General features: G+C 31.4%; 3 protein-coding genes and 2 long non-coding RNA genes across 6 annotated transcripts in view; 2 read left to right on the top strand and 3 right to left on the bottom strand.

The window, feature by feature from the left end:
- LOC145952616 (putative disease resistance RPP13-like protein 1) overlaps positions 1 to 1,991 on the bottom strand; it is a 4,133-nt gene extending 2,142 nt beyond the window's left edge. Inside the window, exon 1 of the mRNA XM_083065390.1 lies at positions 1 to 1,991. This exon is cut by the window's left edge and continues 2,142 nt beyond it. Coding sequence (XP_082921516.1) covers positions 1 to 1,928 — 1,928 coding nt within the window. The 5' untranslated portion in view covers positions 1,929 to 1,991.
- A 25,531-nt stretch (positions 1,992 to 27,522) lies between these two features.
- On the bottom strand, positions 27,523 to 39,134 carry LOC145952633 (uncharacterized). 2 transcript variants are annotated; one of them, XR_014430110.1, is made up of 3 exons: positions 34,506 to 39,134; positions 29,822 to 33,577; positions 27,523 to 28,389 (listed from the first exon to the last, which is right to left on the bottom strand). It is a non-coding gene; the product is annotated as an uncharacterized LOC145952633 (long non-coding RNA). The 2 variants fall into 2 exon arrangements; XR_014430109.1 differs by lacking the exon at positions 27,523 to 28,389 and adding an exon at positions 28,466 to 28,893.
- A 5,661-nt stretch (positions 39,135 to 44,795) lies between these two features.
- LOC109792230 (uncharacterized) lies at positions 44,796 to 45,194 on the top strand. Its single transcript, XM_020351623.3, has one exon. It carries the CDS (start codon positions 44,796 to 44,798, stop codon positions 45,192 to 45,194), a length of 399 nt encoding a protein of 132 aa, XP_020207212.1.
- A 2,383-nt stretch (positions 45,195 to 47,577) lies between these two features.
- On the bottom strand, positions 47,578 to 54,144 carry LOC109792231 (uncharacterized). Its single transcript, XR_002239099.3, has 3 exons — positions 53,225 to 54,144; positions 48,572 to 48,720; positions 47,578 to 48,457 (listed from the first exon to the last, which is right to left on the bottom strand). It is a non-coding gene; the product is annotated as an uncharacterized LOC109792231 (long non-coding RNA).
- Positions 54,145 to 64,273: 10,129 nt separating this feature from the next.
- Positions 64,274 to 70,081, top strand: LOC109792228 (putative disease resistance RPP13-like protein 1). Its single transcript, XM_020351620.2, has 2 exons — positions 64,274 to 68,568; positions 68,643 to 70,081. The coding sequence occupies exon 1, from the start codon at positions 64,744 to 64,746 to the stop codon at positions 68,524 to 68,526; it is 3,783 nt and encodes a 1,260-aa protein (XP_020207209.1). The 5' UTR covers positions 64,274 to 64,743; the 3' UTR covers positions 68,527 to 68,568; positions 68,643 to 70,081.
- Positions 70,082 to 72,089: the final 2,008 nt, after the last annotated feature.

The raw sequence follows: 72,089 nt of genomic DNA, 5'->3' as shown, positions 1-72,089 counted from the left end.
AGGTAAATTAAATTTCCAATGTCCTCAGGCAATTCAGTGAGTAACTCACAACTGGACAACAACAAGGTCTGCATATTGTAGAGCTTGTATGTTGCGTCTGGCAATTTCTGAATTTGAGTTTGAGATAGATCTAAGTATCGCAAGTAAATTAGATTTCCAAGAGAATCAGGCAATTCAGTGATATTGTCATGCCATGACAAGGACAACACCCTTAGCTGTTTCATTACTGGTAACAAGTCAGGTACTACCTTGTTTGATAGATGAAGAGCATAAAAATTAGATAATGCTATGAACGTACGCAGACCTTTTGATCCATAAAGGAAATCAAATTTATTGAAATCCTCATTGTATGAAAAGTGACGAACACTTTCAAAGCTTGCATGTGAAATTGGGTCCTCAGACCTGAGACAGTATGAAGATGAAATCATTGTGGCTAAATCATTGATGAGGTCATGCATTTCAAAGTATTCTCTCCAACTTAGTGATTGTCGATGTATTAGTGACCTTGATACTAGTTCATCAAAGTATTCATCACCTAATTCTTCCATAGTTTTGTCACTTTTGGACTGACAAACCATGCCTTCGGCAATCCATAGCCGAACCACCACAGCTTTTTGTAACTCACAGTTCTTTGGAAATATTGATAGGTAAGAGAAACATCGTTTTAAAGGAGCAGGAAGATAATGATAGCTCAATAGTAGAGCTGGTAGCACCTTAACATTTGGCAAATCCCAAACGTTACTTTTTAATACCTTGTTCCAATAATTTTCTGATAAATTGGTGCGAAGAAGACCCCCGAGTGCCACTGCAGCTAATGGTAAGCCATCACATTTTTTTGCAATTTCTTTACCAATTAATTCTAGGTTGGATTGTTTGCTACAATTATTTGCTCCAAATGCATGCTTAGAAAGTAAAGACCAACAATCATCAATAGGAAGAGGTGTGAGATGGTAGATAGGCAAAAAGGTTTGCATGGCTTTTGCAACACTCTCATCTCGTGTTGTGATGATGATTTTACTCCCCATTTCTCCAGCCCTAAAAATGTCCATTAAATTGTTCCACTCAACATAGCTTCCATCCCATATGTCATCCAATACAAGCAAAAATCTTTTATGACTCAAGCTCTCTTTCAATTTCTCTTGGAAAATATTCAGATTATCTGTATCGATGGATTTACAAGTGACAGATTCAAGAATGGTTTTAGTAACCCTGCAAACATCAAAATCCTTTGAAATATAAGCCCATGCTTTCAGATCAAATTTCTCTTGTACATCTAAATCATTGTAAAGGAGTTTAGCAAGTGTAGTTTTGCCAAGCCCTCCCATGCCCACTATGGAAACCACTCCTATTTTAGAACCACCAGCATCCTCAGACATCAAATATTTCTTAAGTTCCTTTCTGTCACCATCTCGGCCAGAAATAGTAGATTCATCAACCACAGAACTTGTAGGAGTTCCATGCCAAACACTGCTTGAAACACCTTCTTTCAGCTGAAGGATGTCTTTTTGCAGTGCTAAGTGCTCTAATCTTTGAAACAAGTCTTGTATTTTAGAATTGATAACTTTTTGAAACTTGTTGAAAGGAGAAGAAAGGAAGTTGAGGACCTGATGAGTAGTGGATTGAGTCGGAGAGTTGGCTTCCAGTTTGCATCGCAAAGCCTCAGTGTTGATTTGATCAAGCAAATCTTCAGCATCAAAGAAAGCTTGTTTGAGCTCATCCAGCCATTTCTTGACTGGAGGGTTGGTGAATTGTTTCTGTTCAGCATCATTTAGTACAGCTTCAACACTCAGCAGTGTTATTTTAAGCTTTTTGAGGAGCGAAGTGTCAAGCTTCTCGCCACGAAACAAGTGTAGGAACTGATGGGAAACGATCCTGTCCAAGAGCACCTCCACAGCAGCTGAAAGCAAAGCTTCTCCCACAAGAGCCATAGCAAGTCAACAATAAAAGCAGTGTGGAACAAACAAGTGTATGTTTCTTTATAACTTATAATGCAAGCTGCTAACCATGGTTACCCGTTAATAGTTAGTATACAATTATTAATTAAGACCATTAATTAAGACCTGATGAGAAAATTAATATTTTACAATTTTATTACTCTATTCACATTGTATGTTCTACAAACAGCACCAAGTTAAAAAATAAAATAGTTGCTTGTATGGCATTTGGTAATTGATAATTGATAATTAGAAGTGATAAAAAAGAAGAGAATAAAATGGAACCCAGCTCACCGGTCACTCTATATGCGGTCCCATCCCAACTCAATTATTCAATTGCAGACAAATTTCCAGCTTTCGAGATACCCTAAGAGATTATCAAAAGTTAAAAAATTAAAAAGAAGAAGCCAGAAGTCGAAAAAAAAAAAACTATTGTTTCTTATTTGTTTGTTGTTTTCAAAGTTGAACGTTAATTATTGTTTTAAAATTATGTCATTGCATTTTTACACACTCACCATTTTATAGTATTTGCTGTTTTAACATATAAAAAGTTCTAAAATGACTTCTCAATTTTCAATTAGTATTACTTTTTTTTCATTTGCTTCATTATCATAATTAAAGTAATATATTTAGGAGTATATATTTATTGAGAAAGTAAGATGTATCAAAGAGGTCTCGGATCGATAATATGTCAATTTCCAATTGTAAAAGTGTTTGAAGTTCAATGTGTATTCAGTTACTGACATTAAAACTATCAAGATGTATACTCGAAGATAACTCGGTCTACTCTTGTCACAATTATTACAAAGAGTAATAATTAGTCGTTACATGACAATAAAAACTTTTGAATAACATTTCTTTTTCTATAAATACATTTGCATCAAATTTTTATTAGGTACGTAACATATATAAATTAGAACATATATAATACACTTAATCACTATCTGTTAACTTAGACATTCAAGATTCCTTTTAGATCACGAGGTTAAAGATTGTTTTTTTTTTTTTTTTTTTTTTATATGAAAATTGTTTTTTTTTTAAAGTATTCTATCAATTATGTTTTTTTTAATTAACTACAAGGATCCTGTAAACAAAATAGTAACAGATGATAAATGCTTGCTCGAATTATAATTCTTTTATTGTCTGTATTTATTATTTTACACATTCTTTTTGAATTCAAACAATTTTTGTTTTATATTTAAATATAATAAGTCATGCATAATTAATTTAATAAAATTAATTACAAGAATGACAGTAATATATATTATAATTAGAATTAAATTTATTATTAGAGCTAATTATGATTAAATTCTATAATTTTTTTATAATGATAAAATTTGATAATTAGATATCAATCAATAAATTAAATTTTGTACTATCTAACTTAAAATAATTATTCAATACTTTTTATAGTAATTAATTATATTTTTTTAATAACGAATCACAAAACAAAATAGTGGAGCGCTTCTTAATTTTGACCGAAAAGACTACTTTTAATTAGACGTTATGATAAGTTATTATAATTAGACGTTACAATTAAATTATCTATTTTTTTTAACTGAAATTTAGATTTTATATTATTTAACCTAAAGTAATTATCTAATATATTTTTATTATAGTTAAATCATATACTATTTAATTGTATTTAATTTATTCTTAATTATAACAATTTTTGTCAAGAATAATTATAATTATATTACTATTTTAATCCGTATAATACACATGCATATTTATTATATATAATATAATTAAAATTTATAATAAATTATATATAAAAATAAATATAATGTAAATATTATATTTAAAATAAATATATAAATATTTTTAAATATATAAATTATATTTTAAATTATGATAAATAATTTATATTATAAAAAAATATTTTTAGTTACTAATAATTTATTTTAATATTTTAATATATAATTCATAAATAATTATTACAAATAAAAACTGAATTAGATAAAAAGGTAAAAAATTTCTACAAACTCTCTTATTAAAAAAATTCATAATAAAGTAAAGATTTATGTTTAATATATAGAAGTTGATTATATTAATCGTTGAAAATTAAATGTATTCGTTTTTTAAGAAGTTGTTAATATATTTTCAATTAAAAAATTCTTTTAATTTATACTCTCGTATATTATGAATATTCCCGACCTTTATGTTTATATTTGTGAAAAATACTTGATTTTATAATAATACTTATATATTTTCACCTAAAATTAAAGTTAACAGAATTTTATTATAATTGACCATTTATAATGGACAGTTATATGATGAAATTATTATATTTTATTATGTTAACTGTTTTGATTATTTTTTTTAATAAAATTCAAACTACATTTTGCACATTTGAGTGTAATAATTGAAGCTCAATTCAAAAAAATTTATTTCATAAATAAATGTTATACTATAATTGATATTAAATTAACGATTGATTCTAATTAATTAAAAATAAAATTCTTTGATTCGATATCAATGAATTTAATTATGTATTAGTTACTGATTAAAAAACATTATGAATTGATTAACCTAAAATAAAATTTTAATATTATTATTGTAATTAAATTTATATTTATTTAGATAGTAAAATATCTTGTATTCAATTCATGTTTTCATATTTTATTCATCAAAATTACAATGATAGTACCAAAGTTCAAATGTATGACATTGTGCTTACTACCTCTAAGTCTACTACAACTATATCGATCTAATAAATGAATTACCCTATATAAATTCCTCATCCAAACACACAATTAGTGATTATTCACATTTAATTTTAGGAAAAATGTTCAAACCTAAGATCTTATGCATATTAACTCTAAGTTTCTCGCAATTAGGCCGACTCACCTTAGTGGTTATTCACATTTAATTTTAGGACAAAACTTAGGTATAATTTTTTCCTTGATTGATATTGTTCTTCAATGAGAGTTAGAGTTTTATGTCATTATTATGCAATTGTATTTAATACAAATCTCATTAATATACATTCAGAAACTTCAACACTTATTAGAGAATAACACAAAACACACAAGAAATTGTAGCTAGTTTTATTCTTAATTTTAAATAATGTTATTTAAAATTGGTAAATAATTATATGATACTTGTGACATCCATCTACCCCCAAGAGTCATACCAACTAAAGATACAAATAACTCCTAACTCTCAATTCATACTCATTAAGTCATGATAAACTCAATTCAACTGAAGAATAAAACTAACAGAATAATGGTAAACAAATTACAACTTGAATATACTGAATTGAATCAAAAGAAATAGCATAATCCCTAACTACTCCCAAGCGTTGATGACTAGATGTCACATTGGCATCAAAGTTTTCACACGCACCTAAATCTCTCCTTACTCCTCCAAAGACTAATGATTCTCGTCTATAGGGAATGAGTCGCAACCCTCGACATCCCATCCCTTCATGATAACAAATATAATAACAATAATTAATACATCAATTTCAAATATAGATACCATCAATACATTCACAAACATATACACAGTAATGTAATGCAGTGTGCACCTACATCTAAATGCATAGGGTACCCGATCATCATCATCATCGAGAATATATAGTTGGTACCCAAGTTTCGAGTTAACCTTAGGCTACCAATACAGAAGTGTTCTCACCAAAACACCAATAGGTTCCCACCAAAACCACAAAAACAGGTTCCCACCAGAACTACAATCATGCAAATATGATGCATGTCACAACCATGCAAAAGCTTCTATATAGTTACATCATGATCATCATATCATTCATTAACATTTATATTCATCCACATCAATTGTCACCCATCTAGATAATAATCATCATTCACATAGTGTATATATATATATATATATATATATATATATATATATATATATATATATATATATATATATATATATATATAAGGAGGGTTCAAACGACACTAGTGTAACTTTTACTAAGTGTTACACCGCTTAATAACTTTAAATTAAATGTGAATTTTGTAAATCTAACTGTTAGATTGAAAATTCATATCACTTTATATGTGTATATCAAATTTTGTTAAAATTGAACAACAACTTGAGGGTAATCAAAGTGTTCATATTTTAGTATATTTTAAAATAAATATATTACGTCAATTTTTTTTTATAAGAATGAAGTATCAAATCATCTTGAATTAATATAAAATTTTGTATATATGATCTAAGAGTAAAGAACTTTCAATTTAACGGTTGGATTTACAAAATCATATTTAATTTAAAGTTATTGAGCAGTGTAACACTTAGTAAAAGTTACACCGGTATCGTTTGAACCCTCCTCAAGCCTAACTTAATAAATCCACGCTTGGCTTAACAAATCAACACCTGACTTTAAGCCGAGACAAAAAGCATCATGGTCACCTCACACTCGGTGCCAACACGTCTGGGTAGTGCCTTCACGTGAAGGCATGCTCGACGTCCAGTAGTTGAGCTCGATGCCGCATGTTATCCAACACCTAATCACACCATCATTGGAACAATGATCTCATACAAACATCATGATAAATGATCATACAAAAATCTAAATAGCGAAAACTCATTTTATTCCAAAAAAATTTATCGTTCAATGTAAATTCATCCAATTAGAACTCAATTGATTACCTTAAAAGCATCAAATCACCAAATAACATTCATATTCAAAATATACTCAACAAACCGCATCAAACACACACAAAATTTCATAAAATAAAATACTTATAGGAGATAGGCTAATCCCTCTACCCTTCATGCATACACCTAATTCCCAGAGATGAGTGTTCTCACTCCCCCTTACTTGGAGTGATGCAACGTATCAGATCTAAGCCTCTGCCTCCTCTATGATGATTCCCTCTCCTTAGTCTCCATATGTGTTTCTCTTTAGAGGACATGAGCGTCAAAGAACATGAAAATAGAGGCTTAGGAGGGTTTGATTATAAAATTATTCTTTTAAAAACCTTAACCTTCCCTTAACTCTCTTTTAGTTAAAACATTTCACCACAGTTACAAATTCCCTTCCCTATTAATAAATATTATAATAACCTTTAATAAAATCAATATATATTATATTCCAGAATGTATTAAATAATTAAAACAACCTTTACTAATAAAATAAAAATATTAAATTTATTAATAAAATATTTATATTATTATTTATGAAAAATGGGGTATTACAACTCTCCCTGCTTCAAGGAATTTCATCCCCAAAATTATCTCCACAAGACAACATTAGGTACGCCTCTCGCATCTTGCTTTCAAGTTCCCAAGTCACACTCTCCTCAGTGTTACATCCCTAAACCACCCCCACCAAAGGAACATCCTTCCCTTTCAGCCGTTTCACCCTCTTGTCCTTAATCCTCAAGGGGACTGTCTCATAGGTAAGATTTTCCTTCAACTAAATATCATTTGACTCAAGGACATGGGATGAATCATGGACATATTTTCGAAGTTGAGACACATGGAAGACATTATGCAAATTGGCTAGCTTAGGGGGTAAGGCTATCTGGTAGGCTACTTCACTGATCCTCTTTAGAATCTAATGAGAACCAATGAATCGAGATGTAAGCTTGCGAGCCTTGAGAGCTCTACCAACACCTATCCAAGGATTTACTTTCAAAAATATGTGATCATCTTCATTAAACTCAAGTTTCTTCCTATCAGAACCCGACTAAAGATGACTTGACGTCCAGGTTGAAAATATCACTGACATTTGTATGTCTGATGATTGGACTAAACATCTATTAGTGGTTTTGATGAGTTCATGGAGTTGCCACCGATATTTTGCTCAAAACATCAGAAAAAAAAATCATTTTGAAATAAAGTTGGGCACGGGAAAGGTGTTAGGCACCCCACAATGCCTAGTATTAATACCCTATGACGTATTCATTAGCAAAATTAAGCGAAGATTACCATTTTTACCCTTTTATTACAATTTTATAATTATGTTATATATATGATTGCTATCCTAAACATGTATTATTTAAAGCAATAAATAAGACAAAAAAATAGAGAAAAGAACCTCCAAAGCAAACTTTTATTAGAAGAAAAACTTGAAGGCACTTTGTGGCAGCCTCCTCACTCTATAGGAACCTCCACAACACTCAAAAATTTAAACAAGAAACTTCGAAATCTCTACAAAGGAGCTTAGAGATCTCTTATTCAGACACTACACCGAGTTTATCTCACTAAGAGTGGTCTGAAAAGAGTAGGGGGGAGAAAGAGAAAATTATGTAGCCTCTAGTCCCTAGTATGGTGGAGCCAACTCCATTTATAGGTGTCCGGGAGTGGGAACGACCATTCCAAGGGGAGAACGAACGTTCTCACTCATTTTTGCAAGTGTAATTTTTTGTTTGGGAACGACCATACCCAATTTGGAACGCCTATACTCAATGACATTGAGTATGGTCGTTCTCATGACTAGTATGCCGGTTCTTAGTGTTCAAAAACTTTTTTTCTTCATTTTTTGACTTCTTGGGGTCCTTTGCCTCTGTTTGAAGTATCCTTGAGTCTACAGCTCCCATTGGGGGTCAATTCCTTCATTTCTAAAGCTTTCTACCTTCGAATTCTCAACCCGAACGAAATATGGTGTCTACATTTCCTCTTTTTATCGTGGTAACTCTTCTGCCTACTTTGAGCTACTCTCATCTTCTCCTAGATCAATCTCACCTTCTCAGTCGTCTCCTACACAACCTTAGGTCCTAAGATAGGGTTCTCTCCCGGCTCTACCCAACAAAAGGGTATCTTACACCTCCTACCATACAAAGCTTCGAAGGGTGTCATTGATAGTCATATTTTAGTATATCTTTCTTTATGTGTTTTTACCTTATTTGATTCTTTTTAGTATCCTATATTCATGTTTTAGTTTAGATTTGCATTAGTGAATCATTTAGGAATTAGTTATAAATTTTACTAATTTTCCGTAAGAATTTCCTGTTTTGACACAGTTTCTTGTACAAGCCATATCTGGAGCTATTCAACTCGGAATTTGGCAAACTTGGTGTCCCTGTAAAGATAAGACAGAGATCTACAATTCTCATGTTGGACGAAAAACCCAGTTTGGACATTAACAGACCCAAAATTGTACTTTAAAGTCGCGGCTCTGCACTGAATTGTTAAGCATGTCTTGAAACTGTTTACTTTAGTTAATTGGGCTTTTGAATTGTAATTAGTGGGCTGGACCTTTGATTTTAGGCCCATTATTTTGTCTTTAAAACCATGTAATGACTCAAGAGTGGGAGTTTGGAAAATCATATTTTTAGATTTTCAGATTGGAGATTACTTCCTGAAGAAGTTTCCCCCAAAGTTCTCTCTTCTCTCAAACTTTTCTTCTTCTCTCTCACTTTCTCCTACACGAATTTTTCTCTCTCACGGAATTTCTTCTCTCAATTGGAATTCACTGCAACATGATAATGAGGCAAGGTTAATTCCTTAATCGGTTTAAGGTTTCAAGAACTACGGTAAATTTGAGTTTCTAATTTTTACCGAACGAATTCTTTCTTCTTCTTCTCCTCTTTTCTGTTTAGTTTAAATTCGGATTTCATGATATTGAATCTCTGTTTTGATTCTTAATTGAAAATGAGAAGTATTTTTTTGATTAGAAATAACCTAAATCCCTAATTCAATCGGTTACTTTTCTTGAATTTTGTTGAAATTTGGAATGTGCGATTGTAGTTTCTGTTTTAATAAAATTCACAATCTAGATTTAGATTACTGTTTGGATTAATTTCGGATTGAATTAGATGGATTAAGAATTCGTATTTGTTGTGAAGAATGATGATTATACCGTAGGAATTGAAACCTTGAACCGAATTTCTATACTACTGAAATTTTGTGTTGATTTGATTTCTTTGCATTCCTAATACTTTGTTCTAATTGCTTGCTTGAAAATTCCCCCCCCCCCCCCCGAGTTCTAAACTGATTTACATACATGATGAAATTCAAAATACAATGTGCTTGTGTCCTTGAGAGATGACTTAGGTTAAGTTCTCTATATTACAAAAATTTGTTGAGGAACCTAGAATTGTTTGATAGTGATACGACTTAGCTATCAGTCATCCCAATACTAGAATGGTAGTTATTAATATAGGTAAATTCTACCAAGGGTAGACAACTATCCCAACTACCTCCTTATTCTAATACACAAGCTCTAAGAAGGTTTTCTAAGGATTGTATAGTTCTCTCAATCTAATTGTCAGTCTGTTGGTGGTAAGCCGAACTCATCCTAAGCTTCGTACCCAAGGTGTTATAAAGACTCAAAATCTAGAGGTAAACCTAGGGTCTCTATGTGATAAAATGAGCAGACTTGGTGAGTCTATCCACTATAACCCAAATAGAATTAAACTTCCTAAAAGTCTTAGGCAAACCTACAAAAAAGTCCATAAACACACTATCCCACTTCCAAACAGGGGAATCTAAAGGCTTCAAAAGTCCTAGAAGCTTTTAGTGTTCTACCTTAGACTTCTGGCATACTAAACACGAGTACACAAACTCTTCTACCTATCTCTTCATTTAGGTCACCATAACATCTTCTTAAGGTCCTAATATATCTTAGTAGCTCTTGGGTGAATACTAAGAGTACTCATATGTCATTTTCCTAAGATAATCTTCTTAAGTGCAGGATTACTAGGCACACAAATTCTATCCTTGAATCTCTAAACACCATCAACTCCTACTTGGAAAAGGCTATCTACACCCCTACCAATCATCTCTACTTGGCTCACTAAGAAAGGATCTAACTTTTGGGCCTCTCTAACCTCATCTATCAATCTAGTAGTCACCTTCAACATACCCAATCTAATGCTCCTAGGGGTAAGCTCAAATACCATGCTTAAGTCTCTAAACTCCTTAATCAAGTCCAACTCTCTAATCATCAAAGATGATAGGTGAATGTTCTTCCTACTCAAGGCATCTACTACAACATTAGTTTTACCTGGGTGGTAATTAAGGCTAAAATCATAATCATTAAAGAATGCTAACCATCTCTTCTACCTCTTATTCAGCTCCATCTGGTCAAATAAGTACTTAAAGCTCTTATGATCACTAAACACTTCAAATCTAGAACCATTAAGGTAATGTCCCCACATCTAAAGTACAAAGACTGCAACAGCTAATTCTAAGTCATTGGTAGGATAATTATATTCATGAGTCTTAAGTTGTCTAGATGCATAGGCTACTACCTTCCTGTCCTACAACAGCACGCCACCTACTCCCATCTTAGAGGCATCATAGTACATTGTAAAAGTCTTACTAGGGTCAGATATCACTAACACAGGAGCACTAGTCAATCACCTCTTAAGCTCCTAAAAATTCTCTTCACATCTAGAGTCCCACACAAAAGGTTGGTTCTTCTTGGTTAGCTTAGTTAAAGGCAAGGCTAATCTAGAGAAGTCCTTTATGAACCTCTTATAATACCCTGCTAATCCTAAGAAGCTCCTGATCTCAAATATTGACTTAGGCGCACTCCACTCAAGCACAACCTCCACCTTAGTAGGATCTACAACTATTCCTTCCTCAAAGAATACATGACCCATAAATCTCACCTTATTTAACCAAAACCTCACCTTAGTAGGTGCTCCTCATGTTCACTGCTAGTCTTAGTGTACACTAGGATATCATCTATAAAAACAACTACAAATCTATATAAGTATGGGTGAAATATCATATTCATGTAATCCATGAAAACTCTGGGTGCATTAGTTACACCAAAGGGTATAACCAAATACTCATAGTGCCCATGAAAGGTCTTAAAAGCAATCTTCGGAGCATCCTCAAACTTCACCCTAATCTAGTGATAACTAGATCAAAAGTCAATCTTACTAAATACTTTATAGCTCTTGCTAACTAATCTATCAAGTCATCTATCCTAGGCAAAAGATACCTATTCTTATTGGTCACCTTATTCAACTGCCTATAATCTACACACAATCTCATACTCCCATCTTTCTTCTTAATTAACAAAACAAGCGCTCCCCAAAATGAAACACTCAGTCTAATAAATTGCTTCTCTTACAACTCTTTTATCTGCTTCTTAAGTTCACTCAACTCCTTAGAGGACATCTTATAAGGTGCTATAGAAATAGGTGTTGTACTAGTTACTAAGTCTATGACAAACTTAGTCTCTCTCTCAGATGGTAAACTAGACATATCTATAGGAAAAACCTTAGGGAATTCTTTTACTAAAGGAATATCACTCAACTCATTTTGCTTCTCAAGTTTTTACCAGGAAAGGATCATGTATACCTCTTCCTTTTCTTTCAAACAAGATTAATCTTATTGGAAGATAAAAATTCCACACTCTCACTCTCACCAAAGGAAATAGACTTTTCAATGCAATTTAAAAGAACATTGTTGGAAAATAACCAATTCATCCCAAGAATGACGTCTAATTGACTAGGGGTAAACAAATCAACTCAACTAGAATATAAATAAGAAATTGCAAGGGACGTTATAAACAAGCATACTATTTGAGCTTCACGAAGATGATAAATTAGAAGAAGTCAAGGAATTGACTTTTGACAAACAAATGAGTAAGCAAAGGGATAAGTTGCACATAAATCAAGAGTACAACTAAAAGGCTCAACATCACATGAAGAAAGTTTTTCCAGTAGTTTCTAGTTTATTAGCATGAAGTATTATCCACTGTTATTCACACCTAAGCTAGAAGCACTAGCAATACCATCCACAATCATTATTTCTTACATAAGCAAGAAGTATCAAACAATAAGCAACAAAAGAACCAAGGAAAACAACCATACCATAACTCATAACTCATCAAAGTACACAAACAATTACAATTGTGGCCCACAACACACATTGAAACATAAATCAAAGTACACATGGAAATGCAGTCATAACACATAATACAAGAGTCCAGTTTGAATCAACCAAATCATAGCAACTTCTAGATCATATCCTCTATTGAAGGATGATCGATGGTTACGCTAAAATAGTTCCAACCAACTAGGAGTGGTAGCAGTGCGCTTAGTAGCACGGTTAACACGATCTTGCCCCACAGATTGGGCCAAGGCCTAAATGGCATCAGCCAAAGCTCTATCATGTCTATCAACCATCTATTTTATGGCATAATGAACAATATCAACAACTCAGTAACCAACAACAACAATCATCAAGATAGTCTATGCAAACATCAAGAATCAGAGTACACACAATAAAAAAATAATGAACACCACAACACACACATTCCCTATTGTTGATCAACCAGGCTCTGATACCACTAAATGTGACACCTATCTACCCCTAAGAGTGATACCAATTAAAGATACAAATAACTCCTAACTCTCAATTCATACTCATTAAGTCATGATAAACTTAATTCAACTGAAGAATAAAAATAATGGAATAATGGTAAACAAATTACAACTTGAATGTACTGAATTAAATAAAAAAATAACATAATCCCTAACTACTCCTAAGCTCTAGTGTCACATTGGCATTAGAGTTTCCACACATATGCAAAACATACAAAAACATACCACAATAACAGGTAGTGAGAACAATTTCACTCTATAAGGAATAGGCCGAAACCCTCAGCATCCCATCCCTTCATGATAACAAATACAATAACAAAAATTAACACATCAATTTCAAATATAGACACCATTAATACATTCACAAACACATACACAGTAATGCAATGTGGTGTGCACCTATATCTAAATGGATGGGGTACCTGGCCATCATCATCATCGAGAATATATAGTTGGTACCTAAGTCCCAAGTTAACCTTAGGCTACCAATAAAGAAGTTTTCCCACTAGAAAATCAACAAGTTCCCAACAGAACCATAGAATCATGCAAATATGATGCATATCACAACCATGCAAATGCTTCTATATAATTATGTCATGATCATCATATGATTCATCCACATCAATTGCCACCCATCCAGATAATAATCATTATCCAGATATATAGACACACACACACACACATTCATCATCATATAATCAATCATTAACATTATAATATCATCATTTAAAACATCATAAATGAGCCTCCTGACAATCTATGTTGGACTTGGAAACCCACACCCGATTTTAAAGTGAAACATAGAGCATCCTAATCTTTTCATGCCCAACTTAATAAAGTCATGCCCGACTTTAGGCCGAGATAGAGAACATCATGATATTTTCAAGCCTGGCTTAACAAATCCACACTCAGCTTTAAGTCGAGACAAAAAAATCCTGGTCACTTCTCGCCCGGTGTGGACATTTCCACGCCCGGACCAACACATCTAAGTAGTGCCTTTATACGCATGAAGGCACTCCCGGTGTCAAGCACCCGATCCCAGTGCCGCATGCGATCCCACACCCAATCACACCATCATCAGAACAATAATCTCATACAAACATCACGATAAATGATCATACAAAAATATAAACAGTGATAACTCGTTTTAGTCCAAAAAATTCACCGTTCAATGTGAATTCATCCAATTAAACGTCTACAACTCTTAACCCTAAAATTCATCAATTCTTTTCCCTTAGGGTTCTAACCCATTTCCACAAAGCACTCAGTTAATTACCTTAGAAGCACCGGATTACCAAATAAAATTGATATTTGAAATCTACTTGATAAACCACATCAAATGCACACAAAAATTCATCAAATAGAATACTTGTGGGATTGGGGCCAATACCTCTACCCTTCATGCATACACTCAATTCCCAGAGATGAGTGTTGTCACTCCCCCTTTACCTAAAGTGATGCAACATATCAAATCTAAGACTCAGCCTCCTCTTCGTTGATTCCTTCTCCATATTCTCTAGAAGCATTTTCTTTAGAGCACCCGACGTTAGAGAACGTGAAAATAGAGGCGTAGGAGGGTTTGATCAAAACACTATTCTTTTAAAAACCTTAACCTTCCCTTAACCCTCCTTTGTTAAAACACTTAACCATAATCACAAATTCCATTCCCTTTTAATAAATAGTATAATAACCTTTAATAAAATTAATATATATTATATTCTAAAATGTGTTAAATAATTAAAGCAAACATTTAAGAACCCTTACTAATAAAATAAAAATATAAGAATTATAAATAAAATACTTATATTGTATTTATGAAAATTAGGGTGTTACAATACTAAATAATTAATTATTCAAATTCGAATGCAAAGATATTGATGTCCTTCATTACTTCAATGCGAGTATTGAAACATTTTTCTATCAATCATTGTGTATATATTGTGTATCTCTTCTCGAGGATAATTTTAAGAAAGGATAAAGATGAGTATTGAGTGTGTAGGCATAAATATTATATTTTATGGATTAAAAAGCATTATGTATTTGAAGTAACACTAAGTCGAGTTTTCAATAATTTTATTTTGAGAGGCTTCCTGTAGCACCTAGGATTTCCCTAATTATTAATAATTATTAATTTGAGGAGTAATAATGATTTTATTTTATTTATGATTAATAGTTTTATTTTATTCATTTAATAGATTTAATTATGTAGGGAGTATTAGAAATAATGAAGATAAGAAAGGGTTTAGAGAAATATGAGTTATATATTAGAAGAGAAGGGAGAAAAGGGGGATATTATTATTCATTTGCTTTATTTCATTTTCTTTTACATTCGGGTACTCTCAAGAGGACACATCTGGAGAGCAAGGAGAAGGGACCGTCAAATTAGAGGAAGAAGATTATATTTGTACGTTGTATCACTCCAAGTAAGGGGGAATGAGAACACTCATTACTAGGGATTGAGTGTATGCATGAAGGGTAAAGGGATTGGCCCTTAATCCGATAAGTTTGATTTTTCATGAAATGATGTGTGTTTAATGATATTAGTTGAGTATATTCTAAATATGTGATTGATTATAGTAATTAATTGAGTGCTTTGTAGAAAGGGGTTAGAATCCTGAGAAGAGAAATTTGATGAAATTAAGGAATAAAAGTTGTAGATGCTAAATTGGTGAATTTCCTCGATGAAAAATGAATTTCTAGTTGATATAATTTGGATGAATGATTTGGGTGACGTTTGTTTCAAAATATTGCTCTGTATTAATGTGTTTAGGTGTTGGAATGCACATGACATCGAGCTTAGATGCTTGACTCCGGACATGCCTTCATGTGTATGAAGGCATTGCCCAAACGTGTTGGTGCCAGGCGTGGAGATGTCTATGCCAGACATGAAGAGACTATGGTGCTCTCTATTGTAGCTTAGCACCGGGTGTGGAGATATTCACGTCGGGTGCAAAAAGACTATAGTGCTCTCTGTTGAGGCTTAACACCAGGCGCGAGGTGTGACGTCAAGCTTGATAGGATTTTGGTGTTCTCTATTGTAGCTTAAGGTCGGGCGTGGGTTTCCAAGCCCGACGTGGATGGTTAGAAGGCTTATGGTGATGTTTTAAATGATGTTTTTATGATGTTTTTGATTGTTTATGTGATGAAGAATGTATATACATACTTAATGAATGATGATTATTATCGTGATGGATAACCTTGATGTGGATGGATATAGATGTCGATGAACGATGAATTAGACAATCATCATGATGTATTAATATGAAAACATTTGCATGGTGGTGACATGCATCATTTTATTTGCATGATTCTATGGTTCTGGTGGGAACTTATTTTTGTTGTTTTGGTGGGAACCTATTGGTGATCTGGTGGGAACACTTCTATGTTGGTAGCATAAGGTTAATTCGGGACTTAGGTACCAACTGTATATTCCTAATGATGATGGTCGGGTACCCTATGCATTTAGATGTAGGTGCACATTGCGTTGTATTTTTGAGTGTGTGTTTGTGGATGGTTGATGTTGTTATTACAGTTTGAAGTATGAGTTATTATTATCTTTTGAAGTATTAATTTTTATAATATATTGTTTGATGTGAAGGAATGTGATGACGAGGGTTGCAGCGCATTCCCTATAGAGTGAGATTGTTATACTCCCTATTTGTTATTGGTGTGTCTCTCGTATGTTTTACAGATGAGGATCCCCAATCTTGGGAGGAGCAAGGAGAGATCTAGGTGTGTGTGGACTCTAATGCCAATGTGACACCGAGGATTTGGAGTAGTTTAGGAAATTACAATACTTCTTTGTTATTTTAGTATTTTTGAATTCACAAATTGTTTACTACTACTTAGTTTACTTATGTCTCGGATGAAATAGATTATTTTATTTATAAATTTGTATGAGGATGTAATTGAGATTTTATGGATTGATCGGTACCATACTTAGGGGTAGATGAGTGTCACACTTCCAACTTTATAAGTCTATTACTTATACAATTACATAAACAATAAAATTTATAGACATGACAATGTTGAGCCTAGAGAAGCTTGTTGAAAAAATACTTGGTATAAGCCTAGAAAGGCTTGTTGTTTAAAGAATATTTGGGTAGTTACTTGAAGCAGAAATTCAAAGACTACTTAAGTTTGAGCCAAAATTTCCATGGTAAAAGAATACTTGTAACTAATGGAACTCAATCTAGTTAGATCGAGAACTAGATGTAGTCTCAATGGTTGAGACAAACTAGTTTAAAAATATCTAGTGCTTCATCTGACTCTTCTCCAATGCTTCGTTTGTTAAGTTATTTTCTTTTCACTGCACAAATGTGCGAGTTTTTGATACAAACTATTCAACTCCCTTCTTGTGTGTTTCTTTTCTCCACATAGTAACTCTACTACTACACTATGATCGGCCTGAACAAGAAACAACAAAACAAACGTAAAGGAGTGAGAATATATCTCACCTATGTACAACACATAAGGTATATAGGCAACATACTAACAAAAATTATATCCATATATTCATCCAATGCTCAAGATTCACCACATATCATTCAATGTATCAAATTCAATCATACTCATTGTAACACTATATGTTTTCTTTAATTATTGCGTTTTATCATTAATTATAGGTTGTGGGGCTTTGGGTGTTTAATTGTTGAGAAGTTCAGATAATAAAGGAATTCTCGTTAATTTAGGTGATTTTGAGGGTTCTTTGGCCAGAAGTCTAGTTTGACCCTAAGAGGAAGGTATAAAAGGTTTCTTTAGAAAATTGAGCTTCATAGGTTCTTTCTCAAGATTCCTAGAGAGATAAACTAGAGAGAAGGACTTTGGGATCATGATTCTTCCTTTCTTATTTCTAGACTTCTTTGGAAGAGTAGAAGATTTTTATTTGGCGCTTGAGTGGTGATCATCATTGTAAAGCTGTGGTGCGAAACTTCTTGTTGCTTGGAGCTTGACTTCTTCTTCTTCTTCCTCGATTCTCTATAAACTTGAGGTAAGGGAGGTTAAATCCTTGACTTTTATTGAATTGCTTGGTTGTTTGGGGATTTATTATATGTTTTGGATGATAAATGGTTGCAATTATGTTGTGGAACTCGTAATTCTAAATAGTGATAATTGAACTTGTTGCTTTTGGCTTTCGAGGAGAAAACTTGGTGATTTGGTGAATTGTTGTTGCATGTTGCTATTTTGGTGTGGAATGAGTTTTTATTGATGATCATATATGATATCCTGTATTGCATGTTGAGTTTCTAGTCTTCAAGTGGTTTAAGCCAAATTCATGAGTTTGTAAGTACAGAACTTGTTATCACACTGAATACGCCTTCATGGCATTGAGCGTGGTTTCAATCAAGAATTCTTTGTTTTACTCACATCAAGAGCATGATTGGTGGCACTGGGTGTTAGAAGAAAGAATTGCCCTTTGCTAAACCACATTAAGTGTGGTTTAAATGCCTTCAAGCGTGAGGTGAGAGCTTTTACTGAATTGGCTCTAGATGTCAAAAGAGTAATGTTGGGCATAAGGAGAAAGAATCGCCTCTGCTTGGATCGGTCCCTACTTCATTCACATTAGGCGTGGGTTGAATAGCATCAGACATGGGCCAAACAAGGAACTTTTTACCTTTATGGCACCCAACGCAAGGTAGTTAGTGTCCGGCACAATTTACATTGAAATTTTTTACCTTTATCACCATTGTGTATTAAATTTGATAATTTGAATTGTGGTTGATTTATTGATAGGGATGGGAATAGGCTAAGTTAGGCTAAGATATATAGACCGAATTTGTTCTACAAAATTAAAGTTTAAGTCTAGTCTATTATCTATCATAGGTTTTTTTTATAGGTCTGGCCTGACCTTTTTAAATCTTGGCCTAATCTATTAGCATATTTAAAAGTCTATTTTATATTAATAATGTTAATTATGTCTATAAACTTAATTTTTAAAAAACCAACAAATTTATTTTTAAATACGCCACTACAAGTTTTTCTTAATGCGTGTGAAAAATATAGTTTACTCAATATTATTAAAATTTAAATTTTGAAATATATACAATGTCATAGAGGGAAAAAAGTGAATCATTTTCTATCAGAGAGACAATTCATGCACAGTCATATATATTGGCATACACTCACGCACACGCCATAACCATAATCCTATAAATTTATAATGAAAAAAGATAATTGTATTAACAACATTTTAAATATTTCCTATATTTAATTTAATATATTCTAAATAATTGACTCATATTTTAACAAACTAAAATAGTTATGATAACAATTTACAAACTAAAAAGATACTTGTTGTGCATGAGGTGATCTCAAGGATATCAGGTACATATACCATGTCATAAAGAGAGAATAGATGAAATTGGTTTTTTTTAAAAGGATAACTCATGTACATCCTGTTGGTCCCGAGTAGAACACGAATCTAGAAAGGGGGTTGAATAGATTCTTTGCTTAGACAACTTCTAATGGTCTTTCAAACACTCTTTCTAATTTCTTTCTTTCTTAGACCAATTTTAGTAAATCAAATTCAGATTACAAATTTAATCAACAATACAAATTATCAAATTTAATACACAGTGGAATAAATGTTTGTAATCCAGATTGATTTTAGTAATTACCTTCTTTCTTTATTACCGAATTGTATGTAACATACTTAATTTTTTCAAATCAACAATTGATAATATTCAAGAAAATGTTTCTTTCACTTCTTGAAATTATTTTTATCAATTAAACATGAATTATAACAAGGTATGAAGGTTAAGAGAGATTTGCACAGTGATCTATAATGGTTCAACCATACAAAGGCCTATATCCAGTTTCAGACTTAGCTCCCCGCTAAATCCAGTCATTCCACTATAATATCCTTTATAAACACCATGTACAAGAAATATTATAATCAGAATCTAAATCACATAATATTGATCCCACAAGATTACACAAACACAGAATTCTTGCACCCTATAAGAACTCACTTGAGAAAAATCTATCCCAAGATTTCTCTTAACTCTTTCTTAAGATACCCTATCTCAAAGAGTAACATACCCAACAATAAAAACAAAGTTTAAAGATTAGAATTGATATAATTGTTGTGTAGAGTGATCTTCCACAGAGATTAGCACAATAATCTTGAAGTTTTTGAATTTCTTTCAAGAAGACATCTTTCTTTCTTTTTAAACTTGCTCTAGAGATTGTTCTGAAAAAAAAATGATTTGATCTTCATTCAAAATGTTTTTTCAAATTATAAAATGTTTTTCTTTTTTCTTTCTTTGATCTCTCTAATCAAATATATCACCCTTCTTTTCATATATCTTTTAAGTTTTTGAAAAGAGTTATATTTATAGAGCAAACAAGATTTTAGCAATAAAAACTCATAACAACAGTAATCTATTATCATGGTAGGTAATCTATTACCAGCCTTTAATGAAACTAAAATTAGATTGAAAACAAGCACTATGGTAATTGATTATTGATCTTGGTAATCGATTAACACATGTTCCAAGAACCATAAAACTCAACTTTGAGTAGAGGTAATCAATTAACTCGATGTTTTTTCAACATGTTTCACTTTTTTCACTCAAGAGTCACCATGATAATCTATTACTTCAATTGGTAATCTATTATCACATAGGGGACTTTGAATTCCACTTCAAAACTAAGATTCAATAATCTATTACTTGAAATGGTAATCTATTACCAGATTTAATCTTGAATTCTTTTGAATGAATCAAGTTCCATTTTATGTCAAAATACTTTGTAATTTCTTACATTATGTTTTCACATGAAATGAGAAACATTGAGTTTTATATTTACCAAAACAAGATGTAATTTTGAAATTAATTCATCATGATAAGCAAACACATTCAAGCCTATGTCTAATTGACAATCAATACAATATCCTTTTCACATAGGCCATAAAATTATAAAATGAAGCAAACCCACAAAACTAAATATAGCTACATCAAAACTAAAGCTTCATCTTCAATCTTCACAATGATCTTCAAGAGAGGCTTCAAACTCAACACATCCATGTACACTGACATACATGTTATGATGAAAGAAGGTAATTTTATTCAAATAATATATGTATATTAATTTTTTATTATATTATATAAATAAATAGGTTGACCTATCAATCCTAACATGTTTTTTTTATAAGCCTAAGCTCAACCTTTTTAAATAAATAAGCTTTTTTAAAAGCCTAAATCTGACATTTTTATTAAATAAGCCAGAGAAAACTAGGGTTTAAAGAGGCTAGGCTATAAGCCTTATTTGAGACTTGACCTATTTTCATCCTTAATTGTTGAACTATATTGGTGTGCTGTAAATTTATCAATGTTGTTAGATTTATCTCTGTGGACCTGGTGTAGTGTATATAGGTGAATATTGTCAAGGTGTGATACTAAGAATGCTTTTGCCATTTAGGCATGATTTATTGACTTATTGAGGTGTTGATACTGAGAATGTTATAAGCGTTTAGTTATGGTGATTAACTTAAGGATTGAAGTAGAGGTGTTTTTGAAAGTTGAATATCCCATTGTGAGGATAATGGTGTGATGCTCTATGAGTCCAGTTGTTGAAAAATCCTCCTTGAGTAGGTGTTATCTCTTGGAGTGGATATATAAGTCTCTTTTAGGATCGTAGTTAATGTAGTATGTGGGTCAAGTCAAGGTATACTGGTTATAAGTATCCAATGTTGATCCGTATGTGGACAAAGTTGAGGTATATGTGTATAAAGAGACCAACTAAGTTCAAGACTTAGTTCCTAATTGAGTACATATTTGGAGGATAGTCGGTGGACTAATTTCTTAAGGGGCTTAGTTTTGCAAGCTAATATCACGGTAGGCTCATGCCCAAGCTATTATGCCCTAACATGAATACTAAACTTCCTAATTTAAGTGGCGACATTTGAGAAACCATGTTGTTAAAGATTGGTATCCCAATTTGGTTATTGACCTATTAGGTGCAAAAAGGTCGTGTTGGTTTGATAGGGTCAAGCCACTTAAACTACTCACCTTTTTTTAGGAGATGTTAGTAGGTGAATGTGTGACTACATATTAGTTTTAATGTATGCATACAATGTTGTGTGTTTTGGTGTTGTTCATATGATTGGGTGGTTACCTAGTTGAATGTCATGGTTGTGGTGTGAGTTTGATATGCTTGATTTGTTTGCCTTTCAAACTTGTTGATGTCATGATTGGGTTGTTGTGGTGTTGTAATCCATGAGGTGTGGTGCCTGAATTATATATTGGTGCTTATAGTATAGTTACATTCCTTTTATATTTGTTATATGCTTATTCTTTTGAAATCTAGCTTACCTTTACATATTTCCTAGTGGTTCAATGATCATGTTTATATTAGAGTAAGGAAAGGATAGGTAAGAAGCTGATGACATTTGGATCCATGTTGTTGGTGAGTAGCTTGGTGCTATAATGGGTGATAATGTATAGCTTTTGTTGTAGTTTCTTGACCAACAACTAAGATTTTTATTTCACAGTTATGGATTAATGTATGTGTGTGTATATATATATATATATATTGGTACATGTACTCGGGTGATGGGATCATATTAATCCTAAGCATGTAAGGACCATGTCGAGTCATTACACTCATCACTATTTAAGATTTGTGCAACTTATGGTTCTAACTCTATATGCATGTAATACCAATATCCAACATTTTCAAAAGGAGCTCCAATACAAGGTAGTCTAGGAGCATCTGGAGTAAATCATCACACACTTGGTGATCCTCTCAATCCACTATTGACTAGGGGAAATCTATTAGGATCCAATTGAAGCATTAAAGTCATTTGTGGTTGTCCCTCATACTCGTTTAGGACTCCCTAATATAATGCCCTCATGGTCTAGGTAAAAGCCCATAGAGACTATCTTGTATAGATTCACACCACGTTCCAAAGAAAATATGTATGAAATGCATGGACTCCACACAATATTCTCAATACAAAAATAATGCAATTTCAATCACAACAACACCTTCTAAAACCTCATTTTTTGGACTTCTTCACAATATATCAAGCCTTGCTTAGATTTCACCACTACTGAGCCTTTACTTGGACTTACTCATCTCATCATCATTGTCATTGTCATCATCATCATCATCATTAAATATTGTATTCTTATTATCTCTTTTCATCATACTTATTTCCTTTCTATATTTACTTAGTTAGTTATCTTATTCCTCTTTTTCTTTTTATCATTCTTCCTTTATCAACACTCTCATTTCTTTCTTATTAATTAAGTTGTCACAATTATCTATTTTTTTTTCTTTTAATTCTAACTTGGATCACTCTCTTATAGGCTCCTTTGCTAACTATTACTCTTAAAACTTTCTCTTTATCTTCATCAGTGACATGGGGCCCGACTAGAAATTTCTTTCGTCCAACATGGAGAGGTCAAGGATCTCTCTATCACGTTTGTGCATATCATAGTTGCACCCACGCTTAGCTTGGAGAGGTAAGGAACCTTGTTGTCTCTTTCACACCTAATATGGTTACTTCCACGCCTAGTGTTGAGAAGTCAAGGACCCTTCTAGTGTTATTACGCTCAAGGTGATCCTAGTCACGTTTGGTGTCAACTTTTTGGAAAAACGATGTCACATTGTGTCAAGTGATACACTCATTTCTCAATGTAGAGAAGTTAGAGACGTTCCAATGGCTCTCTCACCCGACGTGGTCCTCTACACACTTAAGTAGAAAACTGGACTCATCACGTCCGATGTGTTAAACATGTGTTTGGTGCCGCCATAGATTTTGCACTTTGTAGAATTGCGAACTTTGTGATTCAAGATCTCCAAAACCCATCTAAGTCCATCTAATTGTTCATTTCTTTGATCAATCGGTGAAATAGTCATATATCAACATATAACAACACAAAATATCACAATTCAGCATCTCAAACCACGAAATTTCATCATGATTATTCAACAAAATTACAATATCAATAATTATACAATAACACAAATATCATATGATTCACATAGGCATCAACGAAATCCAACTAATAACCTACGAGGTCTTGGGATCGTCTCATTATCCATACCTCAAGAGATAACTTTTGAGGAATTGACACACTCTTTCAACATCTCTAGTGCTACTCTATGCGCTCTTGGATGTTTCTCTCTAGGGTTTCCTCTATAATCTCGCTTAAAGTTCATAATAGATGCACAAAATGACCTAACCATTTTTTTAATAAGTCACTAGGCTCAAGAGTCCTAACCAAGACTCATTTCTAACTTACTACCTATTCTCTTTTATTTTATTTATTAAAACAGTTTATTTATATTATAAACACAAATAAATAAATAAATTAAATCCATAATATAAATTTTATTTTAAACTTTATTTTATTTTTTCTTTAAAAATCAAGATATTACTATATCCTTCTAAATAGATTCAAAGAACTTCAAGCAAAATATGCATGATATACAATGCATAAACTCAATCATTTTTTGTGTGAATCATAGATCAAACCAGCCTATCATATTTTCTGTAAAAAAAAAATGACTCAATCATATCATTTTTTACTACATGCTTAAGATAAAAATGTTATCTATCAATCATATCTTAATAATTTAAAATTAATGTTAATAACTGTAATATTTTTTTTTGAATTTAAAATAAAATATAATTTTAAATGTAATTTAAATTTGAAGATAATAATATATTTATAATAATAATTATAAAATTATAAAATCTTTAAAATTTATTTCAGTCTTATAAGTTGCGTATAGACATCACTGTACAATAAAAGAAGAAAAATATATTAAAAAATGAATTAGTTAAAATGTTTAAAATATTGTTTCAGTTGTCAAATGAAAACTCATGTTTACCATGTATAAATAAATTAGAAATTTGAAAGGTCCTTAGGAGATGGGAAAATGCTCACCTATTAAGTTCTTTCATTTTGTTGTTATTAACTTACGTTTCTCCGCACGTGCCTAACTCACCGTGCGTGACTGCCAAGTTACGTACATATCTTTAACATTGAATGGAAGTCACAATTTTAACTCACCTTTAAAACTACCACTTTAAGCCTCATACACTTTCCTCCAACTTTCCTTTATAACACTTTAATTTTGGTACATTTTTTTATATATATAAATTAGAATGTCAAAACACTTCATATCTTTAATAGTTATATACAAACAGAATATAAAAAATATATATATAAATATTTAAAAAAAATATAATTTTTATTTTATTTTTTATATTTGTAAAATAAAATGATCAACTAAAAAGTGAAGACAAAAAATAGTTACATACATCATAATTCCTTTTATAATAAGATTAGATAATTCAATAATACAAGATTATTTTAATTATTAATAAAATAAAATATATTATAATTTATCTTCTTTCATTATGTATCATTATTTTGATTTTACAACTCATACAATGAAACAACTTACCCTTCCACTCCATCCCTCTTTATTTTTTTTCTTTTTTACCACTAATCCATACATATTCTATATTTTGTAAAATATTTTTATTGATAATTTTTAATTATTACATAATTAAATTTGTTAAAAATCCATGGATTTATATAATTTCATGATTTACGATAAAATTAAATTAATAATATAATTTTTGGTTTAGAAGGGTTGCATTAAATGACCTGTTACATTATTACTCCCAATTTTTCTTCAATTCTATAATCTGGGTCAGAACTCAGAATCATCCTTTTTCGTATTTGTTTTCAAACCCCGTGACTTTCCTCGAAATAATCTCTTTGACTAACCCACAAATAGACAAAACTTATACAACACTTGGCCCCTATAAGATAAATCCAAACAAGATACTTTGCTCTTTTGAAACCATTATGTGATTTGATAAATTACATTACAGATGGTCAAGTTTTTTTAATAAAGATAACTCATTTGAGGAAACATCTGAATACATCACACCAAGACCAATAATATAGTTATAAAAGAAACAGCAATTCTTTTGTGCTCCATTGAACCTACTAACTAAGTACTTACTGACAATAATTTCTGTGTTTTTCTCATCAAATTATACAATTTCATAATGCTGTCAAAAGAGTACTACAATTTCATAATGTTGCACACGTCTTTAAATAATTTTCCAACACAAGCGATATGTAATTACGTACACTGGAATTCTGTAGTTAAACGAGTAAGTAACCTATTGCCTTGTACATATTTTCTTTCCGGTAAATAATAGAAGTGTTTATTTATAAGTTTAAATATGATTTTAGTTTCTTAAATTTAAAATAAATTTATTTTTAGTTTCTTATATTTAAAATTGATTTTTTAGTCTTATAATTTCAAAAAAAAAATATTTTTTAATTTTATACTCAAAATTTGTTAAGAAATTTCTCAAATATTTTGATATAAAATTTATTTACTAATATATCTATTAATGAAAACATCATATTAAACTCAATTAATACTGTATAACTATATCAATTTATTACTTTTAGACATGTTGTTGATCACTTGAGAGATTAAAATAAGATTTTTAAAAATTACAAGATTAAAAATAAAAATTTTAAATTTGAGGGATAAAAATTATTTTAATTTAAAAGATGTAACTAATATTTTTAAATAATATATATATATATATATATATATATATATTAAGATAGTTAGTGCAAAATAATTTTATTTAATCACTTAAGAAGAAATTATTATATAAAATGATTTTGATTCCATATTTTTCTCATATATTAAACCTAAAAATACCTATTACATATAAGAATAAAAAATGAAAAAATTTATGATACCCTTCTTAATTGAGGGGTACTGATATTGTTGGAATTACGAATTTTATTCTAACTTTGCTATTTTAACAATTTATTTATATAATATTTTTATATTTTTTGAATTATTTTTATATTTTTTGATATTTTATTCTTCTACTTTATTTCTAAATTATTTAGTCATTCTATTTTCATTGTATATATTCTAATTTTCTTTGTAATAGTATCATTATATATTTAAATAACTTAGTTTTTAATAATTTTAAGCATATTTTCATCTTTTCACCTTAAATTTTTGAATTTCTATAATGTAAATTAATTTTTCACTTCTATTATTTGTTAAAAAAAATTCTTTTAATGTTTCTATAGTATTAGTACAATCTTATAATTTTAATTTATATAATTCTATTCTACTTTTTATTTTTTAAATATAATTAGATTATTTGTTTGTAATTAAATTATTTTTTTATTTTCATTTTTATTAGTCCACACATGAGAATGTATTGAAATCCTTCCATCTCTTTAAGGGTATAGTAGCAATCCCTATGAAAAATTAGAGGTGGGTATATGAGTTCAAGTTCCCAGGCCAACCCGTGGCTTGCACGGTTAATAGACCTATTTGAAAAAAATTTACATAATTATAGTAGAAATTAAGTTTGGCCCACGAAGTCCATGAATTTCAAAGACTTAATCCGTGAACCTCGCAAGCCAGACCGTTTAAAAGAATTATTTTTTCCCTAGCCCTATGGGGAATTTTAAATAATGGGTAATTTTAGTATTTTGTTAAAAAATAAGTATAAGTAATAAGTATTGAATTTAGTATATTTTATACTTAAAATATATTACACTTTTGCTATCTTAATCTGTTTTAGATTTTTTTATGTATAAATATGCTTTAAATTAAATGTAAAAGTTTAATATGTTAATATTTTAATATTTTAATTTAAATGTGTAAATCTTTGTATAACTTTCATAAATTTTTTTATTATTATTTTTGATTGTTTGATATTTATATTTTTATATAATTTTTTTTTATGTTTTCTCCCTCATATATACTTGCATAAAAAAGGGAAAGAAAAGAAATATTTTTTAATTTTTTTATTGGACTCGCGAGCTTGTTTGTTTAACCGCGAGCTTCGCGAGGTGGATACATGTGATGCTCTTTACCTCGCATATCATAACACATAAATAATATAAAACTAAAATATCTCACATATGAAATAAATGAAATTCAAAATCTATACAAGTAGAGAGAATCATATTGTTGACATAAACTAACTTAATGGAAGTAACAAAATTACAAAGACATTAAAATCAAAGCTCTCAAATTTAATAATATGAAACAATTACTTCTAAACTTGTCTTAATTACACCTTGATGTCGCATATTCTATCAGAGCAACCCATCATGAAGTTTAAGTCTCATCATCAATATCTTCGGTACCATGCTGATGATCACCTGTAGAAACCACAAAAACAACAACAACAAACAAAATAAGGGAGTAAGAAACATCTCACTCTGACCCACAGTGAAGGAATGTCACTGTATATGTGACACCCTCTACCCCAACATAATTACAATAGATATAAACCATCTATATATAAATTCTTTCTTAGTCTAATATAAAATAATTATCTCAAGTATCATTGGGTAAAAGATGCACATTCATAATTTTCAACTGTAAGTATCAAATTGTCAAGAAATAATAAAATAAAGATTATAGATTAATCCCAGTAAAGGTGGCAGAGCCTCCTAGTTAGGAATTAACTTATAATCTTTTAGTAAAATTATAATATGACAAAAATACACACTTTCAACATAAATAACATAAAAATTACAAAAGAAAAAATAATAATAATTTAACAATAAGTCTAGCTAATCCCGATGTCACATCCTATCAGAGCGAAACCCAAACAGAAGCCTAAGCTTCACCACCAACATCCTCAGCCTCATGCTAATTATCTGCATCATAATTTAAATATACACAAAAATGACAAGGGAGTGAGAAACTTCTCACTCAGTTGCAGATATAGAAATAAAAGTTAAATAGCACACACACACGCAATATAATTCACATATATAATCAATCTCACATATATGCTTATGTATAATGATTTTCTTGACTTGACTCACTAATGTATGCATGTGGCGCCATACGGAAGTTCACATATCATCATTGGTGACCCGAAGGCACACCTATACAATTGTCGGTGACCCTAAGGTACACCTATCATTGGTGTTCATACACCTCGTTAGCATATCGTGGGTGACCCAAAGGTACACCTTGTTAGTCGTGGGTATGCGGCCTCAGCGGCACACCTGGAGTAATATGTGCATATGATGCATGTCATACATTCACAGACTCCACCTTTAGCATGTTACACATATCATATTCATATTTCATAATTAAGAATTATTTCAATAATCCAATTTAATAGTCCAATAGTCCAACAGTCCAAACAGTCCAACAGTCCAAACAGTTCAATAGTCCAACAGTCCAACAATCCAACAGTCCAGAGGTTTCTTAGGTATCATATTTTTCAATAATAATATATTAAGATCTTTTAAGTAAAGTAGGAAGCTTAAAAGGTAATATAAGATAATAAGGAGGCTCAGCCTTCCATTTAAATAATAGATTACAAATTTATAAATACTTAGGAGGCTTAGCCTTCCATTCAATGAATATTTTAGAATAGTAAAAATGAAGTTATTCATTAATTATAATTATTAATTACCGCAACAAGAAAATCAAGTAGTACAAACAAAACACAGTAATAATATATATTCAAATAATCAAACAACAGACAAGGGATCGGGAGCCAATCCAACAAACAGACTATTTAACAATTATTTCTACACCCCCAAGCAAGGTTTCCCACTCCCCCCTTACCTGGGTTTACAGAAATTTGGGCAGAATCTCCTCCTCTCTATCTTTCCTTAAAAGGAATCGGAATTAGGGCAGAATCTCTTCCTCTTTCTCCTTAAACAAGGCACTAGAGCAGAACCTCCTTTTCTTTCTCCTTCTCTCTCTCTTACTTTCTCTCTCTATTTCTCCAGAATTTCCTTCTCTCTAGAATTCTAAATTTTCAAAACCTTAGGCCTCTATTTATAGAATTTTTGAAGTTACTATGCACTATGCACTATTCATTAAAATAATATTATAAATTACTATGCACTATGCACTATTCATTATTATATTCAAATTAATTAAAATTTTGAAACGGAAAGAATCCGCAGCCCACGTTTCAGCCCCTTCACTGTGCAATTGCATAGTAAAATACTATTCATTAAAATAATAATATAATTACTATTCATGAATAGTAAAATACTATTCATCCAAATAATTTGAGTTTTGCGTAAGCGCTTACGTTTTTTCAAAATTACTATTCATATGAATAGTAAAATACTATTCATAAATACGTATTCGTAAATAGTAAAATACGTATACATAAATAGTAAAATACGTATACATAAATAGTAAAATACGTATACGTAAATAGTAAAATAAAATACTTATTCACATAATAAATACATAAAAAAATATTTCTTTTCATTAAATAAAATTTGGGATGTTACAATTCTCCCCTCCTTTTAGAAATTTCGTCCCCGAAATTTTTGCAATGGTAAACTCTTTGCATTCTTACTTCTAATTCTTATGCAACATCACTACCTTGTTGATGTACAACTTATCCTTAAATCTCAAAACTCCATCCACTCCAAATTTAAACTCACTCTCCATACCTTGATTCAAGTTCTTTACTTTGCTTTCCATATTAGACCATCACGCTTCCCTTGCGCCACTCTGATACATTTTAGTAACTCCTAAATAAATGTTAAGAGTACTCTTATGTCCTTTCAAGTTTTATAACTAAACATCCAACTGTGTCCTTTCTAATCTCTTGCTTATTTGGGTCACTAATAAAGGATCTAACTCCTAGTTCCTCTAATCTCATCTATTAGTTACTTCCAACATAAATAATTCAATGCTACTATGGTAATCTTACACATCAAGCATAAGTTTCTAAATTCTGCAATTAAATTCAATCCTTAAATCATCAAAATAATAATTTGGTTATCATTGTAATCCAGATATTTGCCACAACATCAACACCTAAGCATTAGATACACATATCAGATCACTAATTTTACTACTCTATCTACAACCAATTCAAACTCTTCTATGATCAATTCTAAAGATCAGGTACCTAAGCATAATGTACACTCGGTATCCATATCAGTTCCCAAGTTTCACCATTTCATCTTCACCCAAGTCATAATCATATCCATCACCTTAACCTATAGCCTTATAACTTGTTACCAAAATAAATCAACTAATTATGCTCCTATAATTTTCTTCAACAATCCATTCGTTATTCATACTTAATCTCACAATACTAGAAGTAACCTTATAATCCAAACTTAAATTTCTAATTTGAGCCAAAAAGATTCATCTCTCTAATCATAATGAAAGATAAAGATTTCCTCAAAACATCAATCACCACAATGGCTTTAGCCAAATAATAAGATCAAAATTTTACTCCTTAAGAAATTTCAACTATTTCTTTTATCTCGTATTCAACCCCTTTGGTCAAAAGATATTTAAGGTTCTTATGATCACTAAATACCTCAACCATAGAATCATATAGTTAGTGTCTCCAAATCTTAGTATAAATGACAAAGTCGCTAACAAGGTTATGGGTAAGGTAATTTCTCTCATGAATTTTCAATTTCTTAGAAACATAAGCTACTATCTTTTCTTCTTGCCACAATATTCTTCCTAAACCTATTTTCAGAGACATATTTATATATTACAATAATCTTACTAAAATCTAGTAATATTAACACTAGTCAATCTTTCCTTAAGAGTTTGAAAACTACTTCCTCAATTATTATCCCATACTATTGTAACTCCTTTCTAGTCAATTCAGTCAAAGGTAATAGTAAGTAATTCAAAGAAGTAAGCAACGAAATGATTTGGGTAGTTAAAAATATACACAGGTTCAAGAATTCCTGATATAGATTATCCTTACGGTTGATTCTAAGGGTAGGCAAGAAACAACCTAGTGAACTGAAACATCTTAATAACCAAAGAAACGAAGGCAAAAGCAATTTTTTATAGTGAGAGCAGTTTAAACCATGAACAGCTGTTAAAAAAAAAATTACTCACAGAATTTTCATATAAACTATCAAACAAGACTCCTGATTTTACTAATTGACTCAAGTATTTCTCACTTAAGCACAACTTAAGTAGATCTTCCTCCGCAAGAAATTTCATGGTCTAAAATACTCACCTCATACAATCCAAATTCATACTTAGACAATCTAGTTTAAATCTATTTTTTATGCCTAACAACTCAAAATATCATGATAGCATATATCTACCTGACAAACCGAGTTGTATTCATCCAAGTGATTTCAAACCTATCTCAAACGAAAGTTAAGTGAATAAGCTACAACTCTTTATGAAGACATAAGATTTCCAAGAGATCATCTCTTTAGCTAAAGATTCAAATATCACCACTAATAAATTCAATGCTTACTAAATTTCTAATCACCAAGGCAGTCATAACTTGAAGTTCTAGATTTTTGTTTCATCTTATCCTAGTTCTATTGAAAAGATAATATCTAAAGCCATATTCTTCATAAAGACCTCAAAATATAAATTTTGTCGATATAATACTCATACTATCATAACAAACTATAATGAAAATATTTTCGACACCAAATAGCAATAATGTATCAATATATCTAATGCCACAAATTACCTCAACTTTTTCCAAATTCACTACTTAATTTCTCATTCAAGTCTCTCCTTACTTTTCTCAATCAAAACAACTCACATGCTACCTAAACCATAAATAATTAACATACCAATAATAACACTTAAGGGAATTAACATCATTTCGATCTCTCACCAAAGAGACAACCACCTTTAGATTCAACCTGCTATAACTATAGATGTCAGAAACTTCACCAATCATAAACTCTTAGTACACTCAATATATCACCTCCCATCCAAGGTTCTAATAATTCGAGTTGGCTAACACTATCATGATTATCATTCCTCTGATTACAAACTAACTTAACAATCTCAAACTCAACAATATCAACACAGGACGAACATCATCATCATAGTACACAACAAACAAGACATAGTCAGAGTACACAACAGAGTCATGATAAGCACATAACACACACGGTTGATAAAATCGACTTGCTCTGATACCACTAAATGTGACACCCTCTACCCCAACATAATTACAATAGATATAAACCATCTATATATAAATTCTTTCTTAGTCTAATATAAAATAATTATCTCAAGTATCATTGGGTAAAAGATGCACATTCATAATTTTCAACTGTAAGTATCAAATTGTCAAGAAATAATAAAATAAAGATTATAGATTAATCCCAGTAAAGGTGGCAGAGCCTCCTAGTTAGGAATTAACTTATAATCTTTTAGTAAAATTATAATATGACAAAAATACACACTTTCAACATAAATAACATAAAAATTACAAAAGAAAAAATAATAATAATTTAACAATAAGTCTAGCTAATCCCGATGTCACATCCTATCAGAGCGAAACCCAAACAGAAGCCTAAGCTTCACCACCAACATCCTCAGCCTCATGCTAATTATCTGCATCATAATTTAAATATACACAAAAATGACAAGGGAGTGAGAAACTTCTCACTCAGTTGCAGATATAGAAATAAAAGTTAAATAGCACACACACACGCAATATAATTCACATATATAATCAATCTCACATATATGCTTATGTATAATGATTTTCTTGACTTGACTCACTAATGTATGCATGTGGCGCCATACGGAAGTTCACATATCATCATTGGTGACCCGAAGGCACACCTATACAATTGTCGGTGACCCTAAGGTACACCTATCATTGGTGTTCATACACCTCGTTAGCATATCGTGGGTGACCCAAAGGTACACCTTGTTAGTCGTGGGTATGCGGCCTCAGCGGCACACCTGGAGTAATATGTGCATATGATGCATGTCATACATTCACAGACTCCACCTTTAGCATGTTACACATATCATATTCATATTTCATAATTAAGAATTATTTCAATAATCCAATTTAATAGTCCAATAGTCCAACAGTCCAAACAGTCCAACAGTCCAAACAGTTCAATAGTCCAACAGTCCAACAATCCAACAGTCCAGAGGTTTCTTAGGTATCATATTTTTCAATAATAATATATTAAGATCTTTTAAGTAAAGTAGGAAGCTTAAAAGGTAATATAAGATAATAAGGAGGCTCAGCCTTCCATTTAAATAATAGATTACAAATTTATAAATACTTAGGAGGCTTAGCCTTCCATTCAATGAATATTTTAGAATAGTAAAAATGAAGTTATTCATTAATTATAATTATTAATTACCGCAACAAGAAAATCAAGTAGTACAAACAAAACACAGTAATAATATATATTCAAATAATCAAACAACAGACAAGGGATCGGGAGCCAATCCAACAAACAGACTATTTAACAATTATTTCTACACCCCCAAGCAAGGTTTCCCACTCCCCCCTTACCTGGGTTTACAGAAATTTGGGCAGAATCTCCTCCTCTCTATCTTTCCTTAAAAGGAATCGGAATTAGGGCAGAATCTCTTCCTCTTTCTCCTTAAACAAGGCACTAGAGCAGAACCTCCTTTTCTTTCTCCTTCTCTCTCTCTTACTTTCTCTCTCTATTTCTCCAGAATTTCCTTCTCTCTAGAATTCTAAATTTTCAAAACCTTAGGCCTCTATTTATAGAATTTTTGAAGTTACTATGCACTATGCACTATTCATTAAAATAATATTATAAATTACTATGCACTATGCACTATTCATTATTATATTCAAATTAATTAAAATTTTGAAACGGAAAGAATCCGCAGCCCACGTTTCAGCCCCTTCACTGTGCAATTGCATAGTAAAATACTATTCATTAAAATAATAATATAATTACTATTCATGAATAGTAAAATACTATTCATCCAAATAATTTGAGTTTTGCGTGCTTACGTTTTTTCAAAATTACTATTCATATGAATAGTAAAATACTATTCATAAATACGTATTCGTAAATAGTAAAATACGTATACATAAATAGTAAAATACGTATACATAAATAGTAAAATACGTATACGTAAATAGTAAAATAAAATACTTATTCACATAATAAATACATAAAAAAATATTTCTTTTCATTAAATAAAATTTGGGATGTTACAATTCTCCCCTCCTTTTAGAAATTTCGTCCCCGAAATTTTTGCAATGGTAAACTCTTTGCATTCTTACTTCTAATTCTTATGCAACATCACTACCTTGTTGATGTACAACTTATCCTTAAATCTCAAAACTCCATCCACTCCAAATTTAAACTCACTCTCCATACCTTGATTCAAGTTCTTTACTTTGCTTTCCATATTAGACCATCACGCTTCCCTTGCGCCACTCTGATACATTTTAGTAACTCCTAAATAAATGTTAAGAGTACTCTTATGTCCTTTCAAGTTTTATAACTAAACATCCAACTGTGTCCTTTCTAATCTCTTGCTTATTTGGGTCACTAATAAAGGATCTAACTCCTAGTTCCTCTAATCTCATCTATTAGTTACTTCCAACATAAATAATTCAATGCTACTATGGTAATCTTACACATCAAGCATAAGTTTCTAAATTCTGCAATTAAATTCAATCCTTAAATCATCAAAATAATAATTTGGTTATCATTGTAATCCAGATATTTGCCACAACATCAACACCTAAGCATTAGATACACATATCAGATCACTAATTTTACTACTCTATCTACAACCAATTCAAACTCTTCTATGATCAATTCTAAAGATCAGGTACCTAAGCATAATGTACACTCGGTATCCATATCAGTTCCCAAGTTTCACCATTTCATCTTCACCCAAGTCATAATCATATCCATCACCTTAACCTATAGCCTTATAACTTGTTACCAAAATAAATCAACTAATTATGCTCCTATAATTTTCTTCAACAATCCATTCGTTATTCATACTTAATCTCACAATACTAGAAGTAACCTTATAATCCAAACTTAAATTTCTAATTTGAGCCAAAAAGATTCATCTCTCTAATCATAATGAAAGATAAAGATTTCCTCAAAACATCAATCACCACAATGGCTTTAGCCAAATAATAAGATCAAAATTTTACTCCTTAAGAAATTTCAACTATTTCTTTTATCTCGTATTCAACCCCTTTGGTCAAAAGATATTTAAGGTTCTTATGATCACTAAATACCTCAACCATAGAATCATATAGTTAGTGTCTCCAAATCTTAGTATAAATGACAAAGTCGCTAACAAGGTTATGGGTAAGGTAATTTCTCTCATGAATTTTCAATTTCTTAGAAACATAAGCTACTATCTTTTCTTCTTGCCACAATATTCTTCCTAAACCTATTTTCAGAGACATATTTATATATTACAATAATCTTACTAAAATCTAGTAATATTAACACTAGTCAATCTTTCCTTAAGAGTTTGAAAACTACTTCCTCAATTATTATCCCATACTATTGTAACTCCTTTCTAGTCAATTCAGTCAAAGGTAATAGTAAGTAATTCAAAGAAGTAAGCAACGAAATGATTTGGGTAGTTAAAAATATACACAGGTTCAAGAATTCCTGATATAGATTATCCTTACGGTTGATTCTAAGGGTAGGCAAGAAACAACCTAGTGAACTGAAACATCTTAATAACCAAAGAAACGAAGGCAAAAGCAATTTTTTATAGTGAGAGCAGTTTAAACCATGAACAGCTGTTAAAAAAAAAATTACTCACAGAATTTTCATATAAACTATCAAACAAGACTCCTGATTTTACTAATTGACTCAAGTATTTCTCACTTAAGCACAACTTAAGTAGATCTTCCTCCGCAAGAAATTTCATGGTCTAAAATACTCACCTCATACAATCCAAATTCATACTTAGACAATCTAGTTTAAATCTATTTTTTATGCCTAACAACTCAAAATATCATGATAGCATATATCTACCTGACAAACCGAGTTGTATTCATCCAAGTGATTTCAAACCTATCTCAAACGAAAGTTAAGTGAATAAGCTACAACTCTTTATGAAGACATAAGATTTCCAAGAGATCATCTCTTTAGCTAAAGATTCAAATATCACCACTAATAAATTCAATGCTTACTAAATTTCTAATCACCAAGGCAGTCATAACTTGAAGTTCTAGATTTTTGTTTCATCTTATCCTAGTTCTATTGAAAAGATAATATCTAAAGCCATATTCTTCATAAAGACCTCAAAATATAAATTTTGTCGATATAATACTCATACTATCATAACAAACTATAATGAAAATATTTTCGACACCAAATAGCAATAATGTATCAATATATCTAATGCCACAAATTACCTCAACTTTTTCCAAATTCACTACTTAATTTCTCATTCAAGTCTCTCCTTACTTTTCTCAATCAAAACAACTCACATGCTACCTAAACCATAAATAATTAACATACCAATAATAACACTTAAGGGAATTAACATCATTTCGATCTCTCACCAAAGAGACAACCACCTTTAGATTCAACCTGCTATAACTATAGATGTCAGAAACTTCACCAATCATAAACTCTTAGTACACTCAATATATCACCTCCCATCCAAGGTTCTAATAATTCGAGTTGGCTAACACTATCATGATTATCATTCCTCTGATTACAAACTAACTTAACAATCTCAAACTCAACAATATCAACACAGGACGAACATCATCATCATAGTACACAACAAACAAGACATAGTCAGAGTACACAACAGAGTCATGATAAGCACATAACACACACGGTTGATAAAATCGACTTGCTCTGATACCACTAAATGTGACACCCTCTACCCCAACATAATTACAATAGATATAAACCATCTATATATAAATTCTTTCTTAGTCTAATATAAAATAATTATCTCAAGTATCATTGGGTAAAAGATGCACATTCATAATTTTCAACTGTAAGTATCAAATTGTCAAGAAATAATAAAATAAAGATTATAGATTAATCCCAGTAAAGGTGGCAGAGCCTCCTAGTTAGGAATTAACTTATAATCTTTTAGTAAAATTATAATATGACAAAAATACACACTTTCAACATAAATAACATAAAAATTACAAAAGAAAAAATAATAATAATTTAACAATAAGTCTAGCTAATCCCGATGTCACATCCTATCAGAGCGAAACCCAAACAGAAGCCTAAGCTTCACCACCAACATCCTCAGCCTCATGCTAATTATCTGCATCATAATTTAAATATACACAAAAATGACAAGGGAGTGAGAAACTTCTCACTCAGTTGCAGATATAGAAATAAAAGTTAAATAGCACACACACACGCAATATAATTCACATATATAATCAATCTCACATATATGCTTATGTATAATGATTTTCTTGACTTGACTCACTAATGTATGCATGTGGCGCCATACGGAAGTTCACATATCATCATTGGTGACCCGAAGGCACACCTATACAATTGTCGGTGACCCTAAGGTACACCTATCATTGGTGTTCATACACCTCGTTAGCATATCGTGGGTGACCCAAAGGTACACCTTGTTAGTCGTGGGTATGCGGCCTCAGCGGCACACCTGGAGTAATATGTGCATATGATGCATGTCATACATTCACAGACTCCACCTTTAGCATGTTACACATATCATATTCATATTTCATAATTAAGAATTATTTCAATAATCCAATTTAATAGTCCAATAGTCCAACAGTCCAAACAGTCCAACAGTCCAAACAGTTCAATAGTCCAACAGTCCAACAATCCAACAGTCCAGAGGTTTCTTAGGTATCATATTTTTCAATAATAATATATTAAGATCTTTTAAGTAAAGTAGGAAGCTTAAAAGGTAATATAAGATAATAAGGAGGCTCAGCCTTCCATTTAAATAATAGATTACAAATTTATAAATACTTAGGAGGCTTAGCCTTCCATTCAATGAATATTTTAGAATAGTAAAAATGAAGTTATTCATTAATTATAATTATTAATTACCGCAACAAGAAAATCAAGTAGTACAAACAAAACACAGTAATAATATATATTCAAATAATCAAACAACAGACAAGGGATCGGGAGCCAATCCAACAAACAGACTATTTAACAATTATTTCTACACCCCCAAGCAAGGTTTCCCACTCCCCCCTTACCTGGGTTTACAGAAATTTGGGCAGAATCTCCTCCTCTCTATCTTTCCTTAAAAGGAATCGGAATTAGGGCAGAATCTCTTCCTCTTTCTCCTTAAACAAGGCACTAGAGCAGAACCTCCTTTTCTTTCTCCTTCTCTCTCTCTTACTTTCTCTCTCTATTTCTCCAGAATTTCCTTCTCTCTAGAATTCTAAATTTTCAAAACCTTAGGCCTCTATTTATAGAATTTTTGAAGTTACTATGCACTATGCACTATTCATTAAAATAATATTATAAATTACTATGCACTATGCACTATTCATTATTATATTCAAATTAATTAAAATTTTGAAACGGAAAGAATCCGCAGCCCACGTTTCAGCCCCTTCACTGTGCAATTGCATAGTAAAATACTATTCATTAAAATAATAATATAATTACTATTCATGAATAGTAAAATACTATTCATCCAAATAATTTGAGTTTTGCGTGCTTACGTTTTTTCAAAATTACTATTCATATGAATAGTAAAATACTATTCATAAATACGTATTCGTAAATAGTAAAATACGTATACATAAATAGTAAAATACGTATACATAAATAGTAAAATACGTATACGTAAATAGTAAAATAAAATACTTATTCACATAATAAATACATAAAAAAATATTTCTTTTCATTAAATAAAATTTGGGATGTTACAGTATAGCTAAACACTAACAAGCATACAACAAGACATAACATACACAGATAAATATTATCATCACACTTGATTCATTTATAACCTAATAAACAATAACAAATAACATTATAATGCATTATGCAATGGACACAAACTACATATTATCATGCATGTGATGCAAGTAAAAACGCTACACTTGTACATTACCACTAGCAATACATGTAGAGTAGCCTAGGAGTACATGTCAGGTCATACCTTCCATGCACTCTCACTAGGAGAACATACTACTAAGGTCTAGTCAGAATAGCTAAGTCACACAAGATACTTCTCATGCACACGAGAGTAGGACTAGGACTTCTCGAATTGACTTATACCCAATGTTGATTCCTAAGCACTTACACAAAGGGCCTTTCTTAATAGTGTATCCTATATCATACCCCAAAAACACATTTTATGTAAATGATTCATGTCAAACAGACTCAATGCATCACATTCACGTGACCTCATAGTTTGACATTTCACATATTTCTCACATCACATTATTCATCATTCATGTTCATATATTCATATATAGATATCAAATAACATTCATATCAACATCACAATATGATGGGGTTATTTTATTGGTATTTGTCTGAGGGACACGGTTTTTCTTTTGGTCATCACCCAAAAGGTCTCTCAATCATTGAAGTATGTTTGTACTATATAAGTTATTATTTCTTGTCTTATTTTATCGATGTGAGACTTGTTTGTATCCCAACACAATACAAGAGTTACAAGATGGAAATCAATAAAAGGTTTGTAGGCAGGACAACGCCCAATAACACATGCCTTGTGCCTAGCACGAGTCATCTAAAGATCTACATTGGTCTCTATTTGGATCGCACCCGACGTGATCAAGCTCACGCTCGAAGAGAATACCACCAAGAGGTATTTAAAGTATTCACACTCGACTTACGTCATCTCATGCCTAGCAGAAGCTTCATAAGGAGCCCTTGGAGCTTTTGTATCTAGTGAGGGTCATCTCATACCCGACGTAAGAGACCTCGAGAGCAATCTTTACTCTCACCCTCAACGACGACCAACATGTCTCAAGTAGCACCTAGCTGTATTAGAAACAACACATATCAGAAAAATGCTAAGTTACAATTCATACACAAATTCATCAAAACTCATCATTCAATCAGTCAAAGTGTTCTAAAACATGTAATTAACGTTCCAAAACATGCAATTTACATATATTAACAAGTATTTTCACACAATTATCAAAATACACTCCTAAGGTTTCCCACGGGAACCTACAAGGACCTTAGATCATATAATTACGAACCAAAACATGGAATTAATCATACATTCAAATAATTGATGTCATTAGGAACATGTAAGAAGAACAAGAGACAAAATATACGTATTTGGGAAAAAAATTCATACACAAGTAAATACTAGAGATAGGATTGGGGACCAATTCTACTATCCAATATAAAAACCCATATCCTAGAATAAGATTTTTCACTCCCCATTATATTGGTAAGCAGAAGAAGATGGATGTGTAAAATGACCAATGATTAGAAACTATCTTTTTATATATAAAAAAAAACAATTTTCATAATTTCATTCACTTAATGCTTAGTTAAAACTTATTTAATTACAGTTACTAATTTCCTTTCCACAATTAATCATATAAAATATTTAATTAAAATATTTTAATTATATTTCAAAATATGTCAAATAATTAAAATAAATATCAACACAACTCTATTTATTAAAACAAAAATACCAAAAAGTATTTATTAAATACTTATATTTTCTTTATAAAAATAGAATATCATAACATAACTCATATTAAAAAAAAATCATTTATTTCATTTCATTAAAAATACGAGTCTCACTGGAGGGGCCTTGAACCAAGCTAGCCTTGTATACACCAAATGAAAAATACTTGAAGACAAGTCATTCTTCCTTTTGGAGAAACAAGAGAATGACGACACAGCACATACGGTATATCTGCCTTGTGTCCCAAGAAAATATCACATATATGTGGTTTCATCTTATGGCTGATGGGGACATCAATTTCAATAGTATCCAATTAAGAACTTCTAGATATCATCACTTCCTTGCTTCTCGCTCCAAGTTTCCAAGTCCTACCTGGCTGCTCATAACCTGCCCTTCATCCACACCTATATACTAAATATTTAAATATCAACGATTATTTTAAATGAGTATTTTTTAAAAAATTTTGACCAAATTTGTTTTAGATATTTATATATTAAATTTTAATATTTTTAAAATGAATTATTAATAATTAAAGTAAAATAATATAAATTATTATCATAAATTTAATATATAACTTATTATATATTTTAGATATAATGACAGATTTATTTATTCTGAGAGTAAGTTTTGATAAACTTATTTCAATTAATAACTCATTTTATATCAAATGTCAACAATCCAACTATTAAATTAAAAGTTCTCGATGCATAGATCAAGTTTGTAAACTTTTTAAAGTTTAAAAACTATTAAATCACACTTTTTGTGCGCTCTCACTAGGAAGACATATTATTAGGGTCTAGTCAGGATAGCTAATCGTACAAGATACATCTCTTGCACATGAGAATAAGACTAAGACTTCCCAAACCGACTCATACTTAAGGTTGGTTCCCAAATACTTACACAAAGGGTCTTTCATAACAATGTATTCCACATGGTACCCAAAAACACATTTTATGCAAATGATGCATATGTCAAACAAACTTAATACATTACATTCACATGACCTCATAGTTTGACATTTCACATATTTTTCATACCATACTATTCATCATGCATGTTCATATATTCATATATAGATATCAATTTACATTCACATCAGTACCACAATACAGGAGTTACAACATGGAAATCAATAGAAGGTTCATAGGAAGGACAATGCCCAACAACACGTGCCCTCGCGCTCGATGCGAGTCATCTAGAGATCCACATTGGTCTCTGTTTGGATCGCACCCAGCGTGATCGAACTCGTGCTCGATGAGAATACCACCAAGAGGTCTCTAGAGTGTTCATGCTCGACTTGAGTCATCTCATACCTAGTAGAAGCTTCATAGGGAGCCCCTGGAGCTTTTGCACCCAACAAGGGTCATCCCATACCTGACATAAGAGACCTCAAGACCAATCTTTGCTCTCGGCCTCAACAAAGACTAGCACGCCTCAAGTAGCACTTAGCACTATATTAGAAACAACACATATCATAAAAATGCTGAGTTACGAGTCATACACCAATTCATCAAAACTCACAATTCAATTGGTCAAAGTGTTATAAAACATGTAATTAACATTCTAAAACATGCAATTTACATATATTAACAAGTATTTTCACATAACTATCAAAATACACTCTCTTAAGGTTTTTGTTAGAAACCTACAAAGACCTCAAATCATACAATTACATGTCAAAACATGGAATGAATCATACATTCAAACAATTCATGTCATTAAGAACATGTAAGAAGAATAAGAGACAAAACATATGTATTTGGGAAAAAAATTTCATATACAAACAAATAATAGAAATAAGATTGTGGACCAATCCCACTATTCAGCATACAAACCTACATCCTAGAGTAAGATTTCTCACAACCTTACCTTGATAAGCAAAAAAAAAGATGAATGCATAAAATGACCGTTGATTAGAAACTTCTTTTTTATAAAATAAAAAAACACTTAATTTCCCATTCTTGAACTCTTAGTCAAAACTTACTTAATTACAGTTACTAATTTTTTCCCCTCAATTAATGAAATATAATATTTAATTAAAACATCTTATAGTATATTTTAAAATATGTCAAATAATTAAAATAAATATCAATAATATTTATTAAAAGAAAAATACCAAAAAATATATTTATTAAATACTTATATTATCTTTATAAAAAATAGAATATCATAATTCAGGTCATAAAAAAAACCATTTATTTTATAAACCAAATTTATTCAACTCATTAAAAATACGAATCTTAATAATGGTGTCTTGAACGAAGCTGGCCTGAATACCCACCTCAATGAAAAGAGCAATGTTTCATCCTTCAAAAACAGTTTCCGAATCACATTCCAAAATGTTAAAATATTAATATTTTATAATAATTTTATTATAAAATAATTATTTAATTTAATATTTTATAAATTTAAATTAATATTTAATTTATTCGGAATAATTTTCGGAAGTCTTTTGGGAGATGTATCTTTTTGGCAATGAAAAATAGTTGAAAACACGTCATTCTTCCCTTTGGAGAAACAAGAGAATGACGAGAGAGCTCATAGCCTCATACGGTATATCTGCCTTAAGTGCCAAGAAAATATCAGATGTATATGCTTTCATCTTATCACTGATGGAGACATCCAATTAAGAACTTCTAGATATCATCGCTTCCTTCCTTCTCGCTCCAACTTTTCAAGTCCTCCCTGGCTGCTCACAACCTACCCTTCATCCACACCTATATACTAAATATTTAAATATCAACCATTATTTTAAATGATCTTTTCTTTTTTTAATTTTTTTGACCAATTTTTTTTAAGATATTTATAAATTAAATTTTAATATTATAAAACTAAAGTAAATTAAAATATTAATTATAACACACATCACTATCATAATAATAATATCTATAGGACTTAATTACGCACCCCAATGGAACTTATTCTCAACCCCGCAGTTTCTAACAACCTTCCCTTTCCACCATCAACACCTCTATTTCTAGTCCTTCAATTTTTCAAGCCATAATCACTATCCCGGAAATTCACCTAGATGATACATCGCCCCTATGTTTATCACATCTTACCCTCCTCGTATAAATACATGGCCACCTCGTGTGCACCTTTTTAATTATACCCATCACCCTTCTATTGCACAAACTAAAGTAAACCAATTGTGTATCAATCATCATAAAACATCATGCTTAGCGTTAACAACCACGTTTTGATGAAGGCAAAAGGGCAGAGCAAAAGGAACCACAAAAGGGACCTCAAAGTCACTTATATCTCAAGCCCCGTGAAGGTGGAGACTAGTGCCTCCAACTTCAGAGCACTCGTGCAGGAACTCACGGGCCAAACCTCCAACGTTGCTGAAATGTTCGTGGAAGCTGATTATGGTGCTCATGATAATGAGGGTCTTCACAAGAAGGGCACAATAAGTGCACAACAATATTGGAGTTGTGAGGACGAGGCCTATTTGCCCCACTCTACATGGTTGAAGCCTGATTATTACACCCATGATCACTTGCATTCCAAATCCTCCATGGACCCACTAAATGCACAACTTCAATACCAACTTTTGAGCTTTGATATGCTCTAGAACATAATTACAACCATCTTTCATTCCATGTCCATTAGAAGCACTCAGAAGTAGCTTTTCCTATTTTCATTACTTGGAAGAGGGCACCGACTCTACATGGGTTAATTTGAATAAATTTCTCACCAAATACTTGTAGCAAATACTACAATAAGCAAGTTAAATTAATTAAATTTCTTTAGTAAGTTAAAATCAAGTTATGATCTTGATTTTAACTTATAAAGAAATTTAATTTATTGCAGAAATTTATTCAAGTTGACCCATATGTATGTATATGAAGTATGTACTACTAGTAGCAAATTGAAGGTTATTACTTTCAATTATTTATTTATTTTTATATGTTGTATGCACACATATGTGTACGTTACTACATATATAAAATTTTGGGATTCGTATTTTATCTAGCATCTACACTTAGTATGACTCTGCTTAAGTTTAATAAGTAGACACGATGATGCCTTCTATCCATAATAATTGAATTTAGTACACGAGATTTACAACTCATTGAAATTACGATCACGGTAATTAAATTTGAACTTACGACAATGGTTTAGGGGGAGATGTTGACATTATGTTATGAGATGGATATGATAGTGTCATAGTTTAAAATTTATTGTTGGTTTTCTTTTTTGGGTCATTAATGGTTGGTTTCTTTATCGGCCCATTATATTGAGAGTGTTTGGTGGTAGAAGGAAATTAATGAGTGCTCTGGTTGGATAAGTCATTTAGTAATTTAAGAAATTTAAATTTTTAGAATTTGAATTATTCTTGATTAAATTTTTTTATATATAAATATTTTGTTTGGATAGAGCATTTTTTAATGTCTTATATTTCAACTATCTTATTTGGATAGAGTATTTCAATTTCTACTAAGAAAAATTTTATTTTTAAATATATTAAAAAATTAAAGTTTTAATATTAATATATTTAATAATTGGAAATTAATTTTAGTATTAGAAAATTTTAAATAATTCAAAAATAATACTAGACATTATATTTAATTAATTTTTTTTATATAAATTTACAAAACATTTTGAATTCACAACTTCAAAACACCATTAGCATTCACAAAACAATTAATACATTGATTCACGATACAAAATGAGTCCATTTTAAACTAAGAAAAAAAATAATAAGAATTCTTAACTTTGAGTATAGATGATTCAAAATTACAATATCTCATAAATTTAAAATAAACACTAATAAAATTTCAAATGTATGTACGTTCATATCAAGATAACAAAAATAAAAGATAGTTTGTCAAAGATATTAAGAACACGACTTTAAGAATAAAGATTTTCACCTCCTCATAGTTACAAAGCCTACAAAAAATAAAACCAAATAACAATTATAATAAGACCAAAGATCAAAACTTAAGTAACAAGCCTTTTTGTTATCGCACTTATTAAAAATTTACACAAGTATATGTGATATGATAAACTACAATAAACGTATGTTAAAGTAACACTAGAACTATAATCATCTTAAATAAGGTATTAATCCAAAACAAAAATACAATAAAATAAAGACAAAGAAAGGAAGCTAAATAAGAAAATTTAAATAAGAAATTTTTCATTACACTTCATTATCCATGAACAACTAAAAAGGTACAATAGGTTGTCAGCATGAGACCCATTATAAAAATGAGAAAGTTGTCAGAAATATTATCTATGAACAACAACTATGCGAGCTAATTATAAAATTTATAAAGTAACAAACCTAATGGTAACTTCCAAGTATTCATGGAATACATAAAAGCTCTAAACTTGAATTATACAAAATACATGAAAAAGTTAGAAAGTTAACTTACAATAACCAAACAAATTAATTAAAATTAAGAAGTTATGAAAAAAAATTACATCAAAAAATATATGTTAAAACATACGCTGTTTTTTTCTCAATTGGAAGGGCTTCTACACTGGCTAATTGTTTTGGAGTGTCCATTTAACAGCTTTGGCCCATTGATGTTGATTAAGGTTTGGTATTAAAGCTCCTCAGCTAACACTTCTTGAATAAAAACATCTTCATCAACAAAAATATCAAATGCTTGAAAAAGTCGCTTTAAAGATTCAACCACTTCTTTCAATGAATTAGTTATTCCATCTTTTTCTCATGTCTTTCTCCTCTGAAATTATGTGCTAGTAGAAGCTAAAGATTGACCCCTTCTTTATGTAGTAGAGCCACGTTCATCTAACTATATGGTATCACTAGTACCCTTTAAACTTAATTCCCCTTCATTTATTTCTCTACTCATGACCTCATCAACATCCATAGAAGTCTCAACTCCATGTCTAGTGGCTCTATCTTTAGCACATAAGTCCACTATATCATCCTAGTTTGCAATCACCTTGAATTGAAATTGTCTTGTTTCTTTATGGGCCTTGAAAACAAAAGAAACAATCAATAATAGAAAAAAAATATTTACATTGCTTTAAATAATGATAATATAAAATTACTTAGATTGACATGCTCATTCCAAGCATTTTCATTGTCAATTGTAATCACGTGTTTTGTGTTGTCCCAATCAAATCTACTTTGATTGAGGATGTCACTAACAACTCTATACCATGTTCTCCAAAGTTTGATATAATTTTTTACATTCTCCCAAGTGACCTGGATTTTGAAGTTGGTAGATAATACTAGGGCTATAACATTGTATGCTACCCTTTTTCTAAGCTCCATCACTCTTGTTTCCCAAACTTCTTTGATTTCGTAATACATCAGTTAATACACGTTCTATCTCCAAATTCCATGTGAAATAACTTATTGTTTCCTCGTTATTTCTTTCTGTCATCTTTCATTTTCCCTTTAAGTTCTCTCTTTGGATGACTCCGTTGAAGTTAATACCACCTATTAACCTACAAATTAACTTGATCAATTCAATGCATAATTCTAGATCATGTAAATATTTCTTTTGTAAACAAATGGAAGCTATCAAAAGATAATATTTCAAACAAAGGTTTCTTCAATCTAGTACATAAAAGTCCATCACGTACATAAAAAAGTCTTTCTTCAATAGAAAATCACATCAAAAAAGAAAAGACTATCCCTAACCAATGTTTCTTCTAACTTGGTAGTTAGCAAACATACTCGTTGCTAATGTATCTCAAAATCTTGTCCATTTCTCAATAACTTGAATAGTTGCAACCTTGTCTATGACATTATTTTGAACTCTTTCTCTCCATTGGTTGGTTAGCTCCTCATCAACAATAGATAAGAGCTCCAAGTCTTGAACCTCTAAAAGTTGATCAATTTGTTGTTTGTTCCTTATTAAATTGTGTAACACAAAACAATCATTAATAATTCTTATTTGTATCTTTATATCAAAAATTGAAGTAGTTCTTAATATGCTCCATCTTTCTTTCAATATTCCAAAATACCTTTCTATTGCATTTCGTGCACTTGAATGACGAAGATTAAATAACTCCTTGAAATTTTGAGGGGTCATTTAGATGATATCTTATCCCTTGATATGGTGCTAAGAATCATGGACTATTGGTATATCCCGCATCCACAAGAAAGTACTTACCTACAATTTTTAAAAATGAAAATCACAACCTAGAACTATATAAAGATTAAATAAAATACTTTGTACATGATTTTACCAGCTGGAATTTCAAAGTTTATTTTGACAACATAAAGCATCTCATAATACTCGAGAATCTCCTACTGACCTTTCCCACCCAGGTAACTCATAAATAAACCTTAAATCTAGACCACAAGCTACTAACATACTTGTAGGATATCACCATTTCTATTACGATATTTAGGCCTATCTTTAAGAGAAACTGTTACCAGAATATGTGTCTCATCAAGTGCTCCAACACATTTCTACAAACAACACAAGTTTATTTATATATTTAGTTTTTCAAAAATGTTTATCGTTAGTTTGACTAGCCTTACAATTGATAAACTTACCTCAAACCATCTCCATTTATTTTCACTTGGACCTTCTAGATAGGTATGAAACTTCAAATAATCCTGGCTCACTTTCATTACAGCTCTTAAGATATTATTGAATTGCCTGCTTATTATTTCTTTAGATCTATAGTAACTAAAGTGCATTACTCTATACTTTAGGTTGTGAGAAAGGATATGTAAAAACATTGTCACCGCTTTAGTTATTGAAACATTTTTTATTCTTACTAACCCCTCTCTTTTTTATAAAATTCTACAAAGCATGAAAATGCACTCTTACTGAACCTTAAGTGTTCAATACAATCTTTTTCTGCCCCTCTATAAAGATGGTTAAGGAAACTATGTTGCTCTAATTCCCAATTATGAGATAGTTCCTTGACAAAATAATTATGGTACCATGCTAGTGCACCCATAAGCATATAAACCACACAAGCAACAACAAATATGATTATTTCCTTAAACTCTTCTCTCTTATGTTTTCTCGAAGATTCTGATATTAATTATGCTAACATCCATTTCTTCTCAATCTACACCCTATGAAACTAATATAAGAGAAAAAAAATAAAGTAATTAAAATGGAATATAAAATAATTTCAAATATATTATATATGCCTAGTTTCTACTAGGTATAAATTCATTGTAGTTCAATATACATTAGCAATAATAGTTAACTAATAAATGATATGATGATAACTAGAAACAGAGAAACAAGACAAGGATATTTATTCTACTACGTTAGCCACCTAAACCTCCACACGCATATTTTACAAATATTTTAGCCTCGATCCATTTTTGCATTATAAATAAAGAAGTATATTTTATAATAGCTATTAAAAAAGAATTGGCTAATATAGTAGTAGATCTCTATCTTATCCAATCCATTTCTATATTATAAATAAATAAGTATATTTTATAGTAGCTATTAAAAAGGAATTAGCTAATATAATAATAGATCTTTTATTTTTGAAGTAATTCTAGTATTATCTCTTTTAACTCTTCTCTTTTATATTTTCTTGAATAATTCTAGTATTAACTATGTTAACACCTATTTCTTCTCAATTTACACCTCCTCATAAATAAAAAATATAAAAAAAATAAAAATAAGTAACATTTATAATAATTGCAGTATATATAGTGTTAGTAACATAGGGTTGGTCTCTCCAACAACAATTTAACAACATTATCCAAAACATATATTTTGATCAAAGTAGTCAATCCCGGATAGCGGAGCACAACGGTCAACCCTAAAATTGGGATAGGGGGATGACGCGGAGTGGGATAATCGCTATTTTAATATTAATTTATATATATTAAATAATTAATAATATATATATATATAAGCTAAAAAAATAAAAAATAACTCTTAATTCATGCATTAAACATTTTTAATAATTAAAAGTTCATAGTACTCAAACAATACATAATATAAAATATCTTCAAAAAAAAGTGCTAAAGCTCTAAGTAAAAAATTAAATATTATAATTTAATTTTCTTCTTCATCAAGATTAAAGTCTTCCTCTCCCTCAAATAATAAATAGTGGGATACTGTTATTCTATTTTTTTTAATTTATATATATATATATATTAAATAATTTATAATACAAATAATTAATAATATACATATAAAAATAGAAACATAACTTAATTTATACATTAAATATTTTTAATAATAAAAATTTATAATAGTTAAACAAAATAAAAAAAAATTAAGAAAACAAAATATTTAAGGTCTTATATTAAATTTTTTATTACTTAAAATATTATCTGAATTAATAATAAAGAGAAGTTACTTTCTAAAAAAAATAGTGAAGTAAAAGGCCCTTAATCAAATCAAAAGATAAAATAAAACTTGGCCTATTTGACCCATTTGGCCCAATCCTAATTATTTTTCCACCTTCTAACCTTCTAATCGTGAGACTCAAGCAGCCGTCGCCACTGCTTCCCTCTTAGAAGAAGACAAGACTGTAGATGCTGGAGAAGACAGAGCCACCATCGGAGAAGACAGAACCGCTGTCAGAGAAGACAGCACCGCTGTCGGAGAAGATAATTCAACAAAGATCCGCCAGAAAAAGAAGAGAAGTTCTGTCGCCCACCCGCGATCGCGCCGCCACCCTCCGCCGCTTTCGCGGCCGTTCCGACAGCTCCTTCAAAGCACTCTGCAACAAACTTTTTGAAGCGGCACGAAGTCGCTCCGCTCTGACGCGCCACGATTGCGGCCGCGAATTGACAACTACGATTGCGGTCGTGATTATTTTTGTTTGAAAAAATACAATAATTATTGGGTCATGGTGCAGTCCAACATGAGACAATAATAATTTAATGTTGGATTGTGATTTGTAATTTTTGTGATTTTGGATTGTATTTGAAGTTTAAGATAATTTAGATTATATTTATCTATTTGAGATTATTTAGATTTGATTTGATTGTATTTAAAATTATCATTTAATGTTTGGGATGAATAATTCATTTAAGGATGTCTTAATTAAGAATATCAGATTTTTAAAATAAGTTTAAATTTTTGGGCTTTAGTTGTATATTAAGAAAAAAAAATGAAAAAAATTATTTTTTTTAAAGGTGAGCCAACCCGTTTAACCCACCAACCCGTGGTGGGCCAGGTTGGGCTCGATTTTTTTGAGCTCACTGATAAATGAGCCGGGTTGAGTTGGCCCATCAAATGGCCAACCCGTGGTGGGCCAGGCCGGGCCAGACCGGGTAGCCCGTTTTGACAGCTCTAATTTGGAGGATTCGAATACTTTTGTGATTTAATTCTCTAGTTGACATAATCATTTGGTGCGGCCACTAGCATTGGAAACCCATTTCAATGAGCTAGAGACCTGCTAGTGACAAACGGCTTTTTTATTTTAGCATAACACTACAACCATCATCCAGTTCCACGCTACTCATAATTCTTGACTTGGTTATCACCAAAAAAAAATGTTATTGACTTGGCATTCAAATACACCCCCAATATGGTTCAATGAATAAAGTTACACTGACTTTTAGTTTATCCAAATGAACTTGTCTGTCCAACTTAGTTTTAAGAACAAGTTAGTGCTAGTTATATGAGCAACTGATTCCTTTAACTATTACAACCTGTCAATCTTGTAAGCACTAACATTGCTAATGTGAATCTTGAATCCTTTATTGCCATCTGGATTCATCCATGATAAATCTAGACAACAAACATAGAAGATCGCAATCTTAAGTCCATTGCAAGTTCACAACATAATCTATCATGCTTTCTGCATCTTAGTTATTCTTAATCCGAAAAATAAACTCAATGGAGACTAATTACAAATAGGATGGATCAAGTTATCATTGGTTCTTACTTGACCACTATGAAGGGAACAACAACCAGCTCTAAAGAATGCAAAACCAAAAAGCTTTGAAGAAAACAAATCCACACATATTAAGCATCCAAATTCAAAACTCCTACAGATGCAAAATTAGATTTGGACAAACCCCAATTCTAACCCTCTAATTTAATTGGCTAACAATTCATAAATAAAACAAAGGAACAAAAAATTCATGGTACCCTGCCATGAAACTTCAAACTTTCAAAGAACCATATAACTTATTCCCAAATCAATCAACAATCTAAATTGAACCATATAATTTGTTCTTCGTTCAGACTTTTGCACCCGTTCTCATATCATGAAACTTCAAACTTCCACACATACATTCTACTTTCTCATACCCCAAACAAAATCCAGATGAGAAAAGCATTCAAAATCAAAACTTTTTTAATTAAAAGCAAAAGAGATTTCACATCACTTCATCGTAATTATGAATTCTTCAAAGCTAGGCATGTCATCCCCATTCAAATCGAATGTACATCATTTCTTACAATTATTTCCTTTTACCAAAATCCATATTTACAATTTTTTCCTTTTACCGAAATCCATAATTACTCATTCAAATTTTACTACTATAATCAATGTAATAAAATATCTATTAAATGCTAATATGAAACAATTGAATCTATCTACACACAAAGTCAGTGAAATCAAACATGAAATTGAAAGTGAAACCCTAGATCAATAGCGAATCCAATAAAAAATAAAATGGAACCCTATATTTAAAAGAGAAGAAAGGAAAAGGAGAGTAAGTGTTACAAGTGAGTGGCTGAGATTTGCGTGCACGTCGACGCAACGTGTGTCGAAGAAGCACAGAGCGAGAAATTTCAATTTCTTTGCTTTTTAGTGGTATTTCAAATTATTCTAATTTAGTCGATTAAAATGCTTCATTAAAATGAGAGAATTTACGATCCTTTTAAAATTACTTATCTAAACAACTCATTTCAGGGAGGAGTATTTTAATTTTTTTAAATAAATAAATTACTTCGTTAAAATGATTTATCCAAATACAGTGCAAATAAAATTATGGATGAAATAATGTTGTTTTCGTTTCTTTTCAAAATTATATATTTTATATTAATAAATGTTAGTAATTAGTAAGTTATTGTAGTTGAGAGGATTGGAATCCACTTTCTTTTTATCATTCCTGTTTTATGTCGCTCCCCAACATCACCTAAACCACTTTATATTTTTTCTTTTATTTTATTGATTATTCAATAAAACATTTTTTTACATGATTTCGTACTATTTCGTGCATTAAACTTTCATATCATATAGTGGCTCTCTTATGTAAATTGGTAGTTCAATTTATTTATAATATATAAATAGCAAGTTACAAAATCATACAAATCATGTTAATATCTTCTTCTTTGTGATGTAACATTTTGATTTTGAAAAAATATATGTTGAAAATTCTATATTGACTAGTAATATGATTATATTAGTGTTTATAAGTAGACATAATCATCGCCTTATAATTAAGTTAGCTTTGTTAAGTTGAGTTAAATTCCAATTCACTTTCTTATAATAGTATCAAACTCTTTGTGATTCTTATTGTTAAGTTTATCAAGTCATCTACTATCAAGTCATTATCGAAACACTCACAAATGTCTATTATTGCAAACTTTATGTTCGAGATTTTTAGTCCTCGATGTGAGGAGTGTTTGTTAGAATTTCACATTGACTAGTGGTATGACCGTACTAGTATTTATAAGTGAAGAACATTAATCCTCACCTTATAAGCTAATTTTGTAACCAAACATCATGTTCGAGATGTCTAGTCCTCAACATGAAGGGTGTGTGTTGAAGACCTCATATCGACTAGTGGTATGACCATAATAGTATTTATAAGTGAAGAGCAATTCTCACCTTATAAGCTTGTTTTGTAAGATTGACTTGTGATCTAAACCATATTCTATAATGAATATACTATTTAATTATTTTATTGGCTTAAGTTAATTAAAATGAATTTGGGATTTTAAAATAAAAATAAGGAGTTTTCATAAGTTAACTCATAATTCTAATGATACACAAGGCGAAACAGTCACACTTCCCTTTAATTACCTTGATGACATGATCTATAATGCGAAGAGCGTAGCCTACTACTTTGAATCCCTTTTCTTAGTTTCACTTGATGCATCCTTTGCTTGTTCTCTCAAACATCAAAAAGGACTCTCCAAAACCTTCAATCTAACTTTTTAGCATCCCTTTTTCGTTTATGACTATTAAGTGATAGGTTAGAGTTTTTAAAGTCTAAACTTGCCCAATTTTATGCATTTTAGTGTTATTGTGGGTAATGAACCTTTGATTTAATGATTTATCAGAATTTGATTATATAAGGTGTATTGAATGTATTTAGTGCTTTAGAATGTGTGAAACTAGAATAATTAGCCTAATAATGAGAATTGGAATTAACTTATAAAATGTCACTCACTAAACAAAGATTCACACTTAAGGGGCTTTTGTTCTAAGAGCATGACTGTGTTAAATTGAACATGACTGTGTTGAATGGAACCATGATCATGCTCAAGTGGAGCATAATCATGCTATGTAAGATAGTTGTGTTAAAGTCATGCTCCTTTTTCAAAATAGAAAAAAGAGGAATCAAACACAATTATTCTTAGGTGAAGCATGCTTGTGCTCAAAAAATGAGCGAAGAGGTGAGATCATGAGCATGATCATCCTTAGGTGAAGCATGTTCATGCTCAAAAAAATGAGAGAAGATGTGACAAACCAATTGTACACATGTGCTTGGTAGGTTGTATATTTGTGCATTTCTTAACACGACTATGCTTAATCATAACATGGTCGTGTTGGTTGTGCAAACAAATTGATGAATGTCCCTATATGCTACATTATGAGTGACTTAAATTGATACATTGGATGTGATTCATTTTAGTGATTTTTATTCAGATTAATTCTAAATTCTAGTTAATTTTTGTAATTTTTTTAACTTTTATATATTTTCCTGTTTAAGGCTTATCTAGAGCTATCAAACTCGAAATTGGGTGTTCTTAGTTTCCTTGGAAAGTCAAGACAAAACTCTAGAAACATGTTTTCACAAGTCAAGTAGGCCAATTTGGATGCTTTCAAGCCCAAACATTCATGAGAAGTTTGTGCCTTTGTACTTGTGCAAGAATTTTTGTTAAGAGCAAAACTTAGAAGCTTAGTCTTGTAATTAGTGGGTTGATCTTGTAATTAATTAGATTTAGACCTACTAACTTAGGTGTCAATAAATAAGTGTTACTAATTTGTGTTGTGACATTAACTCCTCATTTTTAAAATGTCTCTCTAACTTCCATTGGAAGTTTCTCTCAATTCTCTCTCACAAACTTCTCTCCTATTTTTCTTTCTGGTTTTGTTGTACATCTTGATAGAGATACTTGGCTAATTTGTTAATCAATATGAGGTTTCAATATTTGCACTAAAACTTGAGTTTACAATTTAATTGTTTTGTATGAACTCTTCATCTTTTCCCCTTATTTTCTAGATATAATTTCATTTTTTTATTATGAATTGTATTTTTGAATCTATATTTGAATTAGATTAGGATTTATTAATTTAATATAAACAAGGATTAGGTAATTGATTAATTTCCTAAATAAATAGGTATCGTTCTTGAATTTCTAAAAATTAGGATATGTGATTGTTAATTCCATTTTTGTGAAATTCTCATATCTAGATCTAGATCTTCATTCAATTTAGATTCTTGTTAATGAGATGATACTTGAATTTAAGTTTTATGTTAAATTTGAATTATATGTCCAATTGCTATAATTCATCCTAATGATTAAAATCTTTAATTTATGATTTTTCAATTAGATCCATGTTAATATTTTGTGCTTTAATTGTGTTTGATAGAATTTTTATGATTTCATTTGATTTGTGTCTCCAAGAAGAATGATCTTTGTTAGTCCTTTGATTTATTTTCTAGTCATCTTTATAGTAAGGTTATATACTAAATATGGAACATTTTATGTTCACATCAATGATTATGCAAATTTGAAGTGTGGCGGAGGATGTGAAGAATCTCTCCTTAGTTAAGCCACTTTCAGAAAGTTTTACCTCCTATTAATTTAATTTGCACTAGTCTTTGTCATTGGATTATGTGCATAAATAAATTAAGGACAATGTAAATTTCAAGTGTTAGGGGTGTGTTTTTAGTATTAAGAATTTTTTGTTTTTAGTTAAACTTTTGTTGTTTTCAACTTAGAATTTAATGTTTTTGTTTGTTGTATTTTGTATTTTTTAATTTTATGTTTTTTTACTACATATATATAAAAAAAAATTATTTTATACTCTGCATAATTTTTTTTCATGCTTTCCTTTGAATTTTTAAATGTATAAATTGTGAGAGTTACAACATTTCTTGTGTGATTGCATTCATGTTGCTGATTACTTTAGGTTTTGTCTTGACTCTTTTTTATCCCTGTTGTTTTACATGCATTATTGAAATGATTTAGGTCTTCTTTCTTTATAAGCTACTAGCGAAATTGACTTATCTTGCATTTATCCCTTTATTACCCCTTTTAAGTCTATGTAACCCTTCCTTTGATTTTGTAGCTCATTACAAGACTTAAAGTGAAAAAAGCATGATGCACTCTAACCTTAGGCACAAAAGGAGTTTTGAAATTATTTTGAGAATAGTTCTAAATAAGATGGGGGTGAGACTCCAAGGTTTTGTAAATGTTTTGAGTTATTTTGATGCCCGTTAAGTTGTTTGACATTAGCTTCACAAAAAGAAAAAACAAAAAAGAAAGAAGAGAAATGAAAAGAAAGATCTTACATGAAATAACTTTAATACTTATTTAGCTCATTTTTCATTACTTCTCTTTTTTCTATGGATTTATAGCCTAAAATATTTTCTCATAACTCACCTTTATCTTAGTCACCTTATTGGCTTAATAAAGTTATTTCTTTATATTTATTGCATGTGTTTCAAGTTGTTGAAATTAGAGACTAGTCAAAATTTGATAGTACTAGTTTACATCAAGTGCTTAAGTGTAAATACAAACTTAAACACATGAAAGAGAATTTTCTATTACATGGATAACTTTAATGCTTTTTTTAACGCATTTCCATTGCTCCTACTTTCCCTCTAGTTTTATAACTTAAAATCCTTTATCATATTCCACATTTAACTTGACCATATTACAAGCCTAATAAAGTCAAATGATCTTTTATTGCACATGTTTCAAGTTATTGAAATTAGAGACTAGTTAAAAGTTGGTAGTGCTAGCTTGCATGAGTCACTATGCAACTCAAACTTGGATTCTATAAATCAGTTTCTCTCTAACCCTTTTTTAACTTCTCTATCTCTTCCAAAAAAAAATTGTGTTCTCCTATCATCCTGCTTCATTCCTTGATTCTCTCTCTTTATTTTCATTTTTTTCAAAGATGTTGGACAAGAGAATCTACTTGGTGTGACTTACATCCAAGAAAATAATTTTCAATAGTTAATAAATCTATTTTCTTTTAATATAAACACATAAAAAATATATTTAGACACCTTTTTTCAATTTATTTTCTTCCTCCATTCATATAACCATCCTTTCATACTAAAAAAATTCATAACACCCTCTATGAAAATCTAAAATTTTATTGTTTAAAATATTTTTGAAGCGTGAATTTTCAAACCTAGTAATTCCTTCGAGATATTTTGAAACAATTTTAGGCTACAAAGGACCCAAGGCTGGGTTACTGTTTACTGTTATAGAAACAATTGAAGAAGATGTTGGAAATTATAAAGGGCAACAACTAAGAGCAATGATAAACTATGAGGTAGTTTTGGGATTAGAGTGAGAAAACATTTTAGTAGCTCATAGATTGAAAACCCATATACTTATGCCAAAAATAAATGTAAATGAAACACTTATCTAACATTTTGGGACAATCAGTAATAAAGGGAGTAAAAATGCATGAATAAAGAAACAATTAAAATAGTTGAAAAGTGTGCATAAAAATGACAAACTTTAAGCTTGTTTTACGTCAGAAGTTATGATAATGTTCTTTATAATAACGTGAGAAGGTTTCTCATTATTTTCATACTATTTTCAAAATGTAGAAAACATTAAAAAAAAAATTAAAATATTTGAAAAGTGAGTGTTAAAATGACAAACTTTAAGTATGAGATATATCTTATGCAACTTAGTTATCCTGACTATATGTTGGTAGTATGTCCTTTTAATGAGAGTATATAGAGGGTGTGACCCATCATGTACTCTTAGACTACTTCACACGTACTGCTAGCAACAATGCACAAATGTGACATGTTTGCTGGTGCCACATGCATATTAAAGAGGGTCGGACCCATTTAATGATGAATTTAGCACAATAATAAAAATTAAATTTTTACCCCTTTTCATTATTTGTAAATATTTGCTTTTAGTGTTACTTTAATAATTGTATGCATGTTAAATTTTCGCACTTGTTTGAAATAAACTGTACGTACACAAAACCTTGTACACTATAAGTTCCCTCTATACCCGGGGGTAAGAGAGGTGACCATAGGGAGTGGTTGATGTTTGGCCAGCCGTAGAAAGGGTCTTAGCTGCCCACAGGTCATTGTCGAAAATCACGCTCAATGTGATAACCGGTTACTCTAGTTCGATATGTTGGACAGGTCATGAGTGTCTGTCAGTTGATAGTGACAGAGATACTAGGTTCCTATAATCGGGTCACCTTGGGGACCTTTGAAAATGGTGAGAAAAGTTAGAACCACCTTATACCATGCACTTTCCTATAGGAACCTCAACCCATGGATTTGAACGTGATGGTTCGTGGGTGTACATTGTTTGAGCATGTGTTTGTGCATTTGTCTGTGTATATTGTTTTCTATTTTTAAATAATTGCCTTAAAATAAAAGAAAACACTCAAAACATCAAAATAAGCATCATCATGGGTTCTGTTCTCACGAAGGCTCAAAGAGGAAGAATAATGGAGGCCCTAGAGGAAAGGAATCACGAGCTCTCTAAGGAACTCACACAACTTAAGGAGCAAATGACCAGGATGTTCAAAACCATGAACAAACTATAGCATGATGACAACAGTGCCAGCAACGTCGGGGATAACTCTAAGGATCATCTGAATGCTCTAGAGGAGAGGTTGAGGACTGTCAAGGGCCACAACTTTGACATCAAGGAAGCTGTTGAGATGTGTCTGGTATAGGACATACAATTTCCCTCGTAATTCAAAGTTCCCAATTTCCCCAAGTATAGTGGGGCCAGCTGCACGAAGGGTCATCTAACAATGTATTATCAAAAGATGGCCACCTATACTAGTAATGAGAAGCTCTTAATACATTGCTTTCATGAGAGTCTATCTGAGGCTACATTGAACTAATACATGTAGTTGGAGGGAAACAGAATCCAGACCTGGAGGCAACTCATGGGCACATTCCTTAAATGCTACAAATACAACATAGACCTGATACCTGACAGGTCGAACCTCCAAAGCTTGAGCAAGAAAGATGAGGAACCTTTCAAAGCTTATGCGTAAAGATGGAGGGAGTTGGCTGCTTAAGTGGAACCTTCCCTGTTAGATAAGGAGATTGTGACCATTTTCATCAATTCCCTAACCGGGCCATACTACGATAAGATGATAGGGAACACGTTAAGCCTCTTTGTCGACATAGTTACTATCGGGGAAAGGGTCAAACAAGGCTTGAAAACCGGGAAGATAGGAAAGGCTCCCACGAGCCAAGAACCTAAGAAGGTTTTTGGGAGGAAGAAAGAAGGGGCACCCAGGGTGGAAAAGGAAGTCGACAAGATTCCCACAAGGTATGTGGCACTATTACCTCAACTCTTAGAAGCATCAATGCTAGTTCGACTTCCACCGCAGAAGAAAAGGGAACCACCATATCCGATATGGTATAAGCTCGAGGAGAAATGTGATTATCACTCCGGGTCTACAAGGCATTCTATAGAAGACTGCAAGGCCTTGAAGTATCGCGTGGAAGGGCTCATTGATGTCAGATGGTTGAAGTTCGACACTAATGCGCCAAACATCGATAAGCAACCACTCCCCAAGTATAACAAGTAGGGGTCTCAGGATGGTTTGTTGGAAAGCCGCTTTATGGGGCTCTTTAAAAATATATAGAAGTTTTTCTTTCTTGTTTTTGACTTGTGATCTCTACCCACGGTCACAAGTTCATATATGAAATAAGGGCTTGTATAAAGTTTTGCATTCATTGAATAATACAAGTCATCTTTTTTATTCTTTGGTTGTTCTTTTCTCCCTCCTGTGCACTAAATTCTAAAACTAATTACAGTACCTAAAGGCAAACATGAATGAGGATAACAAAATTAATCTGACTCTAAACATCCATGATGCATTGTTTGAGCCTGAAGTAAATGAGGAAGACATCTCTTCGGAACACATTTCATTAATAATCAACAGAACAATACAAGAAATGACATGATTGAAAGTTTATAGACTGGGTAAAGATAAAGCTACCCTATCAAGCTTATGGGCAATACCAGTTGCTCATCACTTCACAAAACCAATATCATAAGTTGGATTGTAGGAAAAAATGATTTTGCAATCTTCTACTAAGGATTCTAGTTCATATTTATCAATAGTTGAACTTTTTATTTTATCTACAATTACTTTGATATCCAATTGAGAGACCATATTGTTCATAAGCAACACATTGGAATGCTGATAAAAGTTCCCACTCCTCACCTCCCTGAACATCCATACAGGGTTAATATCAATCGGTTCTTACAACAACAATGTTAGCACTATCATCGCAAATACAAAAACTAATACCAATACAATTCTGCTCATGAAAAAAAACAGCATCACGTTACATTTGAATGAACCTGGTGCAAGTGGTGTCCATTACTCAACAATGTTGCTTCGAAGAACTGGTCTTATGCGTCCAATTGCAAATTGAGCTCTATTCCATTTCTAGAAAAATTCATCCCCGTGTTGAACAACAAAAGAATTCGAGCAAGCTTTATCACCCCAAATCTTATCATTTCATCTCTGTTACAAGCTTCAATACATCAAAGCTACACCTTGATGTTGCAGACTCAAATCTTGCAAGAAAGTAAAGATTAGTTGAGGGAGAGAATCCATTGTATTGAGAAGAACATCAATCTTATTTTTGAGTTGGACGTGCTCCCAACATCCCAAGTTTACTTGAATATTTAAAAGTATATGAAGAGCAGTCTCAACATCAGTTCCACATAGTGAACAAACAACAGAGCAATCAACACACTACAATTTAAGATTCATATGTGTGGATAGGCACTCTACACAATCTCTGTAATAATGTCTTTATGCAACAAGGAACACGAAACTTTCAGATCAATTTTCAATCTCGAATCAAAGTTAGCTCATTATAATAAGCTATGCATGATTAAACTTTAAGCACTTTTCACTGTATAAATCCCATTTATGGTAGATGACCAAATTCTAACAAATAGAAATGGTCCCAATTGAAAATGCATCTTTTCACTTGTATCTTCTTCTGGGACTTATTTATTATTTTTAAATTAGTATCATTTTCAATCGTACCTCTTCAAAGCCTGCACATGAAGAGGGGTTTTTTACCCAGCAAGTCAGATTGTTGGTGCCATGTACGTGTGCTTAATAAAAGAAAATAAGCAAAGTCGTTAAAAATAAATTTAAATATGTTTTAAATCCTTTAATTCCTAATTCTTTCTTATTTTAATCTTTATAGAATATCATCAATTTAATATTTTTGACAATATTTTTTATCCATTTTAGATCTGCAACTCTGTATATGTTCCTTTTTTATGTTCTTTTTAGTTTATATTACTAACTAAAGTCAGTTTAATACTGACATGACTAATAAAATATAATAATATCAAGATAGTTTTTTTAAAAGAGAATACTAAAATAGTTAAAATAATAAATAATATATAAATAAAAATAATTAAATCATTTTTAAATTGATAAATTTGATTAAGTAATATACTTATTATTTTATATAAATAAGATAATCTATTTCATTATATAAAGGAATACTTCCAACTCACCTATAATTTTATTTGAATCAATTTTCAATTCTTTATGAATATACCTTCGTTGTTGCTTCACTTATTCCTCTTCAATGTTGAGCTTCTTCATCCAGATTAACATAAATTCAATAGGTTAATCTTTTGTTACGTTCACAAACATTATACAAATTTCTTAAATAGTCAAGCATATTCTTAAACTCTGAGTCAAATGTTGGAAATTCTGTGAATACCAAGCAAAAGTAATGATAAAATTATAACAAAAATGTTGGGATACAAACAAGTCTCACATCGATAAAATATGATAAAAAATAACAACTTATATAATACAAACATACTTCAATGATTGAGAGACCTTTTGGGTGATGACCAAAAGCAAAACCGTGAGGGGTAAGGCCCAAAGCGGAGGAGGATTGTTGGGATACAAACAAGTCTCACACTTCAATGATTGAGAGGCCTTTTGGGTGATGACCAAAAGCAAAACCGTGAGGGCTAAGACCCAAAACAGACAATATCTCATCATTATGGAGTATGTTTGTGTAATAACCTTATAAAAAATAACTCATAAAATATTCTCTCAGACAAATACCACAAAATAACCCCATCAAAAAAGTTCTAGTGATAGGTTGTGGATGTCAAAATTGTGAGTCACTGGAAAAAGACATGGTGACTAAAAGGGGGCTGCTGAGATGTTTTGTATTTGTTTATATTTTGTAGAGACAAACATGATTTAATTTTATTTGAGTTCTTTATTGATAGAGCAAAATTATAATATAAAAATTCAAATAATAATATATTATCTTAATCTTAAAATCAAACTAATAATATCCTCGACCTAAATGATAAAAATTATATTTATATCTTATGTAAACAATATTCTAAATATTAAAAATGAAACAAACTTTCTAAAACTGAATTATCATTTCTTAAACTAAAAATATTTAGGCATGTTCTGGGATCAACAACACCCTCTTGCACAACGTGAGTGGGTTTTGTGGCCCGTGACTGGGTTTTGCTGTCAAATTTGGGTCATGGTCTGAGATGGTATAACCAAAAACAAAAACCGTAATTGGCGGAATTTAAAACTTTTACTTTCTAGAACTAAAATAAAAATAAGATGTTCAAAATTTAGTCATTGATGGAAACGAAAGTTATAGGAGAAAAAAGGTTAAAATATTTTTTTAATCCCTAGAATTTCATTTACTTGTTTTTTCAGTCTGGTTTAAAATAAACACTTGTAGTTCTTATACTAATTTTTTTAAATCTTTTTTAGTTTTTATAGTTTAAAATAGGTTTTTTAGTTTCTATATTTATAATTTTTTAAATCTTTTAGTGCATTATTTTTTTAAAAAAGAAAAAAAAGATACATTTATATTGAAAATGATTAACTTGAACTCTTTTACCTATATAAGGAGTTTGTTAGTAGACGATCTATAAATATTTTTGTAAGCATTTTTTAAGTCTATCTTGATATGTGGGAAATTTCTTGGATCAACTCATCTATATTTTTATTAATCAAGAAAAAAGGGAAAAAAAATTTGTACCATAACTGTGATAGGCTAAGTAGCAGCAATTTGTACCTAACCATTCCATCAAATTGTTGAAGTACAAAATAGTACTTGCTATATCCCTATGCCTCTATATATCATGGTCATCAACTTTTGTTCCATTCAAACACCAAAAGTCTATACTCTACAGGCATACCTCATGCAAGTTATCTCCTTACACGGTGTCTTTTTTGATACAATCCTTACTCAGTTTCTAACTAATGTTTTTATTTGTATATATTTATTACATTGACTAAATAAACGAAGCCATCCGCAATTCTTATCAAAATACCAAAAGTTTGAAGCATTTCTTTTTCATTATTTGTAAAAGAATTAAAACTAGGAGAAAGGGAAATTAGCATGTCACACATAAAACTGGATGGTTTGTTTATATATAGAACCAAATTTACCGATTATGTCAAGAAATGATTACTAACCTCGAGAGTCAAACATATTTTCTAGCTGAACAACTTGTTGTCGACACATAGTATCTTACCTTGAATATATAAAACCATATTCTAATATTCATAGTTCTGTCCGGCATTGAAGTGTGCGCCTAATATGCCAAGTCAACGTGACTTTATATTGGTATGATCAAGTTGTTAGTTTTGGACAAAAAGTCTTGATTCAATAGCTTTCGAATATGCTATCAGTTACTACTTCCATTCAGTTTGCAAATACCATATCAGTTTCATTATCCCACTTCTAAATTCCATCATTTGAAAAAGAAGTTAAGAGTAACTCCATGGCAGCTGAATTGGTGGGTGGAGCATTTCTCTCAGCTTTTATCCAAACTTTGTTCGAGAAGATGGCAACTCGTGACATGTTAGACTTCATAAGGGGAGTAAAACATGACAATGGTCTTAACCTGCTGGACAAGCTGAAGATAACATTGAGATCAATTGATGCTTTGGTCAACCATGCTGAAGAGAGGCAAACTACAGATTTGCACACAAGGGAATGGCTAAATGATCTCAAGGATGTCATGTTCAAGGCAGAGGACCTTTTAGATAAGATCAGTGTCTTGGCTTCAAACCAGAAACTGGAAGCTGATTCATGGAGTAGCAGCATAAGCAGCAAGGTATGTTGCTCTTCACTTGGTGGTTTTAGTGAGGAGATGGAATCCATTATACATAGAATTGAAAACCTTGTGAAACAAAAGGATGTTCTAGGTTTAAGGGAAGGTGTCAATGAGAAAACATTTAAGAATTTCCAAACAACTTCTTTAGCTGGAAAATCTTCTATCTATGGAAGAAATGCTGATAAAGACAATGTTATCAAACTTTTGCTATCAGTATCAAATGATGCTAGTGATAAGATATGTGTCATCCCCATAGTTGGTATGGGGGGAGTTGGGAAGACTACTCTTGCTCAACATGTATACAATGATGACAAAGTAAAGCAGCATTTCGACATCAAAGTGTGGGTTTGTGTTAACCAGGAGTTTGATGTCTTCAAATTGACCAAGACCATTCTAGAGGCCATTCCTTTGACATGTGATACAATGGATCTCAATCTGCTACAAGTTAAATTGAAAGAGTTCCTTCACAGAAAGAGATTTTTAATTGTTTTAGATGATGTTTGGAACGAAAGCTACATCATGTGGGAGATTTTAAGGCGTCCATTTGAATTTGGTGCTCAGGGAAGTTGTGTCCTTGTAACAACTCGCAACGAAAATGTTGCATCAACTATGCTCACTATTCCAAGTTACCATTTAAAACCACTAGAAGATTATGATTGTTGGTTGCTGTTTTCTGAGCATGCATTTGAGGGGGGAAGGTTCATAAAAAGTGCTGCACTGGATGATATTGGCAGGAAGATAGTGAAAAAATGCAAGGGGCTTCCACTGGCAGCAAAAGCTCTTGGGGGTCTCTTGCGGTCCAAAGTAGATTCAAGAGCATGGGTGAAGGTTTTGGAAAGTAAAATATGGGACTTTCCAAATGATAGGAGCAATATTCTTCCAGCTCTTATGTTGAGCTATTACTATCTTCCCTCCACTCTCAAGCGTTGTTTTGCTTATTGTTCAGTATTTCCCAAAAGTTACCAATTTCGGAGAAAGGAATTAGTGCGCCTATGGATGGCTGAAGATCTTCTGCCACATCCAAAAGGAAATGGAAATGTGGAAGAACTTGGTACTGAATACTTCAATGATCTAACATCTAGATCATTCTTTATCAAATCAAGTAAGAAACGCTTTGTCATGCATGATCTCATCACTGATTTAGCTGAATTTGTTTCTGGAGCGTTCTCATTCAGATTGGAGGGACACAAGGATAATTACCTATCAAAGAGAACCCGTCATTTGTCATATTCAAGGCTTCACCTTGATGATTTGGAGAAAATAATGGCTACATGTGAAAATCTACGGACTTTTCTTCCATCACAAGTTTTGTCATGGCCAAAATGTTTGAACAATGAGGCTGTAAGCAGCTTAATTTCAAAACATAGGAGTTTAAGGGTCCTTTCTCTCTCGCACTGTGGTAATTTGACAGTAGTACCAGATTTCTTGGGTGACTTGATACATCTTCGATATCTAGACCTTAGTGTCACTCCAATCTCCAAGTTACCAGAGTCCACATGTTCTCTGCATAATTTGCAGACTTTGTTGCTGTTAAACTGTGTTTATCTTACTGAATTGCCGCAGCAAATTGGAAGACTGACCAACTTAAGGTGTTTGGATATTAGGGGAACAAAATTAAGTGAAACTCCACTTCATATGGGTAATTTGACAAATCTTCAAAACTTAACTGGATATGTCCTGGGAAGTGGAGGAGGGTCAGGCATTGAAGAGCTGAAGAATTTTTCCTTTCTTAAGGGAAAGATCTCTATTTCAAATCTCCAAAATATCATTGATCCACAAGATGCTTTGAAGGATAAATTGTTGAGAAATATGCAACTTGATGGATTAATGTTGAGTTGGAGCACAAATGCAGATGATTCAAAAAATGTTAGAAACATTCTGCATTGGTTGGAGCCTCCTAAGACCTTGAAGAAGCTTACCATTAGAAATTATGGTAGCACGTCATTCCCACCCTGGTTAGGAGATTTTCAGTTCTCAAAATTAGTATCTATATGCCTTTATGATTGTGTTAATTGTCTAATTTTGCCAACACTCGGGCAACTTCCTTCCTTGAAAGCTCTCTCATTGGTGGGGTTTTCGAGTGTAATTTACGTTGATGAAATGTTTTACAATGACTCTTCTATGGAAGTGAAGCGATTTCAGAGACAAGATATTACACCCTTTAAGTGCCTTGAGACCTTGCACTTTGAGAACATGCCTCGGTGGCAAGAATGGCTTCCTTTTAAGGAGGAAGAGAAGGGAGATGAAAAAAGAGCATTTCCTTGTCTTAAACAACTATATATAAAAAATTGCCCAGAACTGAAAGTCGTGAACTTGATCCAAAAGCTACCAGCTCTAGAAAAGATTGTGATTGCAAAATGTGAACAACTTGTTGTTGCAGTTCCCCCAACTATTCGTGAATTGAGATTAGAATGTTGTGAGAAGGTTTCAATCCAAAGGCCACTGCCTCAATTATTAAACCTGACAATCAGTAGCTATAATGCAGTACAGTCACTATTTGAGGTAATAGACAACGAAAGTTCTTGTATTCAAAAGTTGAGCATCTCAAGTTGTCCACTCTCACAGCAGCTTCCTAGTAAAGGCATTGCAAACACATTAAAGTCACTCAATGTAACAAACTGTGACAACATTGAGTTTCCAATGAACCAATGCTTTGCATTTCTTGAGAGGTTATGCATCTCATGTAGCTGTAATTCCCTGAGGTCTTTCATAATGGATATGTTTCCAAAGATGGTCCACCTTGAAATACGAAGATGTCAGAATCTAGAATCTCTTGTAGTTTCTGGGGTGCAAGCACAGAATCTTCGATCTCTAAGTTCCTTAAAGATCTGTGAATGTCCTAATTTTGTATCTTTTCCTGAAGGTGGACTTGCAGCTCCAAATCTGACAAATTTACAGTTGGAGAAATGCAAGAATTTAAATTCTCTTCCTTTTCAGATGAATAAGCTGCTTCCATCCCTCGTGAGTTTGAACATAAAAGAATGTCCAGAACTCAAGTCATTTTCAGAGGGAGGTTTGCCAGATAGTCTGAACTTACTTGAGATATTTCATTGTGCTAAATTATTTACCAACAGAAAGAACTGGAATTTGCAAAAACTCGCCTCTCTTAGAAGCTTTGCCATAGCAGGTTCATGCCAAGATGGGGAATCATTTCCAGAAAGATGGCTGTTACCATCCACTCTCACATCCTTTCACATCCTTGCACTTTGGAATTTGAAGTATTTAGATGAGGACAGCCTTCAGCAGCTGACCTCTCTGGAGACTTTGGGAATTGCATGCTGCCCAAAACTTCAGTGTATGCCAGCAAAGCTTCCTGCTTCGATTTCCACCCTTCATATCATGACAAGTCCAAGACTTGAAGAAAGATGTAAAGGAAAAAGAGCTGAAGATTGGCCCAAAATCGCTCACATTCCGATGATACGAATTAACAAGAAATTGTTACAATAGAACCAACTTAGTTTTCTATAATTGTCTTATCCTATTGTTCAGGTATCTTCTCTAAAATTCCATATATTGGCTGCAACTCAACATGTTTGGCTTATATTTTATTTCTTTCTTTGCAGTGCTGTTTCGATGATACCAAAGTGACAAACTGGCAATAGTACTGAACCTATTTCATGTTTAAGTTCAGCATTACCAGTATGGAAGCTTTGTTCTGAAGGCCAAACACATTCTAGCTGATAAGGATTCAATTTTCATTATCGTTGCTTTCATGAATGTACAAATTACCTCCTTAATCAATTGCCATTTTTTAAGGTCTTTATCAGTCAATTACTCAATTACTTGAGAACTATACATGATCAAGTTGAAGAAGATTTGAACGCTTCCAAATTTTCGTATATGGCATATTTTTCTATTTTCTTTATCCTATCATTTCTAGAGATTATGAGCTTGGAGATTTGGTTGAGTAGGTGTCACCCTTATGCAAGTATAGGGTACGGCAAAATTTTTGAAGTATCCAATCGGTTTTGTTGTGCACAAGGAGTTTCACACATACATATCTTCACAATGGTAAGATATTTTCACTTTAGGTCTAAGTTTTCATGATTTTATTTTTTGGACATCACTTAAAAGGCGTCTAACCAAAGGAGTCAACAGCATGTATAAAAATTCATGTTTATTCTCTTATTTGAATTATGTAAGACTTTACTTGTATCCTAACAATTTTTCCCTCAAACAAAAGATCATGACTTAGCCTCACTTACCAAAAAAGTTATTAGTCCACGAATATATTTGATAGTAACCCATAGAGCTTAGTCTAAGTATTTATATTGCCGCTCCATCATGTTAATTGATCATAGCAGGACATACCTCCTAATCTCATGTTAGGAGGAAGACTCTCTTCCACACATGATCCACCTGTCAATTCTATCATACTCGTCAAGCTATTCACTTGGTCAACCATTGACTCTAATACCACTTATTGTGTACAAGGGTTTTGCATATACACATGTTTTCAAAATAGTGAGATATTGTCTACTTTATACTTAAGACATCACGCTTTTCCTTTTGATCATTATTAAAAAGACTTCTAACCAATAAAGACAATTATGTATATGTAAACTTATATTTATTCTCTTGTTTGAATGGTACGAGACTGTATTTGCATCTCAATAAAATTGATAGGCTGAGCAGAGAAATTAGTTTCTCAGTCAGTGGGTGTTACCATTTCCCTTTTTTTATCCTAATTCGTATTTGCCAATTGCCATCTTGTAAGGAGCATGCTCCATTTCATTGTCATTGTATTCTATAGTTCTTCTGCTAATATACTTTAAGAGAGGATTCCTCCTCTGGTTTCAAGGGGATGCTTAAAAAAAAAAACATATATATATCAGTTCTATTCCCTTATTTAATATATCTCAACAAGTCGGAAGGTTGCAAAATTTTGCAATGAGATTGAAAGCTTGTAGATGGGGAAGTTTTCCCAGCTCAACAAACATCAATCCATCATGTTGTTTTCTGACAACAAAGCCAGACAAGGCTTGGAGATGTTCTAGTCTGGCTAATGGCATCTCCCTCAAATGAGTACTACTAATGTCAAGGTGGCATAGACTCACCAATCATCCCATGTCCTCGGGCAATTCACTGCATGTTTGGAACCAATTCATTAAAGGGGATGAATCCTCTCTCTCCACGTCCAAAAGGAAAAAATCAAGAGAAGCTACTACTATTAGCTTCTATGTTCCTGTTTGGTATCTCATCGTGGTATAACATACGCAAGTCATAAAAGACAATACTCCAAGGAGTAGCTTCAGATTTTCTGCCTTATTGGGAAGGCCGTAACGGTGGCAAGATCATTGAACTCACTCCAAATTAAAAATATTAAAAGAAACACTAACGAAAGAAATTAGTATCTTATTAAAAATATTAAATTATATTAAAAAAAATCATATCCATATAATATTTATGGAATAATTAAAATATTTGCATTGAGTATCACTGCAAAAGAATTTTTATAAAATTAATTCTTTTAGATATTCAATTAATATAAACTATATATGTTACAATCGAATGATTTATCATCAAGTATAATTTCAAAATTATTTGATTATTAAAGTTTAACTAAAAAGTTAAATTCAAAAAGATAAAATAATTAAATAAATATAATAAAATATATTAAAATATGACTCATAAAATTTATCTAATATTTAAAATTTTCTTAACAAGAACTTGTTTATCGGACATGGAATTGGTGTTGGATGTGATGTGAAGGAGGTGGTTGTAAACATGCACTATGCCATGCGGATCAAACAAGACTTGATGCTCTCGGTGAGTCTCTCACATTTGGATTGCATAGCACAGAAAGTAACCTTTTAATATCACTGTGAGAGATATTCAGGTATGGCACAAGTATATCAAATTTCCAATAGAGGCGGGACAGCTGAGTGATATTCGTCTAGTTTGACATAGACAGCACACATAAGTGTTTATGTTAGATTTATGAGATTTTTCTTTATTTAAATTTTGAATTTTGAATAAATTTTAGATAAGATATTTGTTATTGTTACAGTTTTATTTATTATATTTTATTTTCAGTTATTCAATATAATCTCATCAAGTAGAGTTGTTAGTAGATGAGATTTGTTAGGAATTTTAAATTGATTGTAAGCCTATACATAGGCATCCTCTTCTATGAATTTTAATGTTAATTTGATGATAGTTTTTCATCTTCAATTTTAATTTTAATTTGTCTGCAAGATCCAATTTTTCTACATTTTTCTCAAAATATTTCCAACAAGTGGTATCAAGAGCTTGCTTCTTACGGGCTGTGAGGAAAAAATTTATTGAGCGCTAAACACATTGAGGTTGAGTGCAAACACTAAATTGAGTGATTTATTGTTCAAACAATTTTTGGTGCAAGGATGTCTACTTCCACCAATTCACCAGCAATTCCAATGTTTAATGGTGAAAATTATCATATTTGGGCCGTCAAGATGAAATTTGTTTTAAGATCTCAAGGTTTATGGAATGTTGTAATTTCTGAAGCTGATCCACCACCATTGAGAGAAAATCCAACCATTGCACAAATCAAAGCTTATGAGGAGGAGAAGCTGAAGAAAGATAAAGCCATCACTTGCCTACATGCAGGACTTGCAGATCATATTTTTACTAAAATCATGGACTTAGAAACACCTAAACAGGTGTGGGACAAGATTCAAGATGAATTTGAAGGCAGTAGCAGAGTCAAATCTGTTAGGCTTCTCACATTGAAGAGAGAATTTGAATTGATGAAGATGAAGGATAATGAATCTGTTAAAGATTATTCTGGCAGATTAATGGATGTTGTGAACCAAATGCGACTTCTTGGTGAAACATCATTTACAGATCAAAAGGTTGTCGAAAAAATCATGGTTTCAGTACCCGAAAGATTTGAAGCCAAGATTTCTGCAATTGAAGAGTCTTGTGATTTGCAAACTCTCACAATTACTGAATTGACCAGCAAGCTTCACGCACAAGAGCAAAGAGTCTCCATTAGAAGTGATGAAGTTGTTGAAGGTGCCTTTCGAGCA

The sequence above is a fragment of the Cajanus cajan genome, chromosome 10 (assembly GCF_000230855.2).
Source record: "Cajanus cajan strain Asha chromosome 10, NIPB_CcT2T_4, whole genome shotgun sequence".
Taxonomy (NCBI): Eukaryota; Viridiplantae; Streptophyta; class Magnoliopsida; order Fabales; family Fabaceae; genus Cajanus; species Cajanus cajan.
The sequence above is the reverse complement of the archived record's forward strand: the minus strand, read 5'-3'. Positions and strand labels throughout refer to the sequence as shown.

Coding starts and splice junctions, on each gene's coding strand:
- LOC109792230 (XM_020351623.3), top strand. CDS start 44,796: ATGCTTAGCGTTAACAACCACGTTTTGATGAAGGCAAAAGGGCAGAGC.
- LOC109792228 (XM_020351620.2), top strand. CDS start 64,744: ATGGCAGCTGAATTGGTGGGTGGAGCATTTCTCTCAGCTTTTATCCAA.